General features: G+C 43.6%; 1 protein-coding gene across 3 annotated transcripts; it reads left to right on the top strand.

Moving 5' to 3' along the window:
- Positions 1–3,881: 3,881 nt before the first annotated feature.
- LOC143486715 (butyrophilin-like protein 2) lies at positions 3,882–58,566 on the top strand. Of its 3 annotated transcripts, none has more exons than XM_076986079.1 (11): positions 3,882–4,089; positions 6,234–6,279; positions 11,656–12,009; positions 12,261–12,436; positions 15,216–15,315; positions 26,190–26,477; positions 28,294–28,563; positions 33,903–34,166; positions 42,410–42,583; positions 44,452–44,563; positions 57,226–58,566. In XM_076986079.1, the coding sequence occupies exons 2-10, from the start codon at positions 6,234–6,236 to the stop codon at positions 44,556–44,558; spliced, it is 1,779 nt and encodes a 592-aa protein (XP_076842194.1). In that variant the 5' UTR covers positions 3,882–4,089; the 3' UTR covers positions 44,559–44,563; positions 57,226–58,566. The 3 variants fall into 3 exon arrangements, with proteins under 3 accessions (XP_076842194.1, XP_076842195.1, XP_076842196.1); XM_076986080.1 differs by having other exon boundaries at positions 3,888–4,089; positions 42,410–42,523; XM_076986081.1 differs by lacking the exons at positions 12,261–12,436; positions 15,216–15,315 and having other exon boundaries at positions 3,890–4,089.
- Positions 58,567–62,816: the final 4,250 nt, after the last annotated feature.

Raw genomic sequence — 62,816 nt, 5'->3', positions numbered from 1 at the left:
ATGTCTGATAACTTGTCTGCCTATTGCTCAAAAACTGTTTTTGCATGTTCTCCAAAAGTTGTTTGTCTAACACTTTCAGAATTAGATGAGCCCATCTTAGTTCCCTAAATCCTACAACATGTTTTGACAAATTAGCGATCACAAAGGTGAAAGAGGCCCCACGTCTTGGGGTTGTAATCCACTTAACTTTCACTACTTGGGGTTGCACCCAAGTTACAGACGACAAACATACATACATTTCTTCTCTAGAAGTAAAAGCGATGTTTTCACTTCTTGGTTTGCAAATGTCAAGTGGACCTACAGAGGCTATTTTGAAGCTTCCTCTTTTTAGCTCACTTTCTCCTGCACGTACTTAAAAAGGGCAGACAAGCATATTCTCAGATACTTTTGATAATAAGTAATTTGATTAACACTGTAATGTAAACAAAATATAAAGGGATTACAATATTGATCTTAAGCAGTATGATTAATACTGTAATGTTAATGTATTTTAAATATAATTTCCAACATGTCAGATATGTGCTAAGCACCAAAAGCTACACCCAGAGCCGATGATACCCTCAAAGCATGGAAATAAAGCATGGGCAGCATGGTGGCTTGGTGGTTAGCACGTTTGCCTCTCAGCACTGGGGTCTTGGGTTCAAGTCCCTATCTGAGTGGAGTTTCCATGTTCTCCCCGTGTCTGTGTGGGTTTCCTCCGGGATCTCCGGTTTCCTCCCACAGTCCAAAAACATGGAGGTTAGGTATATTGGCATTCCCTGACAAATTCTCCCTGAGTGTGTGTCTATGTCTCTCTCTGTTCAATAAAAACAAGTTGTTGTCTGATTGTGTGTGCATGAATGTGTGTGTGCTTGTATGCCCAGTGGTGGATGGTGCTCTGTCACTAGGGTCTGTTCTCTCTCCCCTTCCTGCACCCCATTCAGTCCCCCAGGGGGCTGTGGGCTCCGGTAGAGAGTACGCTGTGCGCAATTGGCTGCCGCTTCTCGCCGGTGTGTGATTGGTTGTCTGTAACGTAGCTGTGTTAACAATTGTAAAGCGCCTTGGGTATCTAGATAAGGCGCTATATAAATTGAAACATTCATTCAAAGCTGCCTAAGGGGCCTTGGCAGAAAATTGGCGCAGATGTTTTACTGGCAAAATGACTCTTATTTACTGGTAGTAGACTACTAATCAATATATCTTATTTACTGGTAGTAGACTACTAATCAATATATCTTATTTACTGGTAGTGTATGTGGATCTCCGTGGTTGCAGTTATGTCTCGTGATTAGTCGTCGCACCTGTGGCTTGTAACGTCGTCACGTGGGGCTTGTGTGGTTTGTCTACTTAATGTGCGTTCGCGCAGTGTCCTGTGCTCGTCGTTGTCTACAGTCTACATGTTGTGTGCGTTGTGTTGCTGTTTCTCGTGCGCTATTGCGCAATATCTGTCTAAAATAAAAGTGACGTTTGTCGCCACAAGAGGGATCCGTGTCTCATCCTTCACCACGACCCCATCGTCACAGGTAGTAGACTACTAATCAATATATCTTATTTACTGGTAGTAGACTACTAATCAATATATCTTATTTACTGGTAGTAGACTACTATTAAAGATATATTGAAATAATGAAGACACATATAACTACGTCAGCAGGGGTAATTAATGGCCTGAAATCTGTTTTTGCTAGACATGGGTTGCCTGAAATATTGATAACAGATAATGGACCTCAGTTTTCTTCTAGCTCTTTCTCCTCTTTTGCCACAGACTACGACTTCAGACACGTCACCAGCAGCCCATTCTTCGCCCAGAGCAACGGGGAGGCAGAGAGGGCTGTTAAAACAGTGAAAAGCCTCTTGAAGAAGAACACTGATCCCTAAAAAGCCCTATTGGCATACCGGGTCACACCGCTGCATCAAGGCCCTTCACCAGCTGAACTCCTAATGGGCAGAAAGCTGCGCTCACCCTTGCCACTCTCACCTGGTTAAACCACAATGGCCAAAAGAAATTTGCAGACAAGGACCAGGAGTTAAAACAGGCACAGACACTGGCCTACAATAAAAGGCATAAAGCTGGGGTCAGGTCAGCGGGTCTGGATTACAAACACCCACGAGCCTGCTACAGTGCTGAGAGAAGCAGACACTCCACCGTTCCTTTGTCGTGGAGACCGATTCGGAAGTGGTGAGAAACAAGGCACATCTCAGACCCTTACCAGACATACAAACCCCTGCACAGACTGCGGGGGAGACAGAACAGACAGCAGGACCAGAAGAGAGGGAGGGAGAGCAGGTGGAACGGGCTCAACCAAGGAGGGAGGTGAAGGCACCAGCATGGCTTAAAGACTGTACAATAATAAGACAGAATAATTGAAAGGGTGTGAAATGTTATTTTGGGTTTTTTCTCAGTAGTCCTGTTTAAGTGTCAGACTATAAGACTTTATCACTACTATGGGGAAGGGGAGATGTGGTGAGTTGTGGTCCTCTGGGCGTTCCCTAAGGGTGACCAAACATCCGTAATTCGCGGGACATGTCCGTATTTCACGTCCTGTCCCGGGCGTCCCAGTTTTTTTTAAAGTGAGGAAATGTCCTGTTTTTAAAATAACCTTAATTGGACCATTACAATGTAAATGTACAGGCACTAGGTCACTGTGCACGGCCCTGCGTGTGCCGTAACCCCTGAGCCGCGTCAAGCTGCGTTTATACATGATGCATCGCGACCGGCGCAAGGTTCACACGCTGAAAATGACCTGTCCCATATCACCCAAACAAAATGGTAATAAAATACAAATGGGGGTGGCGATCATGATTTGTTGACGTGGGGTGGGGGGGAGTTGGACTGTGGGGGGTTGCGAACGTAATTTGTTGACCGGGGGGGCCGGTACAAATTAATTAAAGGGCCGAATCTAGCCCTGGTTCACACTGTTCCGCAGACATTTTAAACATCCGGGGCTTATAAAAACCAAACAGGCATTAAAACGACAGGCTTAAAAAGGTTCATTTCTTCCAATTGCTTGCGTCCCACCTGCAATACCCATGCGCCCCACACTTTGAGAAATGCTGCACTAAAGACATACGCTGTTTGCTGTGTTTCAGCGATATGCCTAGACGTTCATGCAAACGCGCGATACAGATATTAACCAGGTGTCCAAGCCCAACACAGTTATTAACCTTACCTCACCTAACACAGATATTAACCAGGTGTCCAACCCCAACACAGTTATTAACTTCACCTCACCTAACACAGATATTAACCAGATGTCCAACCCCAACACAGTTATTAACCTCACCTCACCTAACACTGATATTAACCAGGTGTCCAACACCAACACAGTTATTAACCTCACCTCACCTAACACAGATATTAACCAGGTGTCCAACACCAAGCGTGTACAGAAGATCAAACGGTCACCAAGACCAGACAGTAGGTAATTGTGTATATTCCTATTGTACATGTATTATACAGGACACATTACTGGCTGATACATTACACTGTCACTTTAAACATCGTCAGACGAACAGTGTACAGATTAAACCGGGCGTGTTACGTTATGAGCCGATTTAAACGCACGTGTTTACTGATCTAGTTTCGTTTCAACACCTGGTTTGTAGGTCTAAGTCACTACGTTAACAAACAAAACTTTATTTTGATATTCTGCGGTTTGTTTCCAATAGAAATTATTCATACATCGATCAATTAAAGTATTTTATGGTTGTCACGCATAACTGAATTATTTTCTTCTCCAAATATATTCAGAAATGTTTTAATATTTAGCATATAAATAAGCTATATCCTTACATCCTTACATTTTCTGACATTATTTAGTGACTGTGTAACTGCATTATTCACCTATTCTTTGGATTAAACGCCTCATCACAAGACACACTGCGAGTTGCACAACGTAGCTATCATCTACATGAGCAGCCCAGACCTGTATCTGCTCCATATGCATCTGACACCAGCGGCGTCTCACAGTACGGAAACGCATGAGGCATTAAACCATCCGGGTGTGGAGCGGATAACTAGCGCTTATTCCTGCAGAGGAGGCACGTCGTGGTTACAGCGTTACAAGACTCGTTATTGAGCAGTACCGTTGAAGCAGTGGTACATTTAAAGTGAGTTCGCCTTCACTATTTATAATTAATTTAATAAATTACAAACGGTCGTTTTCCTCAATCGATACAAAACAAAACTGGCGGTTAATACCACGGGTGCGTCGGTTCTGATGCCTGCTGTCTTGTTTCTGTGGGTCTAGATTAGACATTCTGATAATTCAGTGAATAACAGGATGTGGGTTAAAGAGAACAGCTCAAATTACACCAAAAACACGCGAGCTGATTCTGGATTTATTTTAGGATGTCTGTAGTTTAACCTACAGTGTCTACATATTAAATAGTGTCTATATAGTGTCTACATATAAAACTGGATCACAATTCAATTTATTCAAGAGTTATAAACGAAACATTGTAAAATCTTCAGGAAAATGTAAACTTTAATTAAACTCTTTCGTGCGCTATTCATCATTATGTGGGGTTTTTTGGGTTATATATATTCCTTTAGCGCATCGCCTCGTGGAAGGTTTGCGCGTTCACACGTTTGCGCGCTTCCTGTTGAACGTGGTTTCATTTCTTCCTTTGATCCTTCTGAAGGTACTGAATAGTGAAACGGGCATTTTGGACCTTACGTAGACAGCGTTCGACATTTAAACGATTTGTTTTGCAATTTATTGACACAGTAATAACTATTGGCGCACCTGTGTTATATTAAACGGATTTGTGACAGGCTAAATACCCTTATTATGAGAAGTGATGGGGAGTCTGTTTTGTGTTATGTGTTGTCTTAACCCAACGTTTATGTACTTAATTTAGTTTTTTCATGTGTAAAGTCATATAGTCATTACTCACTTTACTGGTTTATGAACATCATGCTTTCACAACTATACTTTCACTACTGATCAGATAGGAGCCCCTGCCAGTCACTACTGTACTGATCAGATAGGAGCCCCTCCCAGCTGCTATACTGGCCAGAGCCCCTCCCTGCGACACTGCACTACTCTGCAGTCTTTCTGCGGGGCTCGTAACACAGCCAACCTCTCCTGTTGCTGCCCCCTGCTGGAGGCCAACGGCACTGCTGGATGGTTATCCGCTTGTGCACGCGGCCGTTATGTCAGCACTACTCAGCACTACCCGATCACCTGCCCAGCAGGGTGTGAGGGGCTTCAGGTGCATCAGTGCTGCTCTGCCCTGGGGTGATCTGGGGCCTGGGGTGATGAATGAATGAATGTTTAACTTATATAGCGCCTTTTTAGATGCTTTTTTTTTAGACCCAATGTCGCTTTACAATTTTAACACAGGGACAACTCTTACACAACCAATCACACACCAGCGAGAAGCAGCAGCCAATCACACACAGCGTACTCTCTACCGGGATCCACACCCCCTGGGGGACTGAATGGGGTGCAGGAAGGGGAGAGAGGACAGACCCTAGTGACAGAGCACCATCCACCACTGGGCATACACACACACACACACACACACACACACACACACACACACACACACACACACACACACACACACTCTCAGACAACTGCTTTTATTGAACAGAAAAACACAGATACACAGACACACTCAGGGAGAATTTGTCAGGGAATCAGGGAATGCCAATTTACCTAACCTCTGATTTTGGACTGTGAGAGGAAACCGGAGACCCTGGAGGAAACACACACAGACACGGGGAGAACATGGAAACTCCACTCAGATAGAGACTTGAACCCAAGACCCCCCCCAGGCGTGACTGTGTGTAGATCTGGTCCAGTTTGTGTGTGTCCGCCCTTGTGTGTGTGTGGTTGTTAATGTTTAGATGTTCACCTCCATAAGTCATCTCACCTATTCCTTGTTTCGTTGCACCTGTTATGTGTTATCGTTTCTATGTGTGTCACATCTTTCTTCTTTGTCTGCTCTTGTGTCTTTTATTGACACTTGTGACCCGTGTAATGTTTGTTAGCACTATTGCGCTTTCTAAATAAAAACTTAAGCTACGTTGTGTCGTCCCGGCTTCCTGCATAATCCCTCACGACGTCACAGGCTCAGTTATATTTACAGAGGATTTGATTTCATCAAATACACTTTAGATAAAGTTTAAAAATTCTAGAAAGCAAGTCTTTCACTTAGGGATGAACTGATACAGTTGCCTTGCGTGTTAAATTTAAGAGTGAGTTTTAATGTAAATTGATATTCTAACTTGTTCTCTTACACAGATGGAGGGTGTTGTGATGATTCTGCTCCTCCACTGGTCTCTCTCAGGTACTGTAACCTGTGAAATAACATCAAAGTAAAGCCTCTAAACAGGAAGAATATATAAATGTTTGTACAGGTGCTGGTCTTAAAATTAGAATATGAAAAAGTTGATTTATTTCAGTAATTCCATTCAAAAGATATCTTAGAAAATTAGAATATTGTGAAAAGATTCAATATTGAAGAAACCTGGTGCCAGAAACCAGAACCACTTACACAGATGAGACGAACGCTAAAACAAAGAGTTTTTGACAATGTAACAGAACACAAAGCATAAACCAGGACGTACTAAGAATGAACATAGAATACACTTTTACGAATAACCAAAGTCAAAATACACAAAGGACATGGAAGCGACACTGACCATTATGAGAGCAAATATTCACAGGGTTTTAAACATTTAAGCTAGATCGCAACAACCAGATCACAACCACAATAACCCACGATCAGAACACAGAAAACCAGGAACTTAATACCAGAAATAATGAGACAAACTAGAAACAGCTGAGATGGCAAACGAAGGCAGAAATATTCAAGGAAGGTGTGGCGGACTGGAGGGGGCGGAGCCAAGCGTGACAATTGAAGACACCTGGTGCCATACTCTCAACAGCCAATTAACTCAAAACACCTGAAAAGTCCGTTAAATGGTGTCTCGGTCTAGTTCTGTAGGCTACACAGTCATGGGGAAGACAACCATTGACACCTTATAAGCTGGGCAAGACACAAAAGGTCATTAGTAAAGAGGTTGTTCTCAGAGCTCTGTGTCCAAGCACATCAATAGAGAGGAGAACAGAAGAATACAAAACCTATTAAAATGTGGGGGAGATTCACAATGACTGGACTGCAGCTGGAGTCAGTGCTTCAAGAACCACAGACAGACGTATGTAAGATGTGGGGTTCAGCTGTCACCACACACAGACGTATGTAAGATGTGAGGTTCAGCTGTCACCACACACAGACGTATGTAAGATGTGGGGTTCAGCTGTCACATTCCTTGAGTCAACCACTCTTGAACAAGAGACAGAAGTGTCTCGCCTGGACTAAAGACAAATAGAACTGGACTGCTGCTGAGGAGTTCAAAGTTCTGTTCTCTGATGAAAGTACATTTGCATTTTCTACGGAAATCAAGGTCACAGTCTGGAGGAAGAGAGGAGAGGCAGATTTCACATGGCTTGAGGTCCAGTGTAAAGTTTCCACAGACAGTGATGGTTTGGGGTGCCATGTCCATCAAACTGACTCCACACCACATAGTCTTGAGGGCAGTACATGCTCAAACCTCCTTTGGCCCTGATGAAAAACACCCACGAAAGTAACTAATGAAACCGAATAATGTCCATTTAAATCAACACACAAGTACATTACCAGACCAAAGGCCGTAGTTCTCAGTGTAAATGCTGGTGTGTCTTATCTCTGTGGATCAGAGGGAGAATGCTGTTCTCAGTTTGTGTGCTCATGTAATTTGTTAAGTGTGTTCAGACACACTGTGTTCAGGCCCAAAGGTGATGTAGTCATGTCTGCGTAACACAGCGTGCAGCTTTAGTTCTGTGAAGCACTGATAGAGTGACACCAGCACTTGGTCTAAAGCAGGGATGGGCAACTTCCATGACAAAGAGGGCCAAAATTTTTTCAGCACTATTATTGGAGAGCCACATGACCACGCACTTCAAATAATTGGATATGAAGGACACTACAAATTATTCTCAATAAGAACACATTTTAAATGAATTCAGATCTGTATGTTTATTGCACCAACATACATCTATTTTCTGTATATAAATGCATTAACATGTCCTTAATAAGGAACAAAGACAAAACATTTGCTTAATTAAAAAGTGCAAAAAGGAGAAGAAGTGTAACGCGTAGCGCGCTGCGGAGCGAGGAGGCGGATACAAACGCTGAGAAGAGCGAGATTTAATAAGGGGAATTCCATAGGCGAAGTCGTTTGTACAGGCACGGGTCAAAACGGGAGAGCCGACCAAGTGGTCAACAGGACAGGCAGGAGTCGTAACAGGAGAGCCATTCACAACGGAGAAACACAACGGAGACGGAAAATACCAGAACAGCGATGACAGATAATCCACAAAACCGAACAAACCACAAATAACCGACAACGGGCGAAACACAGAGATACAAGTACACAGGACTAAACTAGACACAACTGAACACAATAACGACACGGGCGTGGCAGACAGAGGGAAACCAGGACAACAGACACGCAGGGCGGGATAACCGGGCAAGGAACAACACCGACACGGGAGAGGGGGGCGTAGCCCTACGTGACAAGAACAAAAAAGTCCTGCTCTATCGTTTTTTTATTATTAAATTATTATTGATCTATTTGCACATGGCCGCACACGGCCCTCGTCCTCACTCAGTGCGGCCCACGGGCCGCCAGTTGCCCATCCCTGGTCTAAAGGTTCATAAGTGAGTTACCACCCGGTTTAAGATCCATGTTCTTCTACAGGTGACTGTGGGGATTTGACATGTTTAACTCTGTACAGCAGTAACTCCAAGATTCAGGGTCATAATCCCATTCACACACTGAAAAGGTCCCGACCTCACAAGAGTCTAAGACATGCTTCAGAGTGTTTTTTAATAGAGCCCTGAATCCCAACTTTCCCCTAACACCAGGGGCACAAGCTACTAAACACACCTGGGAAAATGACTTGGACATGTTGACTGATGATCTACACTGGCAGAAAGTGTGGACCAATGTCATCGATGTTTCTATCTATCAATTTCCTCAGTTCCACCTGTTCCACATGAACTTTACCAAATACATCAGAAAGCTTCTCAAATGGAATTGTTAACTCTACATCATAAATTTAAAAACACTGTTAAAACAATAATGCTTGAAAGTTTGAGCGAAATGTAACAAACGAGAGACACAGACCAGCAGAAGAAGGTCATTATTATTATATACTGGGCATGGACTTCACACTTAAAGTTTTGTTTATTTATCTGTATCCATATTGGATCTGTGCAGTTCTCTGTGCTGTGACAATGTCAACTAGAAAACATTAACTAATGAACTCATTAGTTAATAAAATAATAATTAAATAATAATATAATAATGAACTGAAAATAACTAATGTTGTCCACACATTCCTGTGACACCGCATGCGTAAACATGAGGTGGACACATGTGCCTTTATCATACATGGACATACATGTAACTAACGTAATTTACTAACTTAACCGAAGACAGATAAACAACACGTGATTGACGAGGCATACTTTAAGATTTAGACAAACAACTAAATGAAAACACAAAATCTTAAACAAACAAGAATATACAAACCGATAAACAAGACAACTGAGCAAGCTAACACCTTTACTACTAGCATACGACATACATCACTCATTCCTACAGAGATCAGATCAAACAACGAACCATAAAGGTTAACAAGCCGTACAAGGGACAATACATGAAACAAACCTGAGCTAAACACAAGGTAGACATTCACAACGACAGCCACTCACACAATCAACACAAACACAACAACATAAAACCCAAAGTATTCCTTTACACAATTTTTTAAAATCATGGAGGCTTGCTGAAACACAACTGCAGAACCCTGAGGGTAAACACACAGACTAGTATATATACTATTGTTGGGAATTTTCTTCTCCGACCCAGACGGGCCCCAACACCGCCCCGATGAACCGACTGGTTTTTGACTGAGTGGTCCAAGCAAAGTCTCGACAACAAAAGTTCTTTTAAAATGATTTATATAGAATATAATTGAATGCAATATAATAGAAGTATACGTGGTACAAACTCTTCAGTGCACTGGTGCTAGTTGCCTAGGAATCTACCTAACCCAAGTGGATCTCAGCAGTGTCCAAGCGAAAAGCCTCTCGTGCTGGGCGATGTCCTTTCTTTCATACTCTCTGTCCATAAGTTTCGAATTGTTAAGTTTCGATAACTCCCCAATCCTGGCTGCTCTCCATGGAAAATCACCTGCTCCTCTTCTCCCAGCCTGTGTGCCTGGTTATCTAAAAACTGCTTGCTACACATCCTGCACTGAATAGGCCCCTTCTGTTCTCCTCAAGGCCACTGAGGCCTCCTTACTCCTGCTTTCCCACAGTCTTCCTGAAAAACACTAAATTGACACATCAAGTTATTAGCCTTTAATTTTCTTTTTTCCAACACTATATATACAGACCAAACAGAGACGAGCTAACACAGAACAGCTAGGGGCTACGAACCACAAGGGGGATGTCTATGGAAGCAAATCCATATCACCAAGGGTTGAAATCACAGGCAAAAAATTCACATACATAATTTCAGTGCAAAAAGTGTCAGCGCTAGAAGTTCAAAGGAATTTCTTCCATAGGGGAAAGATGTAGGATGGACAAAACAGAGGGGGCGGGCCAAGTGCGACAATTCCACATTAAATATTTTACATATATTAACAATAGAAGCTCTAAATAATTAAAAATAATTTAGCAAATATATATATATATATATATATATATATATACACACACACACATCTTACTAAAAGTTTGAATTTAAATTGAAATGTAACTGTTACGCCTCGCCGCCGCTCTCGGCGGTGACGCGTTGGTTTAAACGTGGTGAGGACTCAAACGCGACCCGATAAAACAAACGGCAAAAAACAGCCAAATGAAACCTCCGCGAATGCGGGAAATAATGAAAACAAAAACCCCAGAGGGAAACAACAGAAAGACAACACGGAGAAGCTCGACGTGTGTAAAGACCAGGTAAGTAAAAACAAACAAAAAACACGCGGAAAGAAATACAACGCGTCCAAAAAAGAAAATGGGAAAAACGAAAAGTACACAGAGGCAAACTCGACGTGTCAGAGGGGAAGGGAAAAAATAAGAAACAAAAGAGGAAGCTATGGTAACAAGACCAATAGCTTCTACCTGGTTACCTGCCAGTCTGTTAACCAGAACACTGGAGAACAAACCAACAAAGAACAAAGAGGGAAAAGACAGAAGGAAACAAAAAACAACCTGAGAACACTCAGGGTAGAAACAGGAGAACTGGAGAAACGAGAGATAGTCCGGAGACGAGAGAAAACTGGCTTGGGCTGTGTGTGCATAGAACAACAAACAACTTCAGCAATGAGTTGCTGAAGTCGTTTGTCTTAAAAAGGCTGTAGAACAGGTGCAACCTATCGGGCTTGATTGCCCCTGGTTACAGCTCGCGGGCTCCGCCTAGTGGCAGCAGGAGTCACGTGCCTGGGTCGAACCCTGACAGTAACACTCAGCATTTGACATGTTCAGCCAGGTCTTACAAGACTGTGTGGAGTATCTGAGTATGTGTGTGTGGTGTACAGTGAGTGTATTTGTGGAGTAACTGTGTGGTGTACAGTGAGTAAACGTTCATCATGGTGGTGTTTCTCCTTACAGGAGCTCAGCAGTTTGATCTGGAGGGTGGAGGTGTTGTTGTTGCTGCTGCTGGTTCTGACGTCACTCTGCCGTGTTCACTCAAAAACCAGCAGAGTGCTGTGGACATGGAAGTGGAGTGGACCAGACCAGACCTGAAGAACCAAATAGTGCATCACTATAAGAATAAACAAGACCAGACAGACAAGCTGGATCCTTCATACAAAAACAGAACATCTCTATTTAAAGAGGAACTACAGCAGGGCAACACCTCACTGCTACTGAAGAAAGTTCAAGAGTCTGATGGAGGACAGTACAAGTGTTTAGTTCAGAGCACTGGCGCCTTTGATGAGATCACCATTAATCTCACTGTTGAAGGTAAGACACATTCATGTGTGCTTTATTCACACATATCCAACATTACACTGTTCAAATCAGAGTAAAAGTTATGTTTATATGTTTATATTAAAACTGATGTTTATATTTTAATACGTGTACACAACAGAGGAAGTAAAACACATTACTGCTTCCTGGTTAAAGGATCTTTAGGGCTCTGTGTGTCATCAGAACATGATTCCTGTTTCTCATGTGTACAGTACTGAGTTGTTTTATGATCTCCTAATACACAGCTATTGGAACACCTCCAGAGATCTTTGTGTTGAGCACTGATGGCTCAGGAGGGATCAGCCTACTGTGTGAAACTACAGGCTGGAATCCCAAACCTGAGCTACGTGTGTTGGACAGTAAAGGAGTAGAACTGTCTGGTGAACATAAGAAGTCTCAGAGAGCTGGAGTGGGCTTTAACCCTTTATAGCAGAGCCCAAACCAGCTTCCCCTCACCACCATTAACCCGCTCTTCTCTTACGTAAAACACACTGCGATTATCACCCATGTTCTGTTCTGTTATCTACCACATTAAAAAACCAGTTTTGTCACCTACAACTACTATTTACTATATAGATGACAGATATAAAACCTTATAAATAATAAATTAAATAAAACGTCATGGGAGTGTCGCAAAAATAAAGCGTTCGTCGTGGTTTTGCTGGTCAATACTGATGACACCAGTATCCTCCACAAATCCCAAAGAATCTCCTCCCTTCTTCTCTGGGAGGAGTGGTGACATCACACTGTTCCCTGTCAATCAGAGCTACAGTATCCAATCACGTGTGTCTATGTGCTCGCGCGAGCGTGACCTCTGAGGTCAGCTGCACCTGTTCAACCACGTGTGAGAAATGTGAGTGTCTCGTGGTCAGCACGATCTTGCCCACACATCGTTAATTTTGTGTTGGGGTAGCTGTGTTCTGACGAGAGAGCGAAGTAGAGGTGGTCAATGGAAGCTGGCAATAACAACTAAATGAAAACATGATGAACAATTACAAGATGGACAATCTGAAAAATATCATTAATAATACTAATAAGCTAATAGTTATAGCTAATGTAAGCTAATAATCCGATTTTGAATGCCATCTAGGTCCAACTTCGTTCATAAACAGCCGTTCAACAAACATGCTGCGTTTATCTGAAGCAGAGTCAGTCTTATTTAACTGTTTATCAGTATAGTAAAACATACTACATGGGTGTGGAACCGGAATAAAATCCCCATGCGTGCACGGGTTATAAAGGGAATACACACAGGTGCACAGCACGCATTATGCAGACAATCAAGGGCTCTTATTGCATGTCTCACAACACAAAGCATCATAGTGAACTAGCTCGTCACCGTTTTACCACAGGAAGAAGACAACGAGCCGTTTATATGATTATGAACAGACCAGGTTGATTAAGGCATGAAGCTAAGAGTGAAACCCAATTATATCTTTACCTTCTGCGTGCGTTATGTTTGTAAGACTTATTTTACCTCACAGAGTTGGAAAGTGAGAAATAGGATTACCTACGCATACCGGCAAGTGCGCATGCATCAGGACTACCGGAGATAAAGATGAACGTTTGGCGCGTTTCACCTGCGAGCGCTTCACAGACCTTAATTATAGTCTGGATCCGAAATGCCGTACTTAAGCAGTAGACACTAGATTTATACGCAGTACGTTCTGCTCGACCGTTAAAGGAGTGCGTTCTTTCAGTAGGTGACTGGGCAGTTTTCATAACCTCGGACATACAGTACTACCTGTTAGTGATGTGTCGTTCGCGAACGATCCGGCTCTAAGAGCCGGCTCTTTGAAGTGAACGATTGGAACCGGCTCCACAATGGGAGCCGTTTTAGGATCCTATTTGGGAGCCGCTTTTTCCTTCAGTATTGCGCTTGTGCTCTGCAAGTGCCACAGTGCCAGTTTTTTCCAACATCGTTTTTATTTGTCCTTCGGTGCCTCGCTGTCTCTCCCTCTCCTTGCGCGTATTGCTCGGTTTCTGCCAGTGGTAGAGCATAATTGGCGCGTCGCGACCAGCGCGAGGGTCCGTGCGCCGAAAATGACGCAATCGCGGTGGCTCCGCCCCTGCGTGAGGACCCCCGTGCGAAGCGAGGTCGTGCACCTCTTCAGCGCAATGAACAAAGTTATGTATGCCGGGTTCATACACCTTTACAAGGTGGAATTCAAGCACTTGTACGTCACTTGCCATTTTCAATATTTCCCAGCACCTTAAACTTAAATATTTATACATGTACTCGAAATTATTCGAAATAATTCGCTTTTTTATCACATCGATTCAGTCAGAAATCTATTTGTTGTGAAACAAAATACAGTTACATTTTCAAGTACTTTAGCACTTTTCAAACCTGGAGCACAATGCAACATTAATTTTCGTCAGGTAAATGTTCCTTCCCCTGTTTTTGAGGGGTGTTTCTTTACACTACCACATATCGTTTCGGACAACACTGCAAAGAACTTCTCCACTGCCCGCATGTCAAGCGTGTGCTCCACACATCTGACCAATCACACGCAGCTTTCAGTTAATAATGTGGTGGGAAAACACTGAAAGAAAAAGTCTCCACTTTTTTTGTGGAAACGGCAGGCAATTGGCCAAGCTGTATTGCGTTCTATTTTGTGATAATTTAATAATTGGTTATAATAAAACTTTTATTTATAAAGCATTGTTATGCAGCATTTTTACTTAACAATGTCAATAATGAAACAAAATGTTATAAAATTAGGTTTAAGCTATTAATTAATTAATAATGTTAAAAATATATATGGGGAGCCGTTTGGGAGCCGAAAAGAGCCGGCTCTCCACAGTAAGAAGAGCCATTAGAGCCGCATCTCAAAATAGAGCCGAAAATCCCATCACTACTACCTGTTATCTCGTACTGCTTGTGTGTAATGAATACGAGGGACGTTCGGCATTTCGGATTAAGCCATAGTCTTCATCCCAAGATTATAGTGTTATTTTCTCCAGAGGTCCACTGAGGCCCTCGTGTGGTTTTCCTCACTTGTGGTCTCGCACTGGTATAACACGGTTGCACACGAGAAGCTCAAATACACGCGGACACGTGTCCCTAGCGCGAGCGTGCGCGTGCTCTTCCAGGTGGCTTTATTGTAGGTTCCGAGTAAACTTCTTTATGTTAATTGGAAACACGCGATTGGTCGCTGGCGGAACGACCACTAGGGGGCTCGCGCAGACAAGTTAACGTGAGTCTCGACGTCACTGCGCACAAGAATGCCACCGACACCGTCACCTGCAAAATGACTTGGAGGGATAGCCAACGGGAGACACAGATGGACATTACCGGTAAGAGAAACGTCATGTTAAAGTGTCCTGCTGTGTTGTGGGATGTCAAAACTGAAAAAAACAGTGTACGAATCACCAGTGCAGTGCTTAGAGTTTATTTAAAATGATCTAATTCTAGCGGGTTTTAATTCAAATGTACGAATCTGAGACTGAATGTTTTAGAGTAAACAGACTAGTTTACATATAGCCGCCTGTTCTCAGACAATCTACAGCAGGAGTGGCCAACCTGCGGCTCTTTGCCTGGTTTCATGCGGCTTCCCAGCCGGTCCACACTCTCACCTGCACTAACGGTGTGTGCCGCCGGGGGCCGGTGATTTAACTCGGCCCGTGGAGGAGCCATTGGCGCCCACTGCGGCCCGTAGTCACGCTGCTGTTTATACTTATATATTCTTATATTTTTATCTGATGCCATGTGCATTTCACACCACTCGGATTAGACCTAGAATTAGTAATTGTTCAACCTACTCAGAGTTGAGCGACCCTGATTATTTTAACTCCGATCAGCCGTTTTGGAACCGAAAATTCTGAGTAGCCTATGTCAGATCGGGGTAAGACAACTCAGAGTTCAGGGTTAAGTTTGAAAAATAAGTAAGTTAAGTAAGAAAAATGCACAGCAAAACAAAAATATGAAGACGTTTTTAACAGAGTAGGCAGCCCTAGCCTGGCAACCGGGAATCACAAGACCGGTTCCCTAACCACCAGACCATGACTAAACCCCACACTGTTTGTGTGTGTAATTTATAATAAATCTGAGCAGAGGTCTCTCTCTCTCTCTCTCTCTCTCTCTGTGTGTGTGTGTGTGTGTGTGAGAGAGAGAGAGGGGAAGGGATGGGTGATGTTCAAGCGTGCCCATGTGTTTTGATGTGGCTCTTTGCTGTAACACAGTAAAAAAAATGTGGCTCTTGATCTCTGACGGGTTGGCCACCCCTGATCTAAAGAATAAATGTAGAAATAACTGACAAAATTAACTTTGGGACAATTTCCCTATCGATACTATTATATGTGTGGTAGGCTTGTCACGATACTAAGAATTACAACTTCGATACGATACTTAAAAAAATATTAAAATTCGATACCATTTTCGATACCAAAGTCAGATACTGTGCTAATTTAAAAATAGTAATTTTGTCATTAATGTTGAAATTAGTGTACTATTTTTGAAGTGTAATACATAGTGTCCAAAAATTTACATTTTTAACGTTCAATCTGTGGTATACAAGACGCCATGCAAACGAGAACCTAAAAGAGATTAGTGCAATATAAATCAGTATTTGAATACCTTTTTGATCAGAATAAGTTATAGTTTTAATGTAATTTTACTTTGTCATTCTTGGTAATTGGGCTAGAATTTTATAGGGGAGTAGCTTTTATATGGGAGAACCTTAGGCAAACACCCCCCACCCCCATGGACTTAAAAACACTACATTTTAACACCAGCATGTTATCAATCCCACTCATGATGGATTAGTATTAGTATGTCACATTAGATCTTTTATTAATAGATGCATTAGTTATTTTATGCTGCTTCATCTTAAACATGGATTTAATTGTAGATCTTCAAGTCTCATATCACGATTGCTTGTGGGGCTTGTGGGGTCAGCCCCCCAAACGAGCTACGAATTCCGGTATTTAAAATAAATGGTATTGTAATATTTGGTATAAACGTACTGGGTAGCAGAAATGCTGCCACCACCTTTGTTAAGATGGATGGTCCGGTGTTCTGTTCGAATTTTCCTACCCGTCGAAAATTCCTACCTAGGCTTACTGTGCATGCGCAATTCACTATTGCGTCATGATTTTGGTGGCTTAATGATGTTTTATAATGATATTTAGGCTGTCGAAATTTCCTAACTATAGTGTTAATGAACTTAATGCTGGTTTATAATAACACACAGGCTAAAAACATGTTCATACAAAGATGTAAACAATCCAATTTGCTTGTGTTATTATTAATAACAATACATGAATACGCAAAATAAAACTTTTAATTTAAAAAGATTATCCTACCTTTTAAACACTGATTTGCGCTACATTATGACGTTTCCATAAGATAAACAAACTCTACAGAGATACGTCTACAAATAGGCAATGCCCTCGTACACGTTAGGAGATATCGATAAGGTAGCAATATTCGACAGAACACCGGCGCAGAGGCTAAATGCAACCACACCAACGGAGTATTTTCTACAAGATTACTTTTATTTATTATCATTAGAGGTGTGCCAAAAAATCGATTCATATATCAAAAATCGATTCTCATTTACTACGATTCAGAATCGATTTTAAATGTCCCAAAATCGATTCTAAGTCGTCGTGAAGTCTCGCGTTACGTAATTACAAAATTACGCGAGACTTTACGCAGCATGTTCTGGGACACACTCATGCGCGGAAAAGTTTCAAAACACATGGAGGAAAGAGATATTCAACCTGTCTGGTCTTCATTTAAGGTAAAAATATGGGTTCATTTTGGTTTTTACCGAATGCCGGGGAAGAACGAACTGGACACAATGTAGCTCATGTGCAAGGCATGTGTAACGCGGTGAGCACGGGAGCGTTAATATAGAGAAGGGTGAGAAATAATATAGAGAAGGATGGACCCAAGTGCCGGCTCGCAAGAGCAAGACGTTTGACACTCGTCACATGTATTAGCGAGAGGGAAACGCGCACAGCGACCCAGAATGAACAAACAAAACACGGAAGACTCAACGCGCAAGAGAATAGAAAGCAAAACCGTGAGGGCACGGAGTAAATAGAAACAAAAAACCAATGCGGAAAATACAACGCGTGAAAAATAACACTCAATCGTAGTGAGACGGGAGGAAGAAACAAAACAACAACAACAACAACAGTAACTAAAAACAGCGCGGATAAATGCAACGCGAAAACGAAACAAGGACACCAGCAGAAGTAACTGGCAAAAAACGCTGCAGCAAAATAAAACCGTTCCCAAACATAAAGGCAAAATGGATAGGAAGACATACAGGATTGGGAAAACTTGAGATGGGTCAGAAAGTGATGGATAAGATACTCGAGTAAGTAAAGAGAAAGCATAACAGAGAGAGGTGGCGAGACACCATTAAACGATAAGCAATCACAGAGAAAGCAGAGACTGGCTGAGAACGTACGGTTACGCCGGTTTAGTCTGGGACTGACTCTGGTGCCCCTAGCGACGGCTGGGGGAACTGCATCCGAGCCACCCCTGACAGCTCGCAAAATGAAGGTCAAGAATTTTGGTAACAACAAAAACCATTTTATTTTACCAAAGCAGTTAATTTTTGTTAATTAAATGTGAAAGACACTTAATTTTCTGTATTTGTCGTTCTGTCTTGCAAAGCAGACTGTAGTAGATCATGCAGATTTTGTAGACTGAAGCAGACATTTTTATAAATCAAATCGTTTTTTGAATCGAAAATCGTTTTGAATCGAAAATCGATTTTTGAATTGAATTGTGGCCCCCAAAATCGGAATCGAATCGAATCGTGAGATAGTAAACAATTCCCACCCCTAATTATCATACACAATTAGGTAAGGTCAGGCGATCACCATGAATGTAAAATCAATGGCCCAGCAGTCCCCACGGCACACCCCAACCACAGCATGCAACTTCGTTATCACTGCAAACTATCACCACAGCAAACCACTTAAATGCCACACTGTAAAATGGGCAAACACCACTTCACACTAAGAGGGCTACCAAAATGACCTCACGACTGTTCGCCATCCCTATCTTCAAATTCATAAACACTAATTAAAATCACAAACAAGATAGTGTTTTAAAATTATCACTTATCTCGTTGGCGAACAAGACCCTCCCACCGGGTCTAGGCTTATGGCGTCATCTAATCTCCTTTCAGGCTACATTCCACAACAGCACAGGTAAGCCCTAAACTACTCGCCCAACTACCTTTCTACAGGAGCCAATCGTTCCTCCCCTCCTGACACAGGAACAACTAAATTGGCTGCTAACTATCTTCATCGTCGCTTGCTCTAACCACAGCAAACAATTCCCTCCCACACCAATCTAAGTACCGCTCACAACTCGCCACAGTTCTCGCAACCCAAAGAAGCCTGTCTCCTCTAACATTACCCCTCATTTTAACTGGTTGCCCTAATCAATCTCCAATCGTTTGCAGGTGCAGTCTCTGCACTTAAACATGCCCCTTCAACTCGCTACACTATTTTAACCATAGTGTAACTATTAACTATTTTTTTTTTGTTAAAGGAATGGTTTTGTAATACTTTAACATGTATATTTATTGTTCCTGAAAAACAGGCATGCGTGATTTAGGTGATGTGTTCATCTCAACGTTGAGATCAACTACATATAGATTCACCAGAAATGGAAAAAGGAGGTCTCTCTCTAAAAGACCCCAGACTGGGGTTAGCCTAACACTAGCTGTATCTCTGCATTAAAGACCTTAGCTTGACCGTTCCATGGACCTGCTCTCATTGGCAGGTCTCTACTTTAGAAACACTATTTAGATTCATCAATTTAAAGTAATTATAGACCAATTGAATCTTACCATTCTTGAGTAAAATACAAAAAAGTGTTTACAGAATTAAGTGAATTCTTAAAGAAGATTAACATAAAGAGTCTACCTTCAGGTTACAGTAATGTTAAAGTTATGATGATGATAATACTTTATTGTCAGATCAGATCTGAAATTTCTTGCATACAAACAGTAGCTCTGTTAACACATTAGCATCACAACACATAGGACACAAACATTGTACAGTACGTATACCATTTACTCATATTTCAACACCTTTTAAAGTTATAGATTAAGTTCTTTGTTTAAATTAAGGATTGACTGATGTACAAAAGAATTCTTCAGTCTAACCTTATTGAACCTTGGAACACTATAACGCCGCCCCGATGGGAGAAGTACATATTCACTCTTCAAAACATGATTAGTACCAAAAATTATGTTTTTAGCCAGCCGCATTGTGTTGGTATGATAAGTGGTCTCATATGATCTTTCTAGAGGCTGACCCACAATTTTTGAACATATCTTAATCAAATATTTAAGTCCTGACTTTACAGATATGGCAGGGCTCTCAAGTCTCACGCATTGAGCGTGTGACACACGCATTTGACCGTCTTCACACGCCACACTTCCGATTTCACACGGCGAGAAAAAAATCTAGTTTATTTACCTCCGATCCATATCTATGTCGCCCTCCAGTGGCGATCGATCGCGATATACAACCCCCCGCTCAACAATTACCGTTCGCCACCCCCCCCATCAACAACTCTCACACTCTGACATGAATCCAAAACTTGAGAGCCCTGGATATGGACAAGCAATTATACCACACAGCATTGCAATACTGCAGAACACTCAACACTCACTGACGGGGCCGGTTACGGATGGGGGGGGGGGGGGGGGGGGGGTGAACGCATTTGGGTGTCTGCTACGTGTGTTATTCCCATAAAGGCAATCCCCGGCATCGTCTTGAGATCGCGGGGCGCGATTTCAAAATAAGAGCGGATAGCGCGATTGAAAAAAAGATTCCTAAAAAAAAAAAAACACTTTTCAAAACAGCTCGCGGGCCAGAAATAGATAGCCGCTATTTGAGTATGGGGGGTATAGAACAACAGGAGTATCTGCCGAGTAGCTCCAAAAGATCGGAGGCGACGGAGAAAATAAAGTCTATGTCTGCTTTTTTTTACAGATGTAGTCGATGTGGTGTTTCTATGATAAGCTATCATCAATCATCACACCAAGATATTTATAGGACTCCACCTGTTCGATTACCTCATTATTGATAGTGGAGTTAACAGATTTGTTTTTGGCCAAATGCAATTTCCTTTGTTTTCTTTGTGTTTATTTGCAGAGTATTATATTTGCTCCATGTCACTACTTTGTTAACACCTTGTTGGTGTAGATCATGGTTATCCGAGTCATGTAATAATGTAAACAAAACAGTGTTATCGGAGTATTTTAGCACATACTGATTATTTTAAGACGAGCGACAGTCATCTGTGTATAGAGTAAAAAGAACAGCAGAACTCACACAGCCCTGAGGTGCACCAACATTTTGTTAACCAACTGTACACAGAAATTGATATAATCATTAATAGCAGTTGTTCTTGCATCCAAGGAGCCCTCATGAAAAATGCTCCAATCAGTCCAGTCAAAACAAGCTCTAAGCTGTTCCTTACTCTTATTTGTCCACAATCTTGAAACTACATGAAACATTCATGTCCCGGGCCCCAGCAAGACTGTCAACGGGCCTGGGTATTATGATCCGAATTTAAAATAGGAGGTCTACATTTTGAAATATAAGCATTCGTAATATTTACAAAACACTTGTCCAAAATGGTATTTGCCCTGGTTTGGTTTTTAATATATTGCTCAAAACCAGGAACACAGAGTCCAGGTGACACTGATTCATATCTCCAACTACTATTGCTGGGGCATCAGGGTATTTAAGTTGTAACTCATGGACGCAGTCAGCAATGGTATTTGCCGCTTTAGTGGCTCTTCCATCGGGAGAGGCATATACCACAAAAAGTAAAATGCATCCAAACAATATAAATATTAAAAATAAATATTTATGGGTAAATAAAACGGTCTTAAAGTCATTCCCAGTATTTCCACATTTGGGTCACATATCAGGAGTGCTGTCTGCACCAGAGATCGTTAATGTACACACAGATGCCTCCTCCCCGTGTCTTTCCAGTGTCTGTGTTCCTATCTGCTCGTACTAGTGTAAAACCCCAAAATTTCGAAGAGCGAATCAGACATTATCGGCTGTAACCAACTTTCAGTGAAACATAAATTCCTTACAGTACCTGCTGTATGCCCGTATGGTGTCAACTTTGTTGCTCATTGAGCGCAGGTTTGTAAGAACAACTGAAGGGAGCGGTGGGCGTTTAAATCTCCGCCGTAGCCGGTTCTTAATTGCTAAATTTCCTTCGGGATCAATAAAGTATCTACCTACCTACCTAATTACCCCTCTCCTTCCACGTTTTGTGCTCCACTCGGTTCTGATCAGCTCCCGAGGGATAGTATTCAGCATCAAAATGTCGGTGGAAAAGTTGTGTATAGTCCGCTCTCGTAACTCCAAAAGAGTCTCTCGATTGTATGAGATTATTTGTGTTGGCTCACCGCGCTTGCCCATCTTGTTGTCATTCAGGTGTGTTTGCGTTAGTGGTAGCATTAGCAGCCAGAACCATGTTCCACACAGTCACAGACATTTTTGATTACATTTTTCCCCCATCTAAACAGTTAAATAACCATAACTTGTTGCAAAACGAGTAAATACAAAAACCAAACATCATTTAGATGTCACAAGAACATAGAAACGAACACAAACAACAAACAAACAGAGCATACCGACATGCAGTGTGCAGCCGAGCAGCGCACGTGGCCTAATTCAAGATAGGAGATAGAAGTTAGTAAACGATCTCAGTTTTGGTACTGATAAAAAAAAATTCAGATAAGATATATCATGATATTCTTATGAGTACCTTCCTAATTTCCTCAGATCAGTTTTTCTGGCCATTTATGTGAAACCTTCTCAAATGCTGCTACTCTCACCAGTTCCACTATCCATCCATTCATAGGTCAGTGGAATCTCCTCCTTTTCTCCGCCCTCTTAATAGAACACACCTATTGGAAAACACCAATAGCCAGATGCTTGCAGATTCTTAAGATCTCTTATTTACAGGGAAACTCTTGTAATCACTCGAAGGTCTCCCAAAGTTCAGAGATGATGACCATGACCAAAGTAGCAGGCAAAGGGGTAAACGTATAGGACATATAGCATATGCGTATAGGACATATGGTATACGCGTATAAGACGTATAGTATACGTGTATAGGACATCTGAGGGATCCGAAGCTGAGAGTCCTAAACAAACAAACTAGATTGGCAGAGCATGGTCGTGAACCTTTAGCCAAAGCAGAGACAATAGAGAGACAATAGAAGGCTTTGTTCACAGATTAAAATAGAGAGATGGGCAGGTGAATGTGATCAATGATCTGGTAAGGGCAAGGTGATTGGGAGGATTATTGGTAGATGGGTTCTGGGTTTTTCATGACAGAAAGTGTGACACTTAGCTGAAACATGTTTCTTGTAAAAACGCCACATCATATTCATGTACATTTTTCAGATAATTTAAGCCTTGTAGAATTTGTCTTTCCAACCTCTCTTGATATACTTACATTTGGTTAAAGAATAAGAGAAACATGGAGATCATCTTTCCATCATCTGCTCACTCATTGCATCACATGATTTCCAGGAGAGACTAGAGACAATATCAGCTGCAACAGTTGTGCTTGTTTGACATTTCTTAAAGGTAGAAAGTACTTTGTTAATTAATCTCAGTTCAGGAACCAATATTATGATAACAGGAATAGGTGGAATATGGTTTAATCAGTCTCATTACTAAAGGGTTAAGTTCTGGTTCTGCGGAGTGACCTAATACCATTTACCAAAATATGTATTTACCACCGTGACCAGATTAATGAATAAATGTCCAAATTTATTGAATGATTGATATTACAATTGATGCATTATCAGGAATAGCATATGTGTGACGCGCGGCGGAGCAGGGAAGGATGAGACACGAATCCTCGCTTGCAACAAATGTCACTTTTAATTTGGACACTGCGCAATATAGCGCACGTAAAACATGTAACACACACAGACGTGTCAACTATAGACAACGACGAGCACAGGACACTGCGCAAGCGCACATTAAATAGACAAACCACATTATCCCCACGTGATCACGAGACGATTCACAGGTGAGACTTATTAATCACACGACAAAACCCTAACCACGGATATCCACTGACGCAGACAAAGCACGTAGACAACGTTGACACACGCCCAAAAGGGAGGGGCCGGGGTCCTCAACGTGACAATATGGAATGATTTGGCTCAAGAATGAAACCTATATGTAAATCTACTAATCTAAACCAGAGATATAATAATAAACAACAAAGAATAGAAAATTAAACAACAACAGAATGATAAGCAACTATCGACAGTCATGGGATTTTAAATGGATTATATGGCTAACCTAAGACGTCTCTAACTACCGTAGGACCCAGGGAGGGACACAAAGTCTTAGATGGAAATTAGGAAGGGAGAGAGGAAGCATTCTGGCAGAGGCTAATGGTAACAACAATTACTAATCTGGACTCTGGGAGAGATAGAAGTTGGGAGACAACAGATTGAACCGGCAACCTCAAAACAGCATGTGAACTCTTGAGCGTCTTACTGTGATGTAGCCCAGGCACACCCGTGTGTGAGTTCGGGGATGAAGGCGGATCAACCGATACACGTTCAAGGTTTGTTCACTCCTACGATGGCTAAGCGGAGCCGGCCTTTCTGAGATTGCTCAAATCATGGAGAATTAGCAGTGACGTCACAGTTGCGGCTGGAGGGTCGCAGTCAAACTTGTTGCAGTTCACTTGAGGAGGTGTACTTGGAGTTAAACTAAAATCAGTGTCTGTTGGCCAAACAGAATTAACTGTAACTTTAAGAAAAGTTTAACTTGACTTGAAAGACTAGTTGAAATTAAAGTAAGTTTGACGACGACACATAAACTAGGTTAAATACTTTTCTCGAGAAAATAAAATAAAGAAGATAAAAAGAAGATAAAATAAAGAAGATAAAATATAATAAAGAAGAATCTTCTTAGTAGTTGGACTCAGTTCGAGCTTAGTTGCGGTCTTTTGGCATCACTTCAGCTGACTGTTGGTCACGGTGTTTTGGCATTTTTCCAACGAGTTATTTTGCGAGTCCCTTGTTTCTCCTTGAGCAAGGGTTTTTAACTCCTTTTAGGGGCGTTGTCGTAGAACACTTTCTTGGTCACTACGCCATTGACCATTGGACTTCGATTACTGAATATTCATTACCTCTGCCCAGACAGGAGGTTCTCCAAGGGTGGAGAGAGATAGAGAAAGGAGGAGAAAAAGAGGGGGAGAGTTGTTGCCTATCTCCCCAGATCCAGTTAATGGATGACAAAAGGCAGACTAGCACAATTCAAGACAAAATTCCTAATTCCTAAATAAATTGATTTGCATACTCTGCCTAAATAAGTATTAGTTTGGTTCTACCATTCTACACATTGAGCCATTGAATTGCATGAAACACCAGAGCAGTACTTGTCCTCCACCCTATACGGGCCAACTGGGTCCCAGTTCAGATCAGAATATCATACTAAAGACATTCTGGATCAGTACCATTTGTTCCAGTGGACCTAAGAACCCTGTAGCTGTCTTTAAGATTTATAAAGCACCTGATGTTCCTGGCTTAAGTGAACATGATCTTAACGTGTGCTGTATCGGTTAAGAACGGGTTTAGCTCAATTATTTCAGTCGTTCAACATGTACAATACATGGAAGAAGTCTGTTATTGGACCGGTACCTACAAGGCTAGGGTTGAAATACTTGACCTGTATCATACACCAAATACTACACCTGTATCATAAATTATCATGAGATGTAGCCCAGCAATCCACCTTCTTAAAACAGGAAGCCCAGGATTAGATCAGACCAGACCTCATTTTATCAGACCTCATGTTCATTGGCTCAGCAGTAAAGCTGCTTCCCGAGACTCCATGTTGACTTCACAGCATGTTACCATAGTAACTAGCCAATACCAATTCTGAACTTTTAGTTGTAATGCTGTCAAAACTGAATTATCAAACTCAAACTACTTTCAAGTCACATTAAAAATCCACGTCTAATTAAAAAAATTGAAGTGGTTCATGGTCTCTTAGTGTGAACAGGATCGGTGCCTGTGTGTGGTGGAGTGAAGCATCTGTGTTGTATTAAATAAATATGATTCTAGACCAGTACAGACCACACAGGTTTGTTCTTCTGTCTCCCACTTTGATCCCTTAATCCACAGGTATCGGATCAAACCCACAGATCATTGTAGAGGGCACAGATGTCTCAGGAGGGATCAAACTACTGTGTGAAACTACAGGCTGGAAGTCTGAGCCTCAGTTGCAGTGGTTCAGTGGTGGAGTAGAACTTCCTGCTGGAGATGTGGAGAACCTCCAAGACAACAATCTCTACACCGTCAGATACCGCATCACTACACACAAAAACGGCATCTTCATCTGCAGAGTCAAACAGCATCCCAGGATGAAGAAAGATATCAGTGTAATTTTGGACAACTCTGGTAATAAAGCAGGTATGACTTCATTTGGATTTTGCTGTTTTCCCTGTTGAATCTCCCTGAATTTCTCTGTTGCTTAGCAATATAGCACCACAGACTGATGCTGGTATTACATCACTAATACCACCAGAATGATGCTGGTATTACATCACTAATGACACCAGAGTGATGCTGGTATTACATCACTAATGACACCAGAGTGATGCTGGTATTACATCACTAATGACACCAGAGTGATGCTGGTATTACATCACTAATGACACCAGAGTGATGCTGGTATTACATCACTAATGACACCAGAGTGATGCTGGTATTACATCACTAATGACACCAGAGTGATGCTGGTATTACATCACTAATGACACCAGAGTGATGCTGGTATTACATCACTAATGACACCAGAGTGATGCTGGTATTACATCACTAATGACACCAGAGTGATGCTGGTATTACATCACTAATGACACCAGAGTGATGCTGGTATTACATCACTAATGACACCAGAGTGATGCTGGTATTACATCACTAATGACACCAGAGTGATGCTGGTATTACATCACTAATGACACCAGAGTGATGCTGGTATTACATCACTAATACCACCAGAGTGATGCTGGTATTACATCACTAATGACACCAGAGTGATGCTGGTATTACATCACTAATGACACCAGAGTGATGCTGGTATTACATCACTAATGACACCAGAGTGATGCTGGTATTACATCACTAATGACACCAGAGTGATACTGGTATTACATCACTAATGACACCAGAGTGATGCTGGTATTACATCACTAATGACACCAGAGTGATGCTGGTGTTACATCACTAATGACACCAGAGTGATGCTGGTGTTACATCACTAATGACACCAGAGTGATGCTGGTGTTACATCACTAATGACACCAGAGTGATGCTGGTGTTACATCACTAATGACACCAGAGTGATGCTGGTGTTACATCACTAATGACACCAGAGTGATGCTGGTATTACATCACTAATGACACCAGAGTGATGCTGGTGTTACACCACTAATGACACCAGAGTGATGCTGGTGTTACATCACTAATGACACCAGAGTGATGCTGGTGTTACATCACTAATGACACCAGAGTGATGCTGGTATTACATCACTAATGACACCAGAGTGATGCTGGTATTACATCACTAATGACACCAGAGTGATGCTGGTGTTACACCACTAATGACACCAGAGTGATGCTGGTGTTACACCACTAATGACACCAGAGTGATGCTGGTGTTACATCACTAATGACACCAGAGTGATGCTGGTATTACATCACTAATGACACCAGAGTGATGCTGGTATTACATCACTAATGACACCAGAGTGATGCTGGTATTACATCACTAATGACACCAGAGTGATGCTGGTATTACATCACTAATGACACCAGAGTGATGCTGGTATTACATCACTAATGACACCAGAGTGACGCTGGTATTACATCACTAATGACACCAGAGTGACGCTGGTATTACATCACTAATGACACCAGAGTGACGCTGGTATTACATCACTAATGACACCAGAGTGACGCTGGTATTACATCACTAATGACACCAGAGTGACGCTGGTATTACATCACTAATGACACCAGAGTGACGCTGGTATTACATCACTAATGACACCAGAGTGATGCTGGTATTACATCACTAATGACACCAGAGTGATGCTGGTATTACATCAAAACACATTACTGCTTCCTGGTTAAAGGATCTTTAGGGCTCTGTGTGTCATCAGAACATGATCCTTGTTTCTCATGTGTACAATACTGAGCTGTTTTATGATCTCCTAATACACAGATATTGGAACACCTCCAGAGATCTCTGTGTTGGGCACTGATGGCTCAGGAGGGATCAGCCTACTGTGTGAAACTACAGGCTGGAATCCCGAACCTGAGCTACGTGTGTTGAACAGTAACAGAGTAGAACTGTCTGGTGGATATAAGAAGTCTCACAGAGCCAGAGTGGGCTTTAACGTGAGTCTCCACGTCACTGCGCACGGGACTCCCACCGTCACCTGCGAGATGAAACTGGGTCAGCACAAATGGGAGAAACAGATGAACATTACCGGTAAGAGAAAAGTCATGTTAAAGTGTCCTGCTGTGTTGTGGGATGTCAAAACTGAAAAACATCTGCAAATATTCAAATCCGAGCATCTAGTCACAGTTTAACAATCACCAGTACTTAGAGTTTATTTAAATGATCTAATCCTAGTGGGTTTTTAATCCAAATGTACGCACACTTAATGTTTTAGAGTAATCAGACTAGTTCACATATAGTTGCCTGTTCTCAGACAACCTAACGAATAAATGTAGAATTTACTGACCAAATGAACTTTGGGACAATTACCTTTTATCTACCGATACGATTATATGTGTGTGCGCACAATTTTAACGTGTAATCGCTAAGCGTTTAAAAATAGTAATTTTGTTGTTAATGTTGAAATTTGTGTACTATTTGTGAATTCAAGAAGCATCCGAAAATAACATTTTAACATTGAATCTGTGGTACCTGCAACACGCCATGCAAACGATAAAAGATTAGTGCATTACAAATAAATATCTGAAACGTAATTTTACTTTGTCATTCTCGGTAATTTGGTTAGAATTTTATAGGGGAGTAGCTTTTATATGGGAGGACTTTAGACAAAACCCCTATGGACTTAAAAACACTACATTTTAACACCAGCACGGTACTAATCCCACTCATGATAGCGGACATGCATTAGATCTAGTAATTTTAGTATGGGGTTTTTTCCCCACCAGCATGATGATACATCATGACAAGGAACACACAAGATAAACTCAATTCTTTTAATGGACACCAACAGAAAACAGAGACCAGCAAACAAGAACTGAAAACCAGGGGCATAAATACACAAGATATTGATGAAACTAAACCAGACACAGGTGATAACACTAACGAGGGGTAGAGTGAAAAATTAACAGGTGTGACAACTGAAATGACATCACTAAGCACATGGAATATGAAAACAAAGACAACTGACAAGTGGGCGTGGAGCCAGATATGACAGTTCTGTTAAATTGAATGACAGTACTCGATCACATGAACATGAATACAATTAAATCAATTACTAATAAATTAAATTTAGAAATGAGATTTCATTGTTCAATGTCTGATTTTGAAGCCTGAAAGTTAGTTTTCTGATTCAAATTAAATGCCTGATTTGTGCACCTAGTGATGGTGATCTAGTGATCTAGTATCCCCCTGAGTCTTGGTTCCTCTCAAGGTTTCTTCCTCATACCCTTAGGGAGTTTTTCCTTGCCACTGTCGCCCCTTGGCTTGCTCACTGGGGGATTGGACTCAGACACTTGTAAAGCTGCTTTGTGACAACTGTTGTAAAAAGCGCTATATAAATAAAATTTGATTGATTGATTGATAGTGATGGTGATCTAGTGATCGTGATGGGGATCCTTCTGTGGTCTGAATCTGTTTTTGTGATTGGTTCCACTGCTTTCATCACTGTATCCTTAGACCCTAATAAAATAATTTCATGCCTCATCTTAACACATTTAACATCAGAGGACCAAATCAGGTGCAGAAAGGGGAGAGAGGACACCACCACCCACTACTGGGCATCTCCACTCAGATAGGGCCTTGAAAACTTGACCGCTGTGCTGAGAGGAAAACATACTAACCAACAAGCCACCAACTGTTGAAATTTATAAGCTGTATACAAATCCAAGTTTATCTATTCCTGTTTTTTCCTCAAGGATGAAATAATTTATCTAGTTTTAAAAAAACAATAAATATGAAGTAGCCAACTTAAACCATTACCTGTTTGTTACTTCATATCAAACAAATGTGTTTTGTCTGGTGTGGAGTATCTGTAGTGTGTCATGGAGTGAAGCATTTTTGGTGTGGAGTAGTTTTGAATATATGGTATGTGGTGGAGTATCTGTGGTGTGGAGGACTGACCACAGGTTCTCAATTGGACTGAGAACTGGAGTGTTTCCTAGCCATGGACTGAGAACTAGAGTGTTTCCTAGCCATGGACTGAGCCACTTGGTCATCACTTTTTCCTTTGACTTGGTGCTCCATCATAATGGAAAAACAATTGTTCATCTCCAAATTGTTCCTGGATCGTTATGAGATGACACTTCCTCATTCATGGTGTTCAATGTTCTTAGGCAAACTTTTGAGGAAAACCCATTTGCCTGGATGAGAAGCAACCCCACACATGAATCATCTCGGGATGCTTCATTGTTGGGATGATGCAGGACTCATGCCAGCACTCATCTTTTCTTCTCCAGACAAACTTTTCCAGATGTTCCAAACAGTCTGAAGGGGCTTCATCAGAGACAACAACTTCAGGAAACACCTAAAATATTTTAAAAGCATCACAAAATGTGTTAGCACAGGAGTCAACACAGGTAAAGCCTGGTTCACACTACACGACTTTTCAGTCGTCAGGTTTTTGTGCCGTCCGCACTACACGACTGGTCGTGCTGTAATCGCGAGTCTTTCAGTTGTTGTGGCGTTCACACTACATGACTGATCGGCGACGCGGGCTCACGAATTACACGACTGGGGAACGACTGGAGAATCGCCGACTCATCTGGCTGCCGTCCAAAAACACGAGAACACGAAAACGAAACTCTCCCAGAACCAGCAACACCACGTAGAAGAAAAAAACAATGTACATGTACTCCACATTTTCGTTATTGTTATTTTTTTACCGTTTATACACTCCATAGTCCCAAGTTGCCAGAATTATTTCATCTCTCCGTTGCAGTGAACATATAATCAATCGCACTATTTCTCCAGTGCTGTCACAATAACTTAAACACAGTGTTGTAGTAAAGTTGTAAGAAAGGTGAGGATTTTGTGTGTTTGCTGGGTTACTGTTTTGAAAGCATTCTTGAAAGTTTTTTACATTCTTCAGAGATATCTTCAGCGGTGCCGCGGTTCTCTCTCCGCGTTCCCATTGGCTGTAGCTAGACGCTGCTGCCGACTTTCAGTCGCCGACTGCTAGATATTAAACATGCTAGATATCTGCCAGTCGTTTGCGACCAGTCGGCGACCAGTCGGCGACGACTCGGCGAGCGTCTTTCAGCAGTTCACACTACACGACTGAGCGAGCGACGAGTGATCGCCGATTAGCCTCCGACCACAGTTTTTGTCGGCGATCAGTCGGCGACTGAAAGACCAGCCTAAAATCGTGTAGTGTGAACTGGGCTTAACTGTTCAGCACTAGAAACATTACGTACTATTTTAATATTAAATACTACAGACTTAAAATATGAACATACCTTATATTATGTAGATTAAGGGTAGATTAAATAAAAACAGATTCAGCTCCGTGGCCTTCTTCAGACTGACCTCCTTATCTGCTGTAGTGAAAGGTTGTTTCTCTGTGGGATTAGCTCGAGTGGGATTAGTAAAACTGACCCCAACACTTTTAAAATCCTTCACCTACAAAATCCAAATGATGGGCAAGTGGATAACGGGGTTCATTTTATAAAGCTACAGCACACAAATTACAGCAGCATTACATTATTACGGCAGCATTACGGCACCCGGGAAGTTCAGCTAATACATGCTAGCTTGGTGCTAACGTTAGCTGAATTCTCACGGGCTTTCAATGCTTATATAAAAACATGTAAATGTGCTATATTTGTCAATTGTGATTTTCACCGCAATCTAAATTTGTCCTCCGCATTTTACCCATCTGTGCAGTGAGAACACACACACGCACACGCACACACACACACTAGTGCAGGAGTGGCCAACCCGCGGCTCTCGAGCCTCATGCGATTCTTAGGGCGCCCTCACACCAGGGCCATTCAAACTGTGTTTTATCCAGATACGATTCGGGAGAGGTCTGAGCCCCCATCCGATCCGCACTCTCACCTGCACTAACGGTGTGTGTCGTGGCCCGGTTACCTCATCAGCTCTGTGGGCGACACACTGCTACATCTTCGTGGTGTGTGGTTTGTTTACAAGCCTAGCAAGCCACTAACATTTATAGCGGCATGAAGTGACTGCTTTGAGTCTCGTTGGTGAGACGCGGTCTTCTGTCACACGTTTTGGAATAAACCACATACGAGGTGCAGCAAAGGCACCGCACACGACTGAGGGAGGCTTCAAAACTACTGACACTGTCTGTTATTTTCTTCCTAAAAGTGAGCGCAGGTCAGTGGCGTTGTAATGAGTGTTGATAACAGAGTTTATCTACTTTTCACCTAGAAAACAACAGCTGTGTACATAACAGAGCTCGTAGTGTGTGGCCACCTCCTCCAACCGTGACAAAGTCCTGAAACATATCACGACTTATGTTTATATCGAAGTTTGTGTTTATGTTTTTAATGTGCTGTTCGCTTACCTTGAGTTCATCCCGGTGTTTTCGTCAAATGCGTGAGATGAAAACACTTCACGCTTCCCAGTCAGGACAAGATCATTTCAATAAACAATTTGTGTCAAGTTTGCTCTCAAAATGGCAGGGAAAAAATGCACAGCAAAACAAAAATGTGAAGATGAACAGAGGATGTAACAGAGTAGGCAGCCCTAGCCCGGCACCCGGGGAGTTCAAGGGCACCTCAGTCATGGCCTCAGGCCTGGGAATTGAACCCAGGACCCTCTGGTCACAAGACCAGTTCCCTACCACAGGACCATGACTGGGAACTGATTTCATTAACTTTGTCAAAGCAGAGCAGTCCTATCTCTTCAACATGTTTAGTTAGCTAACTAGCTAACTGACACTTGCTTGACTTTCTTGGTGCCCTGAAACTTTCTAGGCTGCAATTAACAACTATCCTTGATTGGATAAATGGTTGATTGGGGTGCTATCTTACAAGCAGCACTGTCCTTGCCTGTGAAACCCTTTTGATGCAATGATGACTGTACATGTCTCCTTAGAGGTAACCATGGTTAACAGAAGAAAACTTAAAAACAACCAGTCTGCTCTTCTAATCAGCATGACAGAGTGATATCAACTGTCTTGTCCCCATTAACCTTTTCTCCTGAGCTAACAAGATCATCACTGAAATTACGTTAGCAGGCTATTTTGTAGGGCTGAAATGCAGTGGTTAGAATGCAGTAACTTTTGTGATGAGATCATTTTCATAACAGGGAATGACTTTTCAATTAATTGCAATTAATCTAATCACTAATTCACAATCTAGAGTCAATACAAATTGCCACCATTAAAACAAACTTTGTGAAAACCAAATGTCATTCTCAAAACTTATGGCAACAACTGTAGAATTTTTGTATTTAAAAAGTATTTAAAAAACATTAGTTAACAAAGTGCTATTGTATCAACTTAGCCATAGGTTGAGAGTGATGAACATCATCACTTCTCCGTCATTAACCGTGTCACGATGATTTGTTATACCAGTATACTTTAAACTAGTTAATCTGGAATGCTTTGGTTGCTTAATCCACAGGTATCGGAACAAACCCACAGATCATTGTAGAGGGCACAGATGTCCCAGGAGGGATCAGACTACTGTGTGAAACTACAGGCTGGGAGTCTGAGCCTCATTTGCAGTGGTTCATTGGTGGACGAGAACATCTTCCTGGAGATGTGGAGACCCACAATGATGGGCTCTACACCGTCAGACACAGCATCACTGCAGACAGTGGCACCAATATCTTCACCTGCAGAATCAAAAAGCATCCCAGGATGGAGAAAGTTATCAACATCTCTGGTACGTTCCTCCACACTTCTGAGACACACTGGTAATACTCAGAATAACTTGTTTATCACATTGTGTGTGTGTGTGTGTGTGTGTGACAGTCCATTTCTTGTCGTAACATAAGACATGAGCACCACTGGCCTGGTCTCTTCTCAAATCTCACACTCACCAATGACACAAGAGTGATGCTGGTATTACATCACTAATGACACCAGAGTGATGCTGGTATTACATCACTGATAACACCAGAGTAATGCTGGTATTACATCACTAATGACACCAGAGTGATGCTGGTATTACATCACTAATGACACCAGAGTGATGCTGGTATTACATCACTAATGACACCAGAGTGATGCTGGTATTACATCACTAATGGCGCCAGAGTGATGCTGGTATTACATCACTAATGGCGCCAGAGTGATGCTGGTATTACATCACTAATGGCGCCAGAGTGATGCTGGTATTACATCACTAATGGCGCCAGAGTGATGCTGGTATTACATCACTAATGACGCCAGAGTGATGCTGGTATTACATCACTAATGGCGCCAGAGTGATGCTGGTATTACATCACTAATGGCGCCAGAGTGATGCTGGTATTACATCACTAATGGCGCCAGAGTGATGCTGGTATTACATCACTAATGGCGCCAGAGTGATGCTGGTATTACATCACTAATGGCGCCAGAGTGATGCTGGTATTACATCACTAATGGCGCCAGAGTGATGCTGGTATTACATCACTAATGGCGCCAGAGTGATGCTGGTATTACATCACTAATGGCGCCAGAGTGATGCTGGTATTACATCACTAATGGCGCCAGAGTGATGCTGGTATTACATCACTAATGGCGCCAGAGTGATGCTGGTATTACATCACTAATGGCGCCAGAGTGATGCTGGTATTACATCACTAATGGCGCCAGAGTGATGCTGGTATTACATCACTAATGGCGCCAGAGTGATGCTGGTATTACATCACTAATGGCGCCAGAGTGATGCTGGTATTACATCACTAATGGCGCCAGAGTGATGCTGGTATTACATCACTAATGGCGCCAGAGTGATGCTGGTATTACATCACTAATGGCGCCAGAGTGATGCTGGTATTACATCAGTAATGGCGCCAGAGTGATGCTGGTATTACATCAGTAATGGCGCCAGAGTGATGCTGGTATTACATCAGTAATGGCGCCAGAGTGATGCTGGTATTACATCAGTAATGGCGCCAGAGTGATGCTGGTATTACATCAGTAATGGCGCCGGAGTGATGCTGGTATTACATCAGTAATGGCGCCGGAGTGATGCTGGTATTACATCAGTAATGGCGCCGGAGTGATGCTGGTATTACATCAGTAATGGCGCCGGAGTGATGCTGGTATTACATCAGTAATGGCGCCGGAGTGATGCTGGTATTACATCAGTAATGGCGCCGGAGTGATGCTGGTATTACATCAGTAATGGCGCCGGAGTGATGCTGGTATTACATCAGTAATGACACCGGAGTGATGCTGGTATTACATCACTAATGACACCGGAGTGGTGCTGGTATTACATCACTAATGACACCGGAGTGGTGCTGGTATTACATCACTAATGACACCGGAGTAGTGCTGGTATTACATCACTAATGACACCGGAGTGGTGCTGGTATTACATCACTAATGACACCAGAATGATGCTGGTATTACATCACTAATACCACTAGAGTGATGCTGGTATTACATCACTAATACCACTAGAGTGATGCTGGTATTACATCACTAATACCACTAGAGTGATCCTGGTGTTACATCACTAATACCACTGGAGTGATCCTGGTGTTACATCACTAATGTTAGACCAGTGTGATTATTACAGAACAGCAGGCATGAGGAACTTGTATGTAGTCGGACAGTAGCCACCTTTACCTTCAGTGGTATCCACTACATTTACATTTACATTTATAGCATTTAGCAGACGCTCTTATCCAGAGCGACTTACAAAAGTGCTACGTAGTTGCTTGGAATCTCCAAGGTAGGTAGTCCTGAACACAAGTTACTCTAAGCTGGAAAAACCACTAGACGAAAGTCATATGATACCTAACAATTATGCCAAGTCATTATTATACCTGAATATACACATCACCTGAGGAAAAAGACAGTAAGCAATTCCTATAACCCAATTATGCACAATACCTGAGACAGTAAGCAATACCTGTAACAAGCACCTGAGGAAAGAGACGATAAAGCACAATAGACGAAGCATAATTATGTAAAGTGCACTTGAAAGACGTGGGTGTTCAGTCGGCGTCTGAAGACAGCAAGTGACTCCGATGTTCGGACACACAAGGGAAGTTCATTCCACCACCTTGGAGCCAGGACAGAGAAAAGTCTGGATGCTTGTCTCCCATGTGTCCTGGATGATAGAGGGTCAAGACGAGTCATACTTGAGGCACGGAGGGCTCTAGGTATGCTTCTGGGTTTTACCATGGCCATCAAGTAAGGAGGAGCTGGACCATTCTTTGCTTTGTAGGCCAGCACCAGGGTTTTATATTTGATGCGGGCAGCTACCGGAAGCCAGTGGAGGGAGCACAGCAAGGGAGTGACGTGGCTGAACTTGGGAAGGTTGAAGACCAGCCGAGCTGCAGCGTTCTGGATCAGTTGCAGGGGTTTGATGACATGCAAAGGAAGACCAGCCAGTAGGGAGTTGCAGTAGTCCAGTCTTGAGATGACAAGGGACTGGACAAGGACCTGAGTGGCCTCCCTAGAGAGAAATGGCCGAATCCTCCGAATGTTGTGAAGGGCGAATCTGCATGATCGTGTTGTGTTAGCAACGTGGGCTGTGAAGGAGAGTTGATTGTCGACAACTACACCAAGGCTACGCGCTTCCATGGATGGAGTGATCACGGTGTTCTCGAATGAGATAGAAAGATCACGATGAGGACTGGCTCTTGCAGGGATGTACAGCATCTCCGTCTTGCTTGGGTTAAGCTTTAGGTGGTGAGCTGCCATCCAAGAGGCAATGTCTTTTAGACATGCAGAGATTCGAGCTGAAACCTGTGTGTCAGAAGGTGGGAAGGAAAAGAAGAGCTGGGTGTCATCCGCATAACAGTGATAAGAGAAGCCATGAATCACTAATCTTCTAAGTCATAGAAAACATGGAAAAAAGAGTTTACACTTTATGTGGAACTAGTGGTGCCGGACACAGAGGACTACCTCGTCAGAGAGCGTTGCAGAGAGCTCACAGGCATGAGTGACCGTGTTTCAGCTGGATTCAAAACCTAAGTAGTATGTCATTACTAAATGGTCGGTGTTAAGGTTTTTTCTAGGTATGATGACAAAATTTTCAAACAGCCCCAAGCTTAAAAAGAATCACATATCTAGACAGAGCTGATAGGCTATATACCTTTAAAATGATACCTGGATTTTGAAAATTGGTTGAGAATTGATAGTTATGATATTTATAATATCATGTATCACATTACAATATAATACATTAATTACAATAGAAGTCATGTGACTGAAATTCACATAATCTAATTCTAATTCATCATAATTAATAATTAATCATAATCTAATTCGAAGTGATGTTAACTATATTACCATTTAACAACAAGTTATATCAAAAAACAATGAGATATTAAACTACACAACACTGGTATCCGTACCGATTTCAAGAAAACACTGTGGGAACGAGTTAAACCGAGACGCCGCTTTTAGCCTAAAGTTGCTAGCTACCGTGACATTCGATACACAAATGTCAATCATGACTACTTATTTTCCGCGGTCTAGTAAAATACTTTCGCCTGCACGGATTTCGATTAAATTTGGTCAGTATTGAGATAAAAGCTGTATTTTTATGTCCACATATATTTCGATGGTGTCCGGAGCGTTGATGAAGCCCACAGACCGCTTGAAAACAACAAAATATCTTCTCGCTTGTCTCCCGACCTGAAATCACCTCAGAGTTGACTTTTAGCAGTGCCTGATGACTGGCTGGGTTGTGCTTGACGAAGTCACAGTAGTATTCAGGAAAAAACATACACCTGCTAGGCGGTGAGGAGTGATGTTATATGACACCCTTACAAAAGTACAACGCAGTTTGGAACACATTACTGAGTCAGAATTTTTCGCATCGAACGTTGGTTCGTCAGCATACCTATTTTTTCTTGAAATCATCTTTCAGACGTAGATCAAAACCATCAGGGTTCATAATTTGGATTATAAATTTGTACAGCCCTCAGAGTTTGGTAGCTGGTACCAGGAGAACAGATTCACAACACACGGGTGTCAGGAAAGAGTTACCAATGTTTAATAATAATACATGTAGTTAAATACAGAATGAAGATGTGTCTTAACACAATTGGGTAAGAATAATAAAACATGTATGATTGGTGTTCTCCTTATCAGGAGAGAAGGCACAGTGGACTGGATCTAGGGGTAGTGGAAAAGTACAGAGAGAGAGACAGAGAGAGAGAGAGAGAGGTTCTAACTGAAGAGCAGACATGGAGTGTCTGCACTATAAGGGAGTGAACTGAATGTAAATATTCTGACAGGGTCAAGGGTCACAGACAATAAATCACAAACTCCCTTACAGTCATGTTTCTAGTATCTGACACGTTCGTCTTTCTGTCCTCTTAAAATAACCATTTTAATAAAAGTCCATACCGTTATTTGCTGGATTACAGTTTTATTTTTTTCATAGTGTACATCTTTTATCTCAAATCCTGCTCAACAAAACCGATATGGGACAGACACTATTTGCCCATTTCCTATTCCTGGCTCACTGGTATTTGGAGCCAACTTTAAATTACCCCTTTTGCTCCCTAGTGTCTCAACAAAATATACACAGGCAATTAAATGGCTCCTACAGAAAGTAAACAAAACCGTCGAAATATACACATCCTTTGCATGCAATCAGGCTCTGGGTAAAAACATTGACAAACATGTTGTGGACCTGAGGATGCTGGCGAGTACATGCAACTTTGGAGAATTACAGAACTTGTTGATCAGAGACAGGAACGTCTGTGGCACATACAGGTCCAACAGGAGGGAAGAACCTCACACTGGACAAACGTCTGGAGGGACATGGTGTAGAGGATGGGCATGCAATAAAACAATGAGAAAAGGAAAGACAAGGAACTATCTTTTGTATATTGTGCCACAACGCATGAAAGCCTCAAGTCAAAGTGTCCCTCTTATGGAAAAAAGGTGCAATAAATGTGGCAGACGATTATTTTTGCTGTAACCTGCAGAAGTAAAACAGGATCAAAAGAGCAGTTCAAACAGTAATGGGGCAGGAATCAGATTCCTGTGAGGATGTAATGACCAGAGCAGATGAGAGAAAAGCAATGTAAAACATAGCAGCTGTTTGCAGGCATGATGATTAAAACAATCTTTCAAATCGAGCATTCAAATAGTCTTCGGTGCAATCTGTAACGTCATTCCCATCAACGTAGATGTGAAAATGGAGCACGAAGACGATGACAAACCCAAGAAATCAGAAGAATTACCAAGTCGACTTCCAAGTAGGTGTGGACCACAAAATACCGTAACTAGGAAGGAAAGCAAGTGAAACAATGAAACTCATCCAAGTCCAATATGACAACAGTTATGTATTGGTCAACATCGTAACACCACCAGCAGCAGAACTAGGGTCAACATCGTAACACCACCACTAGCAGAACTAGGGTCAACATCGTAACACCACCAGCAGAAATAGTGGTCAGCATCGTAACACCACCAGCAGAAATAGTGGTCAGCATTGTATCACCACCAGCAGAAATAGTGGTCAGCATCGTAACACCACCAGCAGAAATAGTGGTCAACATCGTAACACCACCAGCAGAAATAGTGGTCAACATCGTAACACCACCAGCAGAAATAGGGTCAACATCGTAACACCACCACCAGCAGAACTAGGGTCAACATCGTAACACCACCAGCAGAAATAGTGGTCAGCATCGTAACACCACCAGCAGAAATAGGGTCAACATCGTAACATCACCAGCAGAAATAGTGGTCAGCATCGTAACACCACCAGCAGAAATAGTGGTCAGCATCGTAACACCACCAGCAGAAATAGGGTCAACATCGTAACACCACCACCAGCAGAAATAGGGTCAACATCGTAACACCACCACCAGCAGAAATAGGGTCAACATCGTAACATCACCAGCAGAAATAGGTTGGAGGAAATAAAGACAGAGTTTCAGGATGTGTTCAAAGGACAGATGCTTGAAATGTGAATTTAAAGTGGAAGTGGACAACGGTGCAGCTTTTCAAACTTCTAAATCATGGAGTCCTAGTGGCAATGATGAAAACACAAAAAGAGAAACTGATGAGTGTTGATAGTGAAATAATAACACCAGTGCTGAATGGATGAGTGGATTGGTGCCAGTGCAGAAACCTAATAGCAGATCCAGGATCTGTATTGACCTGATACCACTCAATGAAGCTTTAAAGCACAGCACACTTCCAACAATAGGAGACGTTTTACCAGATGTATCAAAAGCAAGTCTTCACAGTGTTCAACATTCACAACTCTGTTTGGTTGTTTGGTTTTTGCTGGCTGAGAATGCCAGTGGGCACCAGCCTGGCACCAGACATTTTCCAGTATAAGTTGATCCAGGCACTAGAGAATTTTCTAGGCACATACATCATTGAAGATGACATCATAATCACGCAAGATGAGAAACTGAGGATGCAATAAAAGACCATGACAAAATCCTAGAAAGGTGCAGAGAGAGAAGTGTCAAGTTGAATGCAGATAACCTCAAGTTCAGGAAACAGGAAGTGTGCTACATTGGACATTTGCTCACTGCAGACCCAGAGAAAGTGTATCACAGAGATTCCCACACCAACTGATGTGAAAGGTGTTCACCAGACACTGGTAGGGACTACTTGTCCAAGTTTTTGGGAGTGGACAGATGTGCAGGATGAGTCAAGATGGCACTGGTGTGTGTGGCTGGCCGTCTGCTACTTACAATTTGGTTTGTTTTTTTACTGTTGATAGGCGTCGGATTTTCACAAAGTAATTCTCTACTGGTGTACGACCGTAAATCCCTCCTGGACATTAAAAATATAGTCACCCATCTAGGTGTGTGTGATTACAACGGACAGAAAACCCAATCTACTTTACTCTTGGGTATCCCATCTTACCTATGCTGGGCGTCGACTCAGGTGTCTCGTCAGAAGCGCAAAAGACAGTTTTTGATCGCATGCCCTCCATGTTGGCATGGTGATTTTATATGATGTCAGCTCTGTTATGAATAAGCCATGCCCTTAATCACACATGTTCACTTCCTACAAACCACACCCTCCTACCAAACCACACCCTCCCACCAAACCACACCCTCCTACCAAACCACACCCTCCCACCAATCTCTCCTATAACCCTACTGTCTACACCACGTACGTATACTAAACATATGCATATACAAATTAAAACATTCCTACATTCAATTGTAATCTTTTTTTTTCTTTTACAGAGTACATGGATAGCTTAATCTATCAGTTGGCAGTGTCTAAAAATATAGTGATACTACAATCATTCCTTATGTTATATTACACCTGCACTCCACTCACTGTACTGGTTACCTGTCAGCTTTAGAATAGATTTTAAGGTTCTAGTGATGGTTTTTAAATGTCTTCATGGTCTTGCCCCTCTTACCTCAGTGAAATGATGGTTAGATATGTTCCAGTCAGGTCTCTCAGGTCTTCAAACAGTAATCTACTGGTGATTCCTAAAAGCCGATTAAAGATTGGCGAGGGTGCTTTTAGCCACTATGGCCCAAAGCTTTGGAATTCTCTTCCTGAAGAGCTCAGAGGCATTTCATCCCTGAATAGTTTCAAGAACAGTCTCAAAACATTCCTGTTTAGATCTGCTTTTAGTTAAGAAACTAATGGTTAATTATTTGATAACTTTATCACACTTAGTTATTCTATGTCTGCTCTAATTATTTTAAGTTTTCCATCTTGTTTACTTTGATATTTTGTCTATTATTTTAATAATTTGTCATTTATTACATATTTTATTATATTTGTTTCCTTTTTATCTTTAATTTCTTTTAATGTTTTTTTAATCTTTGCTTCCTTTTAATGTTTTTTTCATTCTGTAAAGCACGTATGTATGTATGAAAGGTGCTATACAAATAAAGATTATTATTATGTAAGAATGTTAAGGTTTATTTAACATTGTTTTTTCTCCTAGTTAAAGACGTGTGACTGCAGAGATGGAAATTAAATGTGAGTGTTTTTATTTGTTTCCAGATCATTTATCCAATAGGTGGAAACACGTTGCCATCGGCGCCATTATCGTAGTGCTGATCATAGGTGCAGGTGTTGCAGTTTGGCGTGTATGGAGACATTGCAGACGACAGAGAGGTACACCTGCACTACAGTCATCACAGAGAGCTACACCTGCAGTACAGTCATCACAGAGAGGTACACCTGCAGTACAGTCATCACAGAGAGGTACACCTGCACTACAGTCATCACAGAGAGGTACACCTGCACTACAGTCATCACAGAGAGGTACACCTGCACTACAGTCATCACAGAGAGGTACACCTGCACTACAGTCATCACAGAGAGGTACACCTGCACTACAGTCATCACAGAGAGGTACACCTGCACTACAGTCATCACAGAGAGGTACACCTGCACTACAGTAATCTCAGAGAGGTACACCTGCAGTACAGTCATCACAGAGAGGTACACCTACACTACAGTCATCACAGAGAGATACACCTGCACTACAGTCATCACAGAGAGGTACACCTGCACTACAGTCATCACAGAGAGATACAGCTACACTAGTCATCACAGAGAGATACACCTACACTACAGTCATCACAAAGAGATACACCTACACTACAGTCATCACAGAGGTACACCTACACTACAGTCATCACAGAGGTACACCTACACTACAGTCATCACAGAGAGGTACACCTGCACTACAGTCATCACAGAGAGATACACCTACACTACAGTCATCGCAGAGAGGTACACCTGCACTACAGTCATCGCAGAGAGGTACACCTACACTACAGTCATCACAGAGAGATACACCTACACTACAGTCATCACAGAGAGCTACACCTGCACTACAGTCATCAGAGAGCTACACCTGCACTACAGTCATCAGAGAGCTACACCTGCACTACAGTCATCAGAGAGATACACCTGCACTACAGTCATCACAGAGAGATACACCTGCACTACAGTCATCACAGAGAGATACACCTGCACTACAGTCATCACAGAGAGGTACACCTACACAACAGTCATCACAGAGAGGTACACCTACACTACAGTCATCACAGAGAGATACACCTGCACTACAGTCATCACAGAGAGATACACCTGCACTACAGTCATCACAGAGAGATACACCTGCACTACAGTCATCACAGAGAGATACACCTACACTACAGTCATCACAGAGGTACACCTGCAGTACAGTCATCACAGAGAGGTACACCTGCAGTACAGTCATCACAGAGAGGTACACCTGTAGTACAGTCATCACAGAGAGGTACACCTGCAGTACAGTCATCACAGAGAGGTACACCTGCAGTACAGTCATCAGAGAGCTACACCTGCAGTACAGTCATCACAGAGAGATACACCTGCACTACAGTCATCACAGAGAGATACACCTACACTAGAGTCATCACAGAGAGGTACACCTGCACTAGAGTCATCGCAGAGAGGTACACCTACACTACAGTCATCGCAGAGAGATACACCTGCACTACAGTCATCGCAGAGAGGTACACCTACACTACAGTCATCGCAGAGAGGTACACCTACACTACAGTCATCGCAGAGAGGTACACCTACACTACAGTCATCGCAGAGAGGTACACCTACACTACAGTCATCGCAGAGAGGTACACCTACACTACAGTCATCGCAGAGAGGTACACCTACACTACAGTCATCACAGAGATACACCTACACTACAGTCATCACAGAGAGGTACACCTGCACTACAGTCATCACAGAGAGGTACACCTGCACTACAGTCATCACAGAGAGGTACACCTGCAGTACAGTCATCACAGAGAGGTACACCTGCACTACAGTCATCACAGAGAGATTGGTTAATAAATTTGATTTCCATTGATGATTTTTGTGTGATTTTGTTGTCAGCACATTTAACTTTGTACAGAACAAAGTATTCAATGAGAATATTTCATTCATTCAGATCTAGGATGTGTTATTTGAGTGTTCCCTTTATTTTTTTGAGCAGTGTATATATATTTTTAGCAAGCCTGCAAACAAAGATTTGTCTGTATCTGCAGATTCAGTGCCAACAATGTCTGCTGTTTACAAACCGGCACCCACTAACACTCCTGGAGGGGCTGAGGAGACTAATGGACTGAATACTCCTGTGACAAATGATGGATGATTGAGGTGGGTGGTGATATGATGGAGGTGGATGTTGATATGATGGAGGTGGATGTTGATATGATGGAGGTGGGTGGTGATATGATAGAGGTGGATGTTGATATGATGGAGGTGGATGTTGACATGATGGAGGTGGGTGTTGACATGATGGAAGTGGGTGTTGACATGATGGAGGTGGGTGGTGATATGATGGAGGTGGGTGGTGATATGATGGAGGTGGGTGGTGATATGATGGAGGTGGATGTTGACATGATGGAGGTGGGTGGTGATATGATGGAGGTGGGTGGTGATATGATGGAGGTGGATGGTGATATGATGGAGGTGGATGGTGATATGATGGAGGTGGATGTTGACATGATGGAGGTGGGTGGTGATATGATGGAGGTGGATGTTGATATGATGGAGGTGGGTGGTGATATGATGGAGGTGGGTGGTGATATGATGGAGGTGGATGTTGACATGATGGAGGTGGGTGTTGACATGATGGAAGTGGGTGGTGATATGATGGAGGTGGATGTTGATATGATGGAGGTGGGTGGTGATATGATGGAGGTGGATGGTGATATGATGGAGGTGGATGGTGATATGATGGAGGTGGATGTTGACATGATGGAGGTGGGTGTTGACATGATGGAAGTGGGTGGTGACATGATGGAAGTGGGTGGTGATATGATGGAGGTGGGTGGTGATATGATGGAGGTGGGTGGTGATATGATGGAGGTGGATGTTGACATGATGGAGGTGGGTGTTGACATGATGGAAGTGGGTGGTGATATGATGGAGGTGGATGTTGATATGATGGAGGTGGGTGGTGATATGATGGAGGTGGATGGTGATATGATGGAGGTGGATGTTGACATGATGGAGGTGGGTGTTGACATGATGGAAGTGGGTGGTGATATGATGGAGGTGGATGTTGATATGATGGAGGTGGGTGTTGACATGATGGAGGTGGATGTTGATATGATGGAGGTGGATGTTGACATGATGGAGGTGGGTGGTGATATGATGGAGGTGGGTGGTGACATGATGGAGGTGGGTGGTGATATGATGGAGGTGGGTGGTGATATGATAGAGGTGGATGGTGATATGATGGAGGTGGGTGGTGATATGATGGAGGTGGATGGTGATATGATGGAAGTGGGTGGTGATATGATGGAGGTGGATGTTGACATGATGGAGGTGGATGTTGACATGATGGAGGTGGATGTTGACATGATGGAGGTGGATGTTGATATGATGGAGGTGGGTGGTGATATGATGGAGGTGGGTGGTGATATGATGGAGGTGGATGTTATGATGGAGGTGGATGTTGATATAATGGAGGTGGGTGTTGATGTGAAGGAAGAGGATGTTGATATGATGGAGGTGGATGTTGATATGATGGATGTGGGTGTTGATATGATGGATGTGGGTGGTGAAATGATGGAGGTGGGTGGTGAAATGATGGAGGTGGGTGGTGAAATGATGGAGGTGGATGTTATGATGGAGGTGGATGTTATGATGGAGGTGGATGTTATGATGGAGGTGGATGTTATGATGGAGGTGGATGTTGATATGATGGAGGTGGGTGTTGATATGATGGAGGTGGATGTTGACATGATGGAGGTGGGTGTTGACATGATGGAAGTGGGTGTTGACATGATGGAGGTGGGTGGTGATATGATGGAGGTGGGTGTTGACATGATGGAAGTGGGTGGTGATATGATGGAGGTGGATGGTGATATGATGGAGGTGGATGTTGACATGATGGAGGTGGATGTTGACATGATGGAGGTGGGTGTTGACATGATGGAAGTGGGTGGTGATATGATGGAAGTGGGTGGTGATATGATGGAGGTGGGTGGTGATATGATGGAGGTGGGTGGTGATATGATGGAGGTGGATGGTGATATGATGGAGGTGGGTGGTGATATGATGGAGGTGGGTGGTGATATGATGGAGGTGGGTGGTGATATGATAGAGGTGGATGGTGATATGATAGAGGTGGGTGGTGATATGATGGAGGTGGATGGTGATATGATGGAGGTGGATGTTGATATGATGGAGGTGGGTGGTGATATGATGGAGGTGGATGTTGACATGATGGAGGTGGGTGTTAACATGATGGAAGTGGGTGGTGATATGATGGAGGTGGATGTTGATATGATGGAGGTGGATGTTGATATGATGGAGGTGGGTGTTGACATGATGGAAGTGGGTGGTGATATGATGGAGGTGGATGTTGATATGATGGAGGTGGATGGTGATATGATGGAGGTGGGTGGTGATATGATGGAGGTGGATGTTGACATGATGGAGGTGGGTGTTGACATGATGGAAGTGGGTGGTGATATGATGGAGGTGGATGTTGATATGATGGAGGTGGGTGGTGATATGATGGAGGTGGATGTTGACATGATGGAGGTGGGTGGTGATATGATAGAGGTGGATGGTGATATGATAGAGGTGGGTGGTGATATGATGGAGGTGGATGGTGATATGATGGAGGTGGATGGTGATATGATGGAGGTGGGTGGTGATATGATGGAGGTGGGTGGTGATATGATGGAGGTGGATGTTGACATGATGGAGGTGGGTGTTGACATGATGGAAGTGGGTGGTGATATGATGAAGGTGGATGTTGATATGATGGAGGTGGGTGTTGACATGATGGAAGTGGGTGGTGATATGATGGAGGTGGATGTTGATATGATGGAGGAGGGTGGTGATATGATGGAGGTGGGTGGTGATATGATGGAGGTGGATGTTGACATGATGGAGGTGGGTGTTGACATGATGGAAGTGGGTGGTGATATGATGGAGGTGGATGTTGATATGATGGAGGTGGGTGGTGATATGATGGAGGTGGATGTTGACATGATGGAGGTGGGTGTTGACATGATGGAAGTGGGTGGTGATATGATGGAGGTGGATGTTGATATGATGGAGGTGGGTGGTGATATGATGGAGGTGGATGGTGATATGATGGAGGTGGATGGTGATATGATGGAGGTGGGTGGTGACATGATGGAGGTGGGTGGTGACATGATGGAGGTGGGTGGTGATATGATGGAGGTGGATGGTGATATGATGGAAGTGGGTGGTGATATGATGGAGGTGGATGTTGACATGATGGAGGTGGATGTTGACATGATGGAGGTGGATGTTGATATGATGGAGGTGGGTGGTGATATGATGGAGGTGGGTGGTGATATGATGGAGGTGGATGTTATGATGGAGGTGGATGTTGATATAATGGAGGTGGGTGTTGATGTGAAGGAGGTGGATGTTGATATGATGGAGGTGGATGTTGATATGATGGATGTGGGTGTTGATATGATGGATGTGGGTGGTGAAATGATGGAGGTGGATGTTATGATGGAGGTGGATGTTATGATGGAGGTGGATGTTGATATGATGGAGGTGGGTGTTGATATGATGGAGGTGGGTGGTGATATGATGGAGGTGGATGGTGATATGATGGAGGTGGATGTTGACATGATGGAGGTGGATGTTGACATGATGGAGGTGGGTGTTGACATGATGGAAGTGGGTGTTGACATGATGGAGGTGGGTGGTGATATGATGGAGGTGGATGGTGATATGATGGAGGTGGATGGTGATATGATGGAGGTGGATGTTGACATGATGGAGGTGGGTGTTGACATGATGGAAGTGGGTGGTGATATGATGGAGGTGGATGTTGACATGATGGAGGTGGGTGTTGACATGATGGAGGTGGATGTTGACATGATGGAGGTGGATGTTGACATGATGGAGGTGGGTGGTGACATGATGGAGGTGGGTGGTGACATGATGGAGGTGGGTGGTGATATGATGGAGGTGGGTGGTGATATGATGGAGGTGGGTGGTGATATGATGGAGGTGGATGGTGATATGATGGAAGTGGGTGGTGATATGATGGAGGTGGATGTTGACATGATGGAGGTGGATGTTGACATGATGGAGGTGGATGTTGACATGATGGAGGTGGATGTTGATATGATGGAGGTGGGTGGTGATATGATGGAGGTGGGTGGTGATATGATGGAGGTGGATGTTATGATGGAGGTGGATGTTGATATAATGGAGGTGGGTGTTGATGTGAAGGAGGTGGATGTTGATGTGAAGGAGGTGGATGTTGATATGATGGAGGTGGGTGTTGATATGATGGATGTGGGTGTTGATATGATGGATGTGGGTGGTGAAATGATGGAGGTGGATGTTATGATGGAGGTGGATGTTATGATGGAGGTGGATGTTATGATGGAGGTGGATGTTGATATGATGGAGGTGGGTGTTGATATGATGGAGGTGGATGTTGACATGATGGAGGTGGGTGTTGACATGATGGAAGTGGGTGTTGACATGATGGAGGTGGGTGGTGATATGATGGAGGTGGGTGTTGACATGATGGAAGTGGGTGGTGATATGATGGAGGTGGATGGTGATATGATGGAGGTGGATGTTGACATGATGGAGGTGGATGTTGACATGATGGAGGTGGGTGTTGACATGATGGAAGTGGGTGTTGACATGATGGAAGTGGGTGGTGATATGATGGAGGTGGGTGGTGATATGATGGAGGTGGGTGGTGATATGATGGAGGTGGATGGTGATATGATGGAGGTGAATGTTGACATGATGGAGGTGGGTGGTGATATGATAGAGGCGGATGGTGATATGATAGAGGTGGGTGGTGATATGATGGAGGTGGATGGTGATATGATGGAGGTGGATGGTGATATGATGGAGGTGGGTGGTGATATGATGGAGGTGGATGTTGACATGATGGAGGTGGATGTTGACATGATGGAGGTGGGTGTTGACATGATGGAAGTGGGTGGTGATATGATGGAGGTGGGTGGTGATATGATGGAGGTGGGTGTTGACATGATGGAAGTGGGTGGTGATATGATGGAGGTGGGTGGTGATATGATGGAGGTGGGTGTTGACATGATGGAAGTGGGTGGTGATATGATGGAGGTGGATGTTGATATGATGGAGGTGGGTGGTGATATGATGGAGGTGGGTGGTGATATGATGGAGGTGGATGTTGACATGATGGAGGTGGATGTTGACATGATGGAGGTGGGTGTTGACATGATGGAAGTGGGTGGTGATATGATGGAGGTGGATGTTGATATGATGGAGGTGGGTGGTGATATGATGGAGGTGGATGTTGACATGATGGAGGTGGGTGGTGATATGATAGAGGTGGATGGTGATATGATAGAGGTGGATGGTGATATGATAGAGGTGGGTGGTGATATGATGGAGGTGGATGTTGATATGATGGAGGAGGGTGGTGATATGATGGAGGTGGGTGGTGATATGATGGAGGTGGATGTTGACATGATGGAGGTGGGTGTTGACATGATGGAAGTGGGTGGTGATATGATGGAGGTGGATGTTGATATGATGGAGGTGGGTGGTGATATGATGGAGGTGGATGTTGACATGATGGAGGTGGGTGTTGACATGATGGAAGTGGGTGGTGATATGATGGAGGTGGATGTTGATATGATGGAGGTGGGTGGTGATATGATGGAGGTGGATGGTGATATGATGGAGGTGGATGGTGATATGATGGAGGTGGGTGGTGACATGATGGAGGTGGGTGGTGACATGATGGAGGTGGGTGGTGATATGATGGAGGTGGATGGTGATATGATGGAAGTGGGTGGTGATATGATGGAGGTGGATGTTGACATGATGGAGGTGGATGTTGACATGATGGAGGTGGATGTTGATATGATGGAGGTGGGTGGTGATATGATGGAGGTGGGTGGTGATATGATGGAGGTGGATGTTATGATGGAGGTGGATGTTGATATAATGGAGGTGGGTGTTGATGTGAAGGAGGTGGATGTTGATATGATGGAGGTGGATGTTGATATGATGGATGTGGGTGTTGATATGATGGATGTGGGTGGTGAAATGATGGAGGTGGATGTTATGATGGAGGTGGATGTTATGATGGAGGTGGATGTTGATATGATGGAGGTGGGTGTTGATATGATGGAGGTGGGTGGTGATATGATGGAGGTGGATGGTGATATGATGGAGGTGGATGTTGACATGATGGAGGTGGATGTTGACATGATGGAGGTGGGTGTTGACATGATGGAAGTGGGTGTTGACATGATGGAGGTGGGTGGTGATATGATGGAGGTGGATGGTGATATGATGGAGGTGGATGTTGACATGATGGAGGTGGGTGTTGACATGATGGAAGTGGGTGGTGATATGATGGAGGTGGATGTTGATATGATGGAGGTGGGTGTTGACATGATGGAGGTGGATGTTGATATGATGGAGGTGGATGTTGACATGATGGAGGTGGGTGGTGATATGATGGAGGTGGGTGGTGACATGATGGAGGTGGGTGGTGATATGATGGAGGTGGGTGGTGATATGATAGAGGTGGATGGTGATATGATGGAGGTGGGTGGTGATATGATGGAGGTGGATGGTGATATGATGGAAGTGGGTGGTGATATGATGGAGGTGGATGTTGACATGATGGAGGTGGATGTTGACATGATGGAGGTGGATGTTGACATGATGGAGGTGGATGTTGATATGATGGAGGTGGGTGGTGATATGATGGAGGTGGGTGGTGATATGATGGAGGTGGATGTTATGATGGAGGTGGATGTTGATATAATGGAGGTGGGTGTTGATGTGAAGGAGGTGGATGTTGATGTGAAGGAGGTGGATGTTGATATGATGGAGGTGGGTGTTGATATGATGGATGTGGGTGTTGATATGATGGATGTGGGTGGTGAAATGATGGAGGTGGATGTTATGATGGAGGTGGATGTTATGATGGAGGTGGATGTTATGATGGAGGTGGATGTTGATATGATGGAGGTGGGTGTTGATATGATGGAGGTGGATGTTGACATGATGGAGGTGGGTGTTGACATGATGGAAGTGGGTGTTGACATGATGGAGGTGGGTGGTGATATGATGGAGGTGGGTGTTGACATGATGGAAGTGGGTGGTGATATGATGGAGGTGGATGGTGATATGATGGAGGTGGATGTTGACATGATGGAGGTGGATGTTGACATGATGGAGGTGGGTGTTGACATGATGGAAGTGGGTGTTGACATGATGGAAGTGGGTGGTGATATGATGGAGGTGGGTGGTGATATGATGGAGGTGGGTGGTGATATGATGGAGGTGGGTGGTGATATGATGGAGGTGGATGGTGATATGATGGAGGTGGATGTTGACATGATGGAGGTGGGTGGTGATATGATAGAGGCGGATGGTGATATGATAGAGGTGGGTGGTGATATGATGGAGGTGGATGGTGATATGATGGAGGTGGATGGTGATATGATGGAGGTGGGTGGTGATATGATGGAGGTGGATGTTGACATGATGGAGGTGGATGTTGACATGATGGAGGTGGATGTTGACATGATGGAGGTGGGTGTTGACATGATGGAAGTGGGTGGTGATATGATGGAGGTGGGTGGTGATATGATGGAGGTGGGTGTTGACATGATGGAAGTGGGTGGTGATATGATGGAGGTGGGTGGTGATATGATGGAGGTGGGTGTTGACATGATGGAAGTGGGTGGTGATATGATGGAGGTGGATGTTGATATGATGGAGGTGGGTGGTGATATGATGGAGGTGGGTGGTGATATGATGGAGGTGGATGTTGACATGATGGAGGTGGATGTTGACATGATGGAGGTGGGTGTTGACATGATGGAAGTGGGTGGTGATATGATGGAGGTGGATGTTGATATGATGGAGGTGGGTGGTGATATGATGGAGGTGGATGTTGACATGATGGAGGTGGGTGGTGATATGATAGAGGTGGATGGTGATATGATAGAGGTGGGTGGTGATATGATGGAGGTGGATGGTGATATGATGGAGGTGGATGGTGATATGATGGAGGTGGGTGGTGATATGATGGAGGTGGATGTTGACATGATGGAGGTGGGTGTTGACATGATGGAAGTGGGTGGTGATATGATGGAGGTGGATGTTGATATGATGGAGGTGGGTGGTGATATGATGGAGGTGGGTGTTGACATGATGGAAGTGGGTGGTGATATGATGGAGGTGGATGTTGATATGATGGAGGTGGGTGGTGATATGATGGAGGTGGGTGGTGATATGATGGAGGTGGATGTTGACATGATGGAGGTGGGTGTTGACATGATGGAAGTGGGTGGTGATATGATGGAGGTGGATGTTGATATGATGGAGGTGGGTGGTGATATGATGGAGGTGGATGGTGATATGATGGAGGTGGATGGTGATATGATGGAGGTGGATGTTGACATGATGGAGGTGGGTGGTGATATGATGGAGGTGGGTGGTGATATGATGGAGGTGGGTGGTGATATGATGGAGGTGGATGTTGACATGATGGAGGTGGATGTTGACATGATGGAGGTGGATGTTGATATGATGGAGGTGGGTGGTGATATGATGGAGGTGGGTGGTGATATGATGGAGGTGGGTGGTGATATGATGGAGGTGGGTGGTGATATGATGGAGGTGGATGTTATGATGGAGGTGGATGTTGATATAATGGAGGTGGGTGTTGATGTGAAGGAGGTGGATGTTGATATGATGGAGGTGGATGTTGATATGATGGATGTGGGTGTTGATATGATGGATGTGGGTGGTGAAATGATGGCGGTGGATGTTATGATGGAGGTGGATGTTATGATGGAGGTGGATGTTGATATGATGGAGGTGGGTGTTGATATGATGGAGGTGGGTGGTGATATGATGGAGGTGGATGGTGATATGATGGAGGTGGATGTTGACATGATGGAGGTGGATGTTGACATGATGGAGGTGGGTGTTGACATGATGGAAGTGGGTGTTGATATGATGGAGGTGGGTGGTGATATGATGGAGGTGGGTGGTGATATGATGGAGGTGGGTGGTGACATGATGGAGGTGGGTGGTGACATGATGGAGGTGGGTTGTGATATGATGGAGGTGGATGTTGACATGATGGAGGTGGATGTTGACATGATGGAGGTGGGTGGTGATATGATGGAGGTGGGTGGTGATATGATAGAGGTGGGTGGTGATATGATGGAGGTGGATGGTGATATGATGGAGGTGGGTGGTGATATGATGGAGGTGGGTGTTGACATGATGGAAGTGGGTGTTGATATGATGGAGGTGGGTGTTGACATGATGGAGGTGGGTGGTGACATGATGGAGGTGGGTGTTGACATGATGGAAGTGGGTGTTGATATGATGGAGGTGGGTGGTGATATGATGGAGGTGGGTGGTGATATGATGGAGGTGGATGTTGACATGATGGAGGTGGGTGGTGATATGATGGAGGTGGGTGGTGATATGATGGAGGTGGATGTTGACATGATGGAGGTGGGTGGTGATATGATGGAGGTGGGTGGTGATATGATAGAGGTGGGTGGTGATATGATGGAGGTGGATGGTGATATGATGGAGGTGGGTGGTGATATGATGGAGGTGGATGGTGATATGATGGAGGTGGATGTTGACATGATGGAGGTGGGTGGTGATATGATGGAGGTGGGTGGTGATATGATGGAGGTGGGTGGTGATATGATGGAGGTGGATGTTGACATGATGGAGGTGGGTGTTGACATGATGGAAGTGGGTGGTGATATGATGGAGGTGGATGTTGATATGATGGAGGTGGGTGGTGATATGATGGAGGTGGGTGGTGATATGATGGAGGTGGGTGTTGACATGATGGAAGTGGGTGGTGATATGATGGAGGTGGATGTTGATATGATGGAGGTGGGTGGTGATATGATGGAGGTGGGTGGTGATATGATGGAGGTGGGTGGTGATATGATGGAGGTGGATGTTGACATGATGGAGGTGGGTGTTGACATGATGGAAGTGGGTGGTGATATGATGGAGGTGGATGTTGATATGATGGAGGTGGATGGTGATATGATGGAGGTGGATGGTGATATGATGGAGGTGGATGGTGATATGATGGAGGTGGATGGTGATATGATGGAGGTGGATGTTGACATGATGGAGGTGGGTGGTGATATGATGGAGGTGGATGTTATGATGGAGGTGGATGTTGATATGATGGAGGTGGATGTTGATCTAATGGAGGTGGGTGTTGATGTGAAGGAGGTGGATGTTGATATGATGGAGGTGGATGTTGATATGATGGATGTGGGTGTTGATATGATGGATGTGGGTGGTGATATGATGGAGGTGGATGTTATGATGGAGGTGGATGTTATGATGGAGGTGGATGTTGATATGATGGAGGTGGATGTTGATATGATGGAGGTGGATGTTGACATGATGGAGGTGGGTGTTGATATGATGGAGGTGGATGTTGATATGATGGAGGTGGATGTTGATATGATGGAGGTGGGTGTTGATGGAGGTGGATGTTGATATGATGGAGGTGGATGTTGATATGATGGAGGTGGATGTTGACATGATGGAGGTGGATGTTGACATGATGGAGGTGGATGTTGACATGATGGAGGTGGAGGTGGATGGTGATATGATGGAGGTGGATGTTGACATGATGGAGGTGGGTGGTGATATGATGGAGGTGGGTGGTGATATGATAGAGGTGGATGGTGATATGATAGAGGTGGATGGTGATATGATGGAGGTGGATGTTGACATGATGGAGGTGGATGTTGACATGATGGAGGTGGGTGGTGATATGATGGAGGTGGATGTTATGATGGAGGTGGATGTTGATATGATGGAGGTGGATGTTGATGTGAAGGAGGTGGATGTTGATATGATGAAGGTGGGTGTTGATGTGAAGGAGGTGGGTGGTGATATGATGGTGGACTCTGGTTTGCTCTAGTATATTAGTACAGCTTGTGGGGGATGTAAGGAGTGATGTCATTATGATGTCATAAATGGGCAGGGCTTTAGGGATGATGACACTGTAACCCTCCACTAACGATAATTAATTAACCCAGGTCCCACTGCACCAGCACATGGTCTCACAATGGGTCTGAGGATCTCATCCCGGTACCTAATGGCAGTCACCTCTGGCTAGCACATGGAGGTCTGTGGTGCCCTCCAAAGAAATGCCACCCCACACCATTACTGACATACAGAACGTCTCCAGACTCTGTCACGTCTGTCACATGTGCTCAGTGTGAACCTGCTCTCATCCGTGAAGAGCAAAGGGCGCCATTAGTGAATCTGCCAATCTTGGTGTTGGGCCGTAAACACAAGTCCCACTTGTGGACATCGGGCCCTCATACCACCATCATGGTGTCTGTTTCTGACAGTGAGCAGAAACATGGATATTAGTGGCCTGCTGGAGGTCATTTTGCAGGGCTCTGGCACTGCTCCTCCTGTTCCTTCTTACACAAAGGAGGAGTCAGTGGTCCTGCTGCTGAGTTGTTGCCCTCCTACGGCCCCCTCCATGTCTCCTGGTGTACTGGCCTGTCTCCTGGTATCTGCTCTGTGCTCTGGACACTGCTGACAGACACAGCAAACCTTGGTCACCACCTGCAGATCCACTCCTTTATAGTGAGTGTCTTGCTAATTGCCTCTCATTTCTACCTGTTGTCAGTTTCATTTGCACAGCAGCAGATGAAATTGATTCAGAATGAATGTTGCTTCCTAGCTGAACAGGTTGGTTTCACAGAAGTGTGGTTGAATTAAACAACACAATGTAACTCCAAGTGTTGCCTATATTTTTTTGAGCAGTGTACAGACACAGGCCATTAGGAAGAAAAGGGTGCAATCAATTATTTGAGCACCAAATTCCAACACAAACAGTGGATTAAAAGGGTGTGTGTGTGTGTGTGTGTGTGTGTGTGTGTGTGTGTGTGTGTGTGTGTGTGTGTGTGTGTGTGTGTGTGTGTGTGTGTGTGTGTGTGTGTGGTATCCGGCTAATGAAGCAGATATGATCCAAGTACAAAATATTGAGTCATATATGAAACATGACTGGTGTAGATTCTGTACTGGGTGGATATTTAAACTCATACTGGTGTAGATTCTGTACTGGGTGGATATTTAAATTCGTACTGGTGTAGATTCCGTATTGGGTGGATATTTAAATTCGTACTGGTGTAGATTCCGTATTGGGTGGATATTTAAATTCGTACTGGTGTAGATTCCGTATTGGGTGGATATTTAAACTCGTACTGGTGTAGATTCCGTACTGGGTGGATATTTAAACTCGTACTGGTGTAGATTCCGTACTGGGTGGATATTTAAACTCGTACTGGTGTAAATTCTGTACTGGGTGGATATTTAAACTCGTACTGGTGTAGATTCTGTACTGGGTGAATATTTAAATTTGTACTGGTGTAGATGCTGTACTGGGTGGATATTTAAACTCGTACTGGTGTAGATGCTGTACTGGGTGGATATTTAAACTCATACTGGTGTAGATTCTGTACTGGGTGGATATTTAAACTCATACTGGTGTAGATTCTGTACTGGGTGGATATTTAAATTCATGTTTGCAGAGGTGTCAATTCCAGGTTCAGAAAGTAAAAGTCCTCACCAGGATTTTGCTCAGGCTTCCTGGATTGTGTTGATTCCACTAATTTTACCTGGATTGCACTAATTAGAAAATATAGCAAGTTTGAGCAAAATCCTGGTGAGGACTTTTACTTTCTGAACCTGGAATTGACACCTCTGCATTTTTGCTGATTTTCTGTGTTTTGTGTTTCTCTCTTCAGCATGAAGACAAATGGATTCCCTCCACCATGGTGGTTCCCATAGTGACCACACCCTGTTTGGGTCTCTGACTCCTCCCCTTTTTTCAGCTTATTTTGGTCATGTTTAAATACTATAACATGTACGTAAATAGAGGGCGGCATGGTGATGTGGTGGTTAGCACTGTCGCCTCACAGCAAGGCGGTCTGGGTTCGATTCTCGGTCTGGGCTGCTCTGTGTGGAGTTTGCATGTTCTCCCTGTGCCTGCGTGGGTTTTCTCCGGGTACTCCGGTTTCCTCCCACAGTCCAAAGACATGCGTGTTAGGTTGATTGATCACTCTAAATTGCCCGTAGGTGTGAGTGCGTGCGTGTGTGTTGGCCATGCGGTGGACTGGCGACCTGCCCATGGTGTACCCTGCCTTCGCCCGGAGATGCTGGGATTGGCTCCAGCCCCCCGTGACCCCGACTAGCGGGATTAAGCGGTTCGGATAATGGATGGATGTACATAAATAAACAGTATAGTCTGTATTATGAAGGGCCCCCTAGTGGCCAGCAGCGCTTCTGTTCACAGTGATCTGACACCCATCTGCTTCTGTTTCAGTTCTGTGATTGTTTCTACAAATGTAGCTTTTTATTAAATGCTTTATTTAGTCATTTTTTCCTTTTCTTTAATTTCATGTACCCAACGGTACATGATCAGATCTGAGTGATCTGGGTGTTACTTACATCCAGTCATAAATACCCACAACACCCTATAGTGTCAATAGTGATGATGCAAAACATTATGGAGTCTCTCTCTCTCTCTCACACACACACACAAATGCACAAATGCACTTTCACTGGTTCATGTTTGACTTCTTGATTGTGTTCCCCAAGGGTAGTGGTGTGAGCTCTGTGTGAGAAGAATGACATATTTCAGTGGTTGTAGGGAGAGACGCCTTTCTTTTTGTTTGAAATTTTGAGCTGTGTTTTGTGTTAGGGAGAATTGAATTGGTTTATTTTCGGTGTGTTAGGATGGGGATCTTCCACCCATCTTCAGGGGTTCAGATGTTATTTTACATTTTCTTTTACATATGTTCCATATGTACAAAAACTGTGTATGTATTGTCTATGTAAAACAGCAATGTTTACACTGTAAACCTGAAGCATGCTTGTTTTAGGTAATAACTTTATGAAGGCCTTATTTCACATTCACCACTAGAGGGAGCTTCAGAGGCTATGTTCAGATCAGCTGCCTAGCACTGTGGTCAGTAACCCACATTTTAAGAAAACCACACATTCCACATAAATGTACATTTCAATATTACATGCTTTATAGTTAAGTGCTTTTGACAGTTGGTTTTAATAAAAGATGTTCCAAAGAGTTTGTGTTTCAACAATCTTATTGAGCTAATGCCTTATCCAAGCTACATAAATCAGAGCATCCAACTAATATTTTATCAATATTTGCAACTGTATTTTTGTCTCTTCCTTTACTGAGCTAACAGGAAGTGTCTGGTGCAATATGTGATCGTTTTAAGATGTTAAATTACTCTTTCATCATGGATCCTCATTCTTCTCATCTGTCTGGACATAGTCTCCTCCAGTCTGAACACTGGGGTCGTCCTCAACTTCTGAAATGAGCAGCTGGGCTCCTGTAGTGGGGAAACTGACCCCATCAGCCAGAACTTCATCACCATCTTCCAAAAGATCAATAAGATGCTCTGGTGTTCGTTTAGTCACTGACTCTGCCACCCCCCAGACTTGTGAAGGAAAGGTGAACAGTTCCTGCTGGACTAACAGGAATCTGATGGTCTTGGAGTAAGTTAATGCTGTTGCACAGAGTGATGTTGTGTTAATGAAAATCTCACTGCAGTCTATGAAGCATCTGACTGAACTGAGAGGGTTGGGACTTTTATTTTAACATCTTCCTTTGAGGTCCAGTGAATTAGGTGTTGGGCCATTAAATTTAGCAGATACTCAGTACTGCACATACTCAGTACTGCAGATACTCATCAGCTACAGTGACACCTGTATCCAAGCACCCTGTGAGTCAGACCACGATGTGATTTCATCAACATCATGTAACTGGTAAATGTGAGACTGTGTATGGAATCCAAGCAGTGGTGAGGGGAGTCAGTGGTGAGGTACGTCATCAGTGGTGAGGTACGTCAGTGGTGAGGTACGTCAGCAGTGGTGAGGGGAGTCAGCAGTGGTGAGGTATGTCAGCAGTGGTGAGGTATGTCAGCAGTGGTGAGGTACGTCAGTGGTGAGGTACGTCAGCAGTGGTGAGGTACGTCAGTGGTGAGGTACGTCAGTGGTGAGGTATGTCAGTGGTGAGGTATGTCAGTGGTGAGGGGAGTCAGTGGTGAGGTACGTCAGCAGTGGTGAGGTATGTCAGTGGTGAGGTATGTCAGCAGTGGTGAGGGGAGTCAGTGGTGAGGTACGTCAGCAGTGGTGAGGTATGTCAGTGGTGAGGTACGTCAGCGGTGGTGAGGGGAGTCAGTGGTGAGGTATGTCAGCAGTGGTGAGGGGAGTCAGTGGTGAGGTACGTCAGCAGTTGTGAGGGGAGTCAGTGGTGAGGTACGTCAGCAGTGGTGAGGTATGTCAGTGGTGAGGTATGTCAGCAGTGGTGAGGGGAGTCAGTGGTGAGGTACGTCAGTGGTGAGGGGAGTCCAATGTGTCTGATTATCATTTAGACCAGGTGATGTTTCCAGCATCTTATTTAGATCAGAGCATTTTCATGGCCAAGGTCTTTAATCATACTGGTGTTCTCTTTCTGCCACTCTGCAATATACTTCGTAGAGATATCATGTTGTGTCCCAGTCTAGATCGGGCCCATAACAGTGTTGGTGATAGTACATGCACATCTCTGATGTTCTTTACATTTTTTGCGTGTGCAACTCCATGTCCTCCATAAACTGGGCTACAGATCCTCTACTGAGGAACCTGATATCTGTCCATTCTTCAGGAAGAGTCAGGTCTGTGAGGAAACTTTGATGACTGAGAAGGTCATCTGATGGATTACCTATAAAAACAAACATGAAACCCTGCTTTTGGAATACACCCCAGCAGACTATGCTTAAAATCTCAAGATTTGAAGACAAACTGATCTTAACATGTTCCCAATTATACATTATTAACAACACATCTACCTATTACACTAGTGCACAAGATCTAGACATAGTTGTGTAAAATCAGGTTGTCAGAACTGGTCAATTGTATAATTTACATACATATTTTATGTTTATACTGTTATTCTGCAATTTCCCCTCGGGGATCAATAAAGTATTCTGATTCTGATACTAAAACTAATGTAAAACACCCACTGAATACACTAAACTAAATATCAGTGTCACGATACCATAAGTACTATGGATTAATAAACAAAGGACCTAGTTATGGATCTAATGTAGGGGAGACCGGGTATGGTTGTAACACTTTTTGCTTCAGCACCTGTAACTCACTGAATTTTTTAGCTGTGTGTGTGTGTGTGTGTGTGTGTGTGTGTGTTACATGGCAGATACCATGTGCCTTTGCAACTGATCTCAACTGATCTCATGGTGAGACTCCCACTTCCTGCTTTCCTCCTGTACAGACGCTTTTCTGTCAGCTCTGCCTGTCCTTTCATTTATTTGAGTTATATCTAAAAGTTAAAGTTATTTTTACAAGTTAAAAGGATCCATTACTCATTACTTCACTTGGTAAGCTTTTTTACATTCATCTATAAAGGATAATTTAGCATTATTTACATTCCGACAGTCCGACACTGCGAGTGAACTGTTTTTTGCGCCTCATCCTTGTGAGTGGTTTTGTGCACTGTTTTATCAGCAGCTGATATTGTTTTCAGCTGTGAAATACCTGCCAGAACTTCTTGGGTGTTAATTTTGCACTTTGGATTTTTATCTTGGATATTTGAGCCTTGTGTGCCCGGTGCTTTTGCGATTATGGCTCATGCTTCCACATCATCTATTTGCTCTGAGTGTATCAAACTGTCTCAGAGGGTTGCAGAACTTCAGGAAAGAATCCATACCTTACATTCTATAAGGGAGGAGGAAGAATATCTGGACTCGATTCTTGCCACACAAACCGCTGACAAAACCGTCCCTGTGACTGGCAAAGAAAGAGACGTTTCTCTCCATTGTCGCTGGGATGTACTGGGGGCAAAACCTAAGCTCATCTTGGCCTCAACTCCTAATCCCGTAAACAACAACAATGATCAGGGCTGGACTCTTGTTCGGGGGAAGGAACGTAGCAGAAACCAGCACAGCAGCGGTGGCAAGCAGCAATCTCCAGAACAGAACATTCTTCTCGATAACAGATATGAAGCTCTCGCCTCAACTGAAGTAGCAGAAACTGAGCAGTCTCATCACAACAAACTGCCTCCCTCTCCAGGACATCAAGGACATCAAACGCACCCCAATCAGCATCAGAGATCCGACTCCAGTCTGGCTGCTAAGCATGCAAATAACTCTGGCCATTCGCGGACCAACCACCAGGCTGCCAACTGTGTTAGCCAGCAGCATGCTAACAAGCATGCTAAGAGGGTTAGCCATCGGGATGCTAACCATGTTGGCCATCGGGGTGGTAACCATGTTGGCCATCGGGGTGGTGACCATGTTGGCCATCGGGGTGGTGACCATGTTGGCCATCGGGGTGGTGACCATGCTGGCCATCGGGGTGGTGACCATGCTGGCCATCGGGGTGGTGACCATGTTGGCCATCGGGGTGGTGACCATGTTGGCCATCGGGGTGGTGACCATGCTGGCCATCGGGGTGGTAACCATGTTGGCCATCGGGGTGGTAACCATGTTGGCCATCAGGGTGGTGACCATGCTGGCCATCGGGGTGGTGACCATGCTGGCCATCAGGATGGTGACCATGCTGGCCATCGGGGTGGTAACCATGTTGGCCATCGGGGTGGTAACCATGTTGGCCATCGGGGTGGTAACCATGTTAGCCGCCGAGGCATTAACGGTGAAAGGAGACGAGGAACACCGCCACAGCCCAAAACGCTGCTAATTGGGGACTCAGTCATCAGAGATGTATGGAGCAACAGTATTAAGGCCTTTTGCTTTCCTCGTGTTACTGTCTGTGAAGTGATACCCATGATTCCACACATATTGCATGACCATCCAGCTACGGAAAGACTGATTGTACATGTCGGCTCTAGCGATGTTTACAAACAACAGTCTGAGATTCTGAAACAGGATTTTAACCATCTGCTCGACATTCTGGAGTTTTCCCGGTGTGAAGTGTTCATTTCTGGACCGATACCAACTGCACGTCGAGGCAGTGGTCACTTTACCAGATTGCTGGCTCTAAACAGCTGGGTCACTACAGCCTGTGCACATCGGAAGGTAAACTTCATTGACAATTTCAACATCTTTTGGAGGCGTCCTGAGCTTTTTAAACCTGATCAGCTTCACCCTAACAGGGCTGGGACTCAAATGCTTGTGGATAATCTAATGTATGGAATCACTCACATGCGGAATCTGCACCCAACCGCCAGCAGTAATGTCAGTAATGTCAGTCAAAGGAGCCCACCATCTCCTGTCAGAGAATCTGTCCACAGTCTCAGAGGTAAACTCCAGGAGATTGAAGAGGTTCTGCAACACTACAGTCTGCAGTCTTG

The sequence above is a fragment of the Brachyhypopomus gauderio genome, unplaced genomic scaffold (genome assembly GCF_052324685.1).
Source record: "Brachyhypopomus gauderio isolate BG-103 unplaced genomic scaffold, BGAUD_0.2 sc45, whole genome shotgun sequence".
Classification (NCBI taxonomy): Eukaryota; Metazoa; Chordata; class Actinopteri; order Gymnotiformes; family Hypopomidae; genus Brachyhypopomus; species Brachyhypopomus gauderio.
This window is presented reverse-complemented; position numbering and strand designations above follow the sequence as displayed.

Coding starts and splice junctions, on each gene's coding strand:
- LOC143486715 (XM_076986079.1), top strand. CDS start 6,234: ATGGAGGGTGTTGTGATGATTCTGCTCCTCCACTGGTCTCTCTCAG. Junction 28,564..33,902: donor GAAACAGATGAACATTACCG/GTAAGAGAAAAG, acceptor CTTAATCCACAG/GTATCGGAACAAACCCACAG. Junction 34,167..42,409: donor GAAAGTTATCAACATCTCTG/GTACGTTCCTCC, acceptor ATTTGTTTCCAG/ATCATTTATCCAATAGGTGG.